We start from the raw sequence: 72089 nt of genomic DNA, 5'->3' as shown, positions 1-72089 counted from the left end.
AATCCAAGGAGGAACACTCCAAGACACGTATTAATCAAACTGTCAAAAATTAAATACAAAGAAAACATATTAAAAGCAGCAAGGGAAACACAACAAATAACACACAAGGAAATCCAATTAAGGTTAACAGCTCATCTCTCAGCAGAAACTCTGCAAAAGCCAAAAGGGACTGGCATGACATATTTAAAGTGATGAAGGGGGAAAACCTACAACCAAGATTACTCTACCCAGCAAAGATCTCATTCAGATTCAGAAGAGAAATTAAAACCTTTAGCTGAGAGAGTTCAGCACCACCAAACCAGCTTTACAACAAATGCTAAAGAAACTTCTCTAGGCAAGAAACACAAGAGAAGGAAAAGACCTACAATAACAAACCCAAAACAATTAAGAAAATGGGAATAGGAACATACATATCGATAATTACCTTAAATGTAAATGGATTAAATGCTCCCACCAAAAGACACAGACTGGCTGAATGGATACAAAAACAAGACCCATATATATGATGTCTACAAGAGACCCACTTCAGACCTAGGGACACATACAGACTGAAAGTGAGGGGATGGAAAAAGATATTCCATGCAAATGGAAATCAGAAGAAAGCTGGAGTAGCAATTCTCATATCAGACAAAATAGACTTCGAAATAAACACTATTACAAGAGACAAAGAAGGACACTACATAATAATCAAGGGATCGATCCAAGAAAAAGATATAACAATTGTAAATATTTATGCACCCCACATAGGAGCACCTCAATCAATACATAAGGCAAATACTAACAGCCATAAAAGGGGAAATCGACAGTAACACATTCATAGTAGGGGACCTTTACACCACACTTTCACCAATGGACAGATCATCCAAAATGAAAATAAATAAGGAAACAAGCTTTAAATGATACATTAAACAAGATGGACTTAATTGATATTTATAGGACATTCCATCCAAAAACAGAATACACATTTTTCTCAAGTGCTCATGGAACATTCTCCAGGATACATCATATCTTGGGTCACAAACCAAGCCTTGGTAAATTTAAGAAAACTGAAATCGTATCAAGTATCTTTCCCGACCACAACGCTATGAGACTAGATATCAATTACAGGAAAAGCTCTGTAAAAAATACAAACACATGGAGGCTAAACAATACACTACTTAATAACAAAGTGATCACTGAAGAAATCAAAGAGGAAATCAAAAACTACCTAGAAACAAATGACAATGGAGACACGACGACCCAAAACCTGTGGGATGCAGCAAAAGCAGTTCTAAGAGGGAAGTTTATAGCAATACAATCCTACCTTAAGAAACAGGAAACATCTCAAATAAACAACCTAACCTTGCACCTAAAGTAATTAGAGAAAGAAGAACAAAAAAAAAATAGCGGAAGGAAAGAAATCATAAAGATCAGATCAGAAAGAAATGAAAGAAACAATAGCAAAGATCAATAAAACTAAAAGCTGGTTCTTTGAGAAGATAAACAAAATTGATAAACCATTAGCCAGACTCATCAAGAAAAAAAGGGAGAAGACTCAAATCAATAGAATTAGAAATGAAAAAGGAGAGTAACAACTGACACTGCAGAAATACAAAAGATCATGAGAGACTACTACAAGCAACTCAATGCCAATAAAATGGACAACCTGGAAGAAATGGACAAATTCTTAGAAATGCACAACGTGCCGAGATTGAACCAGAAAGAAATAGAAAATATGAACAGACCAATCACAAGCACTGAAATTGAAACTGTGATTAAAAATCTTCCAAAAAACAAAAGCCCAGGACCAGATGGCTTCACAGGCGAATTCTATCAAACATTTAGAGAAGAGCTAACACCTATCCTTCTCAAACTCTTCCAAAATATAGCAGAGGGAGAAACACTCCCAAATTCATTCTACAAGGCCACCATCAACCAGATACCAAAACCAGACAAGGATGTCACAAAGAAAGAAAACTACAGGCTCACTGATGAACATAGATGCAAAAATCCTCAACAAAATACTAGCAAACAGAATCCAACAGCACATTAAAAGGATCATACACCACGATCAAGTGGGGTTTATTCCAGGAATGCAAGGATACTTCAATATACACAAATCAATCAACATGATACACCATATTAACAAACTGAAGGAGAAAAACCATATGATCATCTCAATAGATGCAGAGAAAGCTTTCGACAAAATTCAACACCCATTTATGATAAAAACCCTGCAGAAAGAAGGCGTAGAGGGAACTTTCCTCAACATAATAAAGGCCATATATGACAAACCCACAGCCAACATCGTCCTCAATGGTGAAAAACTGAAACCATTTCCACTAAGATCAGGAACAAGACAAGGTTGCCCACTCTCACCACTCTTATTCAACAGTTTTGGAAGTTTTAGCCACAGCAATCAGAGAAGAAAAGGAATCCAAATCGGAAAAGAAGAGGTAAAGCTCTCACTGTTTGCAGATGACATGACACTATACATAGAGAATCCTAAAGATGCTACCAGAAAACTACTAGAGCTAATCAATGAATGTGGTAAAGTAGCAGGCTACAAAATTAATGCACAGAAATCTCTTGCATTCCTATACACTAATGATGAAAAATCTGAAAGTGAAATTAAGAAAACACTCCCATTTACCAATGCAACAAAAAGAATAAAATATCTAGGAATAAACCTACCTAAGGAAACAAAAGAACTGTATGCAGAAAATTATAAGACACTGATGAAAGAAATTAAAGATGATACAAATAGATGGAGAGATATACCATGTTCTTGGATTGGAAAAATCAACACTGTGAAAATGACTCTACTACCCAAAGCAATCTACAGATTCAATGCAATCCCTATCAAACTACCACTGGCATTTTTCACAGAACTAGAACAAAAAAATTTCACAATTTGTATGGAAACACAAAAGACCCCGAAGAGGGCTTCCCTGGTGGCGCAGTGGTTGAGAGTCCGCCTGCCGATGCAGGGGACGCGGGTTCGTGCCCCAGTCCGGGAGGATACCACATGCCGCGGAGCAGCTGGACCCATGAGCCATGGCTGCTGAGCCTGCGCTACACAACGGGAGAGGCCACAACAGTGAGAGGCCCGCGTACCGCAAAAAAAAAAAAAATTAAAAAAAGAAAATGACCCCGAAGAGCCAAAGCAATCTTGAGTACGAGAAACCAAGCTGGAGGAATCAGGCTCCCTGACTTCAGACTATACTACAAAGCTACAGTAATCAAGACAGTATGGTACTGGTACAAAAACAGTAATATAGATCAATGGAACAGGATAGAAAGCCCAGAGATAAACCCACACACATATGGTCACCTTATCTTTGATAAAGGAGGGAGGAATGTACAGTGGACAAAGGACAGCCTCTTCAATAAGTGGTGCTGGGACAACTGGACAGGTACATGTAAAAGTATGAGATTAGATCACTCCCTAACACCATACACAAAAATAAGCTCAAAATAGGTTAAAGACCTAAATGTAAGGTCAGAAACTATCAAACTCTTAGAGGAAAACATAGGCAGAACACTCTATGACATAAATCACAGCAAGATCCTTTTTGACCCACCTCCTAGAGAAATGGAAATAAAAACAAAAATAAACAAATGGGACCTAATGAAACTTAAAAGCTTTTGCACAGCAAAGGAAACCATAAACAAGACCAAAAAACAACCCTCAGAATGGGAGAAAATATTTGCAAACGAAGCAACTGACAAAGGATTAATCTCCAAAATTTGTAAGCAGCTCTTGCAGATCAATAACAAAAAAACAAACCCAATCCAAAAATGGGCAGAAGACCTTAATAGACATTTCTCCAAAAAAGATACACAGTTTGCCAACAAACACATGAAAGAATGCTCAACATCATTAATCATTAGAGAAATGCAAATCAAAACTACAATATCATCTCACACCGGTCAGAATGGCCATCATCAAAAAATCTAGAAACAGGGCTTCCCTGGTGGCGCAGTGGTTGAGAGTCCGCCTAACGATGCAGGGTTACATGGGTTCGTGCCCCAGTCTGGGAGGATCCCACATGCTGCGGAGCGGCCGGGCCTGTGAGCCATGGCCACTGAGGCTGCGCGTCCCAAGCCTGTGCTCCACAATGGGAGAGGCCACAACGGTGAGAGGCCCGCGTACCACAAAAAAAAAATAAAATAAAAAAATAAAAAAATCTAGAAATAATAAATGCTGGAGAGCGTGTGGAGAAAAGGGAACACTCTTGCACTGCTTGTGGGAATGTGAATTGGTACAGCCACTATGGAGAACAGTATGGAGGTTCCTTAAAAAACTACAAATAGAACTACCATATTACCCAGCAATCCCACTACTGGGCATATACCCTGAGAAAAGCATAATTCAAAAAGAGTCATGTACCAAAATGTTCATTGCAGCTCTACTTACAATAGCCAGGAGATGGAAGCAATCTAAGTGTTCATCATCAGATGAATGGATAAAGAAAATGTGGCACATATATACAATGGAATATTATCAGTCATAAAAAGAAACGAAATTGAGTTATTTGTAGTGAGGTGGATGGACCTAGAGTCTGTCATACAGAGTGAAGTAAGTCAGAAAGAGAAAGACAAATACCGTATACTAACACATATATATGGAATCTAAGAAAGAAAAAAAAAATGTCATGAAGAACCTAGTGGTAAGACTGGAATAAAGACACAGACCTACTAGAGAATGGACTTGAGGATATGGGGAGGGGGAAGGGTAAGCTGGGACAAAGTGAGAGAGTGGCATGGACATGTATACACTACCCAACGTAAAATAGATAGCTAGTGGGAAGCAGCCGCATAGCACCGGGAGATCACCTCGGTTCTTTGTGACCACCTAGAGGGGTGGGATAGGGAGGTTGGAAGGGAGGGAGACGCAAGAGGGAAGAGATATGGGAATATATGTATATGTATAGCTGATTCACTTTGTTATAAAGCAGAAACTAACACACCATTGTAAAGCAATTATACTCCAATAAAGATGTAAAAAAAAAAAGTTTTTGGCTAAATACACTGAGCAGTTTTGTTCAGTACAACTATCTTCTCAATTTAAAATATTATCATCCATTTATGATAGATTTATCACTTAAATTCAGTGTGGTACAATTAACTTTTTCATACTAAGATCAAGATAGAATCAAACAAAAATACCTTTCTATATACAGAAATTTAAAAGGATTTTCAAAATAATTGTTGAAAGCCTAATTAGTTAGAATCTCTAATTGAAATCCTGTGTTTTAATTGAGGGTTTTTTTCTCCGTCCTTCTAAAATCATTCCTTTTATGTGACTATTCATGTAGCAAAAAAAAAAAGTCAGGGCTTCCCTGGTGGGGCAGTGGTTGAGAGTCCGCCTGCCGATGCAGGGAACGCGGGTTCATGCCCCGGTCCGGGAAGATCCCACATGCCGCGGAGCGGCTGGGCCCATGAGCCATGGCCGCTGAGCCTGCGCGTCCGGAGCCTGTGCTCCGCAACGGGAGAGGCCACAACAGTGAGAGGCCCGCGTACCGCAGGAAAAAAAAAAAAAGTCAAACATTTGTCATTTAAGTTTGATTATCTACTAAGAAAAAACTTTGTATATATTTCTCTAGGTTTCACAAAATTAAAGTTTTTACTCAAAAAGTTTACATCTTTCCTCAGAACTTCAAATGAGTTTTTTTAACACAAATTATTTGTAACTCAATTTCTAGTCTCAGTTACACGGCTGAAAGATTGAAAATTCATTTTACTCAATGAACATCAAAGCAATACCAACAAAATGCTATAAGGAAAAAAAATTTCTAATTGCTATACATTAGAATGCCTTTGGAAGCAGCCGTGAAAATGGAGGCATACTATGACCTATACAATTTATACACTTTAAACATTAATATTTAATTTCTCTAAATGACTACTCAAATATGTAGGTATATACAGATAAAAATAATTTTAGCTTACTGTACATTAAAGATTGTAGTAATTTTTTTTTTTAGAAATGTGTTCATATACACGTTTTTATATAGGGATAGATATAAAAACAGTGATTTTTTTTTAAATTCCATTAGTTTACATAATATATAAAACTTTATTTCTTTTTCCTATGGTCTCGATGTGAGCAGTCCAGGTTATTGTGGCAGCTCTGCTCATTCAGGGATGGAAGTTTCTTCCATTCTTTAGTTCTGCCATTCCGTCCCTTATCCACATGGCTGAGACTGTGTTGCTACCACTTCTCTGTTGAAGCCAGTGGGCAGGGGGGAAATGAGCTTGAAAACTCAGTCCCAGAAAGGCCACAAATAAGTTTCTCAGTCCATTGATAAGTACTTAGTTACATGGCCTTATCTAACAGCAAGGCAGTGGCTCTATCGCTGTAGAAGAAACAGAACGTGGGGAACTCCCCGGCTGTCCAGTGGTTAGGACTTGGTGCGCTTTCACTGCCGGGGCAGGGTTTGACCCCTAGTCGGGAAACTAGATCCCGCAAGCCACCCACAACCCCATGGTTTTTATTTTATTTTTATTTTTAAAAATTAAAAAAAAATTCTTTTGGCCACCCGGCACAGGATGCAGGATCTTAGTTCCCCAACCAGGGATTGAACCTGTGACCCCTGCAGTGGAAGTGTGGAGTCTTAACCACTGGACCGCCTGGGAAGTTCCCCCCAATGTTTTTATATTTTGTGTTGTTACTATGGTCATATCTACACATAAACAATATGTAGGAAAACAGAGAATTGGCACAGGCCACTGGCTTCCTTCCACAGCTAAATTCTACAGATGCCAAAGAAATGAGGACAAAGTACATTCTATTTTTGTTGCTAACTTTAATCTTTCATTTCAGCATAACATTTGCTTTAAGTTTTGTTTTTATTTTCATTTTTGTTTTCTACTATAGAGAAAATAAAACACATAGAAAAGTAGGAAGAACAGTAATCTCCCTGTACCTATTACCCAGTTTCATTAATGATCAATATTCTGTTCTTTTATTTCATCTAATGCACCAAAAATCTGTTGAGTATTTTAATACAAATTTCAGACATATACCATCTAATGAATATTTTAATATGCATCTCTAACAGATAAGGAAAATTTTCAAATGCAATCATAATAGCATCATCATGTCCAATAAAATTATAATTGATCCCAAATGATCTTTCCTACACATTTTTTTTTTAAATCAGTAAAGTTTTTTTTTCTTCTTTGTAGCACTCTCATCTATTCTTGGTTAGAGAACAATTTAGTAATTTTCCTGGAGATATAAACCTATGAATTAGGCAAGTGAGGAGAGGAAGGCATCGAAGACAGTTCATCAGGAAGCATTTTTTATGTTCCAGCCCTCAATGCTTTGAACTGGTAGCATTCTTGGTCCCTGCAATGCAACTTAGCTCTTAATTATGAATTGTCTTTTTAATACTTCATCTGGGTGGATTTTTTTTCCAGCTATACAGTAAACTCACTGAAGCTAGGGTTATTTATAATGCCTTATTTTATACGGTACTAAACTCGACTGACCTCTCAACCATTGTTACCTCTTTCCAAAAATTCTTTGAAATCTCTCTTCTTTACTCATAACTATGTTTTCAGTATCATTTCAGGACACATATAAAATTTAAAAAGATAAAATCAAGTATCCATTTTTAACAGCAAGATTTCTGTTTATTTTTATAAACAGAAAAACAACAAAGCTTTCCCATTTGAGGGAAAAGTTTAATGTTTATTTTTCAGTCTGAGTCAAAATGAAAGTATAAAAACTGCAACATCAAAACCCCTATATCAAAATGTCAAGTGACCACTGTAGGATACTAGAGTAGGCAATTACTGAGAGATTGTCGGTTGCATTTCTCTCCCTCTTGTTGAAGAGCAAGGGCAACGAGAAAATCTAGAGTTCTTTTTCCTTAAAGAAACAAAAAAAAACTACTCCTGAATAAATATGACAGAGGTCCTTTGTAAGCATCTTTTTATTCAGAAACTGCTGCAGACCAGCCGAACGAGGAAGACTGAGCCAACCAGGGTCAGAAGGGAAGGGGTAAGGAACTGAAATAGCACCGACGAATGGGGTCAGAAGGACCAAGACAACTGTTGGTTGCAAGGCAAATTTTATTGTGCTACAGTTGCAGATTATATAGACTAGAAAAGGGAAGGTTGCCAGACGGTGGTTTACATTATCTAATGACTGTCTCGGCTCAAGGTTAACTTCCCTGGGAGAAAACCCATAAACCCAGAATCATCAAAAATAACGTGCACGTGCAGGGGGGAGACAGCTTTGCTTATCTCATTTTACATTCTTTCTGATTTCTGGGCCCTAGTGATTTATCTCCCATGGAATGGAACAAGGAAGGGAACAAGTAGGGACAGTCCCTTCGAGCAGCGGCGGCATGCCTGGCACGTCCGCAGCCTGCTCTCATGGCTGACTGCTTCCCACAGGTTCCCCTTTTTTATTTTTTAATTTTTGCTGCAAACTTATTCCATGAAGTTTACTGCCAAGAGTAGTATATTGTTGCATGAGGATACGAAACACACATGAGAAGATTATTAGCAATAATAGGCAAATTACGGCCAGGGTAATAAATCCTGACAACCTTCCAGTAATCCAAGACTGAGCGTTTAACCACTTTAAATGATCCAGTGAAGTTTGAATTACATCTTCTGGCGAAATATCATCAAGATGTGCATTTTGCATATCCTGAATTTCAGCATTTAACTTCTTAAGATCAAGACTAATATTATTATCTGACCAAACACTCAGCAGATGCATTTTTACTTTCTCCCATTCCCAAATAGAGCCATTATACTTATAAGGAGTAACACAAATCCATGTATACTTTGCATGACAAGCTAAACGCATCAATTTTAATGCTGCCATCTGATCTCCAATCCCCAAAACTGCGTTTTTAAATTCATCTAACTTGTTATTAATCTGTAAATCTATGTGACTTTGTAAAGATAAAGCAAGACTGGTATTTTGAGATAACTGATTAACAAAGTAAGCATCATTAATACGCTGTGAAAGAGCAAGACCGGCAGCAGCCGCGGTAGCAGACAGAGCAGCCAAGGCAAGTAAACTTACTATTAGCCACCTAAGAAAGCGTCTCCCTCTCCGCAAGGCTTTAGAGAGGTCCACCCATGCCTGTACTCCAGTATTTTCATACCAAGGTTCTTTCAGATGTACAGGCACCATAACATACAGGGGTTGCTTTAGTATAAGGACAGATTGCGTTCCTGCAGAAGGGAACATACAACTGCTAAAAATACAATTAACACAGCTAATATTATACTCTCCTTTGGAAGAATTAACAATGTTAATAGAACCAATCAAAAGTGTATATGGAGGAGCAACACAAGTTATAACATATGTATTGGAATAAGTTAGAGCTAGTTTCCATATATCCCAGTTCTTCTGAAATGTAATAAACCTATCTATGACGGGAATAGAAGAGATAAGAACTGACCCCTTGGTATAATCTACAGTACACCATATTTGGTTATTCCAAGATGCATTGCAACGTTCAAAATTGGATTCAGGAAAGTTAACGGTCATAAAAGGAGGAAATTGATTTTTTGATTTTCTGTTAAGAATAGTAACCTTATGTTCAGCTATAAGTATCCCTTGTTCTCCAGATAAATGCTTCATACAGAAATAATTTCCTGAATCTTCACCTGTAACCTTGGTTATAGTAATAGAGGAATCCCTAAGTGGTGAAGCGTATGAGATTCGACCTCTAATATTAATAGGTTGCCCATTTTTATACCAAATGATGGTATCCTTAAGATCCTCTCGTTGGCTGGTAGCCGGGCATGCAAGAGTAATGTTGGTTCCTGTAAAATGAAGGATGCCTGGAGAGCCTGACAAACCAACTGATTGATCCGTTTCCTCATAAACATCTGTATGCTCATAACTAATAGCCTTTACACATCCAGTTTCCAGATTCAATGGGCTAAGACAGACAGGATAGGTATTAAACCAGTTAGTATAATTTACAGACATATTGATTTGTTTTATATTCCCAATAAGAGGCCCATAAACAGTATCATTGTAAAATACAAGAAACTTTGCTTCAGACCAAGATATGGGTTGTAATAGTGGAGGATCAGGTACATAGGCCCAGTAAGTTGCTGCATTAACAGAGGGAACACATGAAATGGTTGCCAACATAGCCAAAAATAAAATTATAGGTGTAACAGGATTATTCTGTTGTTTCACTAACTCTTGAGCTCGTGAAATCAATTGTTTAACTTGTCCCCAGGTTGGAACATCACTCCCTTGAGTCGTGCTGGCAAGTGGTCTCCTCTTCTTCTTTTTCTCGATTGATACGGTCACCGTTGCTTTCTTTGGAGAAATGTGAAGTTTCTGCATTTTCTTTATCAGTCGGGCGTTGCGATGAGCCATCTATCTGCTTCACTAGACGTTCAGGAAGCCAACAAGGACCAGGCGCAGATCTGGGAAAGATACACATGTGACCTTACCCCCAGATCAAGACGGGATCCAGACCATACCAGGTATTGGTCAATGGATCCCGCCAAAGAACTTCTGGAACAGATGTTGTCAATGTTCGCTCAGCCAGCAATCTTTCTCCTGCAGAACGGCCAAATTTATCAACAGTCAAAAAATTTAAAATAAATAATGCATGATTCAAAAGGCTGTATGGTGTGGTTTCATATAATTCCCCCTTTTTTATTTTTTCAATAGTTAGTTTTAGGGATCTGTGTACACGTTCTACAATGCCCTGTCCTTGAGGATTATATGAAATACCTGTAATATGAGTAATTTGTAAGGAATCACAAAATTTTGCAAAAGCAGTACTGGTATAAGCAGGCCCATTATCAGTTTTTATAATTTTAGGAATATTCATAAATGCAAAACAATGTAATAAATGAGTAATAACATGTTTAGTAGCCTCTCCGGTCTGTGCTGTAGCACAGAGGAAACCAGAATAAGTATCAATAGTGACATGAACAAACTGTAATTTCCCAAAAGATGGGATATGAGTAACATCCATTTGCCATAAATGACTAGGTAATAATCCACGAGGATTAACGCCATAATGCGGAACAGGAAGGTGAGGTAAACACTGTGGGCATTGCTTAACAATTTGTCGGGCGGCTTCACGAGTAAGGGAAAATTGTTTGCGTAATGCAGCCGCTGACTGATGGTGTAAAGCATGTGACTGTTGTGCTGCTTGTGAAGCAGTTTGATCATAACTTACCATAATATGAGGGTGTCCAGGATATGGACCATAACAGTATGAAGATAATGAATGCAATACAATAACCATTCATGATAAGAGGGAGAATGGAGTGAAGGAGTAGAAGCTTTAGCATCAAGAGAGGAATGGATAGGAAAAAAATTATATTTAGTACGAGTCAAACTATCTGCAGCTGCATTAAGTTTTGCTAAAGGACCAGGGAGATTAGAGTGTGCACGAATATGTAAAGCTGCAACAGGGCCATCATGAGAGCGTATGAGTTGCTGGAGTAGACGAAAAGAGGATGATAATTAAGGATCATTAGTATGTCCTATGGTCACAGTCTCCAGAAGAAACAATAAGCTAATAAGATATTTACTATCAGAAAACAAATTAAAAGATACAGAAGGCAAATGTTTAAAAGCCATAATGACAGCATACAGTTCAACACGTTGAGCTGAAGTCAAGGAAGTTTGTTCAATTAGTTTTGTTCCATCGTCAATGATTACAGTAGCCACTCCTGAGGAGGACCCGTCTATAAAAACCAAAGGTACATGTGGAATAGGGTGTTGTTGCATTACAGAAGGAAAAATGTAAAGATTATTTTTACTAAATCGAATTATCTTATCAGCAGGATAATGACATTCTAGGTTTCCTGGAAATCCTACAAGAGCAAGTCCCCATTCATTACTATGTTGAAAAAGCCAATTTTGTTGACTAACTGAATAAGGGATAATAATTTGAGAAGGTTCTATTCCTATAAGTTGTAAGCATCTACTTCTACCTTGCATCATTAAATTACTAATACGTTCATAATAAGGATTAATAGCCTTAGAGGGTGTAGTCTTCATGTGAATCCATTCAGTAACTCCAGTAGTCTGCTATAAAACAGCTGCGGACACATGGGGTGTTGGACAAATAATTAAAGAAATTGGCAGGTGAGTGTGTATTCAAGTTAACTGCACAGAGCTGATAGCTCTATTAACTATTTGTAATGCTTGGAAACCCTCTGGAGTCACGGAGCGTGATGACGAAGGATCTGAATCACCTTTAAGAATATCAAACAAAGGCTGTAGTTGAGCAGTAGTAAGTTTTAAGGAAGGCCTTAGCCAATTAATACCTCCAAGTAATTTTTGAAAATCATTTAATGTTTTTAAATTATCAACTCGAATTTGCAGTTTCTGAGGCCTAATAGTAGTGTTATCTATATATTTACCCAAATATAAAAATGGAGATTGTCTTTGAATTTTTTCTGAGGCAATGACCAAGCCAAATGATTGTTAAGGATTGTTCTAAAAACTGAAAAGCAGTCTCTAATAAAGAACTATTATCAGTGGCTAAAAGTATATCATCCATATAATGTATGAGATATAACGTTGGAAACCTTTTTCTCACAGGAGTCAAGGCCTGAGCCACATATTTTTGGCATAATGTAGGACTATTTGCCATGCCCTGAGGCAATACTTTCCATTGAAATCTCATGAGTTCTCTAAAAGTTAAGGAAGGCAAGCTAAAAGCAAAACGTTTTCTATCTTCAGGAAACAAAGGAATAGTGAAAAAACAATCTTTTAAATCTATAACTAAAAGATGATAATTACGTGGTATGGCTGTTGGAGAGGGTAGGCCTGGTTGAAGAGCTCCCATTATTAGCATAGTTTTATTGACAGCTCTTAGATCCTGTAATAACCTATATTTTCCAGATATTTTCTTGATAATAAAAATAGGAGTATTCCAAGGGCTATTGGAAATTTCTAAATGCCATAATTGTAATTGTTCCATTACTAACTGTTCTGCAGCTTCTGTCTCCTTTGTGAGGGGCCACTGGTCCACCCATAAAGGGTCATCAGTCAGCCAAGTAATTGGATCAGCAGTGAGTGAAGGAGAATCCAAGGCCCCTAAGAAAAACCCAAACCTTGTCTATCATTTTTTATTTTCACATCAATAGGATACGCAGTTCCTTGTTGATTTGTTCCCAGCCCTTTTGTGGGAAGAAATCCTTGATCCAACACCATATTAGAGACTTGAGAATTTGGACTGTAAAGCAATACTCCCATTTCTTTTAATATATCTCAGCCCCAGAGGTTTAAAGGCAGCCCAGGCAAAACATAAGGCTGGAAGTATCCTGAATGTAAATCCTGATAGTAAGCCCTCACTATCTTGCCATAATAATAACTGACTACTTTGCATAGGAGAAGAACTTTGTCCTATTCCTTCAAGTTCTGTAATAGTAGGAACTAACGGGCCAACGTTTAGGCCAGTGCATCTGCGTCATAACAGACATCAGCTCCAGTGTCTAACAAACCTGAAAAAAACCTTTCCATTAATGGTTAATTTCATTTCTGGACATTCTTTCCCTAGCTTCTGAATCCAGTAGACAGCATTAGATGATCCAAAGGCCTTTGTTCCTCTCTTTTGATGTTGTAAAATTTGTCCATGAGGTACAAAGGACAAAAGTAGCAACTGTGCAATTTTATCACCAGGAGAAGTAGTTATTATATTTTTAGTAGTTTGTGCCATGATTTTTATTTCTCCTTCATAATCAGAATCTATGACTCCTGGCATAATAGTTAAACCTTTCATGGTGACACTACTTCTTCCCAATAATAGTCCCATCAAACCCTTAGGTAAAGGTCCATAGATGCCCGGAGAGAGGGCCTGAAGACCCATTTCAGGAGTTAATACATATCGGGCAGAGGTACCGAGGTCCAGTGCTGCACTTCCTGGTGTTGCTCTAGAGAGCGAGGATATTGTATGTTTTTGTTCTTGGTTAATGTCTGAATGATAATTTGAGGAGGATACACAGACATCGCCCCTATTGTTTGTTGGGGCCAGGGAAGGCCCCGGGAGGAGTTTCCCGACAGTGGTGTCCCATCCTTGTGGGTCAGTGAGCGACAATCTCGTGCCTAATGTTTTCGCCTATTGCACCTAGGGTATAAACCGACCATCTGGAGGTTTCTGAACAGGGAAGGAAGGACTAGGGTTAGAATTAAAAGACCTACATTCTCTAGCAAAATGGGCTGCCTTTCCGCATTCAAAACAAGTCTTTGTTTTCTTTTGACTGTTTTTAAGCCCCACTTTAGTTAGTGCTGCAGCCACAGCAGCACCCTGTATATAAGCAGGCCCAATGTCCGCACAAAGGCGAATATAGTCCTCCAACGTTCCTCGTTTTCTCCAAAGTCGAATCGCAGCCTGACATGCATTATTAGCGTTTTCAAAAGCAAGTTGCTTAACTACAATTGTACCAGTGGGTCCATCCACAATGAGTCTCCCCACCACCTGTAACAATCTATCTACAAAATCAGCATATGGTTCATCAGGTCCCTGTCTAATTTTTGAAAGATCTTCAGTTTTATGAGCAGAAGGTAGTTTTCTCCAGGCTTGCAACGCCAGATGATTTATTTGAGGATATGCAACAAACGGATAAGTCAACTGATCTTGTAACGATATATACGGCCCTTCACCCACCAACATATGATAATCCACAGAAATATTATGGGAAGCATCCTTTTCTGCTTGTTCAGCAGCCCGTTCATAAAACTCAGACTTCCATATTAAATCATCTCCACCATTTAAACAAGCTCGTGCAATAGACTTCCAAACAGCGGGGGGAAGAGCTTCTCCTGCTATAGTGTCAACCACAGCAGTAGTAAAAGGAGGAGTGGGCCCATATTGAGCGCAAGCAGACTTTAAATCTTTTAATACTTTAAAGGGAAGAGCTTGATGCTCCCTAATAGCTTGTTGAGGATTATTAGGATCAGGTCTTTCTATGACAGGACAACAGAAAATAGGATCTTCTCCTCGTTTTATTGCTCCTTGTACAGCGCGCTGCAAGGGACTGAGCATTTTTACAGATGTAGATTTTTGAGGAAGACAGTCCTTACTAATCTGTGGCTTTTTCACTGACTTATCTATCATAGCCATTAGAAAATCATCCTCAGGATATTTTTCTCTTTCGTGTTTAAAAGCCTCATCTGTTAAGTCGAAATATTCCTCTTCATCTGATATGTTAAAATTAATAAGTTCCCTATATTTAGGAAGTGGCGGTGCAGAAGCCATTAAGGCAGTTTGATCTTCTGAAGAAGGCTTTTGTTTTTCTGACTTTACATTCAAATCAACACTATCATGAGAAGAATCTAAACATTCTTTTATCAGATTCCACAAACTAAATGTAACAACAGGAGTATGAGTAGGCCCTCGAGACTCATAATAATTTTTTAAATCTTCTCCAACTTTCTGCCAGATTTCAATGTCAACAGAGCCGCCATCAGGAAACCAGGGAGATACATCATAAATATTCTGTAAAAACTCAGTCAACTGTGAGGTAGAAACTTTATTACCCCGAGCTTTAAGCATCGAAAGTAAAACCTGAGCAAATAATTCATGCTCCTTTGAGCCCTTTTGTCCCATCTTATTTTACTTCTGACTATTGCCTTATGCCGGTACTAGTTTCACTTCTACTTGTGGCCACACATATTTTGCATAAGGGTTCCCTTACCTGCACTTTCTTTTTCTTTTAATTGCCTTCACGCTTCAGGTCCCTGTTTGGGCGCCACTTGCCTGCGGACCAGCCGGATGAGGAAGACTGAGCCAACCAGGGTCAGAAGGGAAGGGGCAAGGAACTGAAACAGCACCGACGAATGGGGTCAGAAGGACCAAGACAACTGTTGGTTGGTTGCAAGACAAATTTTATTGTGCTACAGTTGCAGATTATATAGACTAGAAAAGGGAAGGTTGCCAGACGGTGGTTTACATTATCTAATGACTGTCTCGGCTCAAGGTTAACTTCCCTGGGAGAAAACCCATAAACCCAGAATCATCAAAAATAACGTGCACATGCAGGGGGGAGACAGCTTTGCTTATCTCATTTTACATTCTTTCTGATCTCTGGGCCCTAGTGATTTATCTCCCATGGAATGGAACAAGGAAGGGAACAAGTAGGGACAGTCCCTTCCAGCAGCGGCAGCATGCCTGGCATGTCCACAGCCTGCTCTCATGGCTGACTGCTTCCCACAAGAAACCACTATTCACATGTGTGTCTAATTAGTAGAATTAGGAGGATGCATAATTTGTGTTTTTTGAATACCAAGTCCAAGAATAATTCTGCATAATGGATCAAAATAGAAGCCATATAATTAAGGATGACTGTAGCAAGACTACCCTGGAGAGAAGAAGCTTACAAATATTGTTTATAATTACAGATAGTACAGAACTGTTTTAGCTAAAGCTAATAAATAAAAACATGATTCCAGGTATGGCGGTGCACCAGGAAAATTGGGATTTGGTGAACAGATGTTCTTAAGAATTACGCACAACCTGAGTATATTATTTGGTATTGCCTGCGTTCTTACTAATTAGAGCTTTCCTTATTGCCTTTCATCCTTATTGCCATCATCCCTAGACTTGGCTACTGATGCTCTCAGCTCCAGCATCAAACTCCTTTCCCTTATTTCCAAACTTTCCAATCCAGTGTCAGTCCAAGTAGGAGGCACAGACAAAATTAGCCTGAATCAAGAAATGTCTCAAAAACAATATAGTCCATGCGGAATATTCAGATAGATACTTCACTGGGAATGAAGACCCATATATAGAATGTACTAGTGCGAGAGAATGTTAGATTGGCATCTTCTCTCTCCCTTGTTTAATTCCTTTTCTTTCTTTATTAGGACTCAGGACTTCTCCCATGACTTCATTTGTAGTGAATTGGTTTGCCTCCTGCATAGCTCTTCTCTATCCCAGTATTTTTATATCAAGGGCTATACTGGGAATATCGGGGAATGATATATGTGTATTTAATAACAAGCATATATACATTCCTTGCAAGGCAACCTGGGAAGAAATGCGGATTTTAGTTCTGTTCACCAAGTATTTGCTAAATGACCATTAACTGGTTATCTACCTTCTACAACCCTTAGATTTTTCATCTGTGAAATAAAGGCATTTGACTAAATTGATCCCTAAAATCTACTGTCATTCTAAAAATCCTGAGTCCTTGGAAACTTAGTTTTGGGGGCGGGGGTCGGATTTCTACAAGATTCTTAGTTTGCTCATGGGCCAACAGTCATAAGAGATTAGATTTTCTTATTCATCGAAAGAACTTGATAAACTATGGAGATACAGAGCCACAGCATTAGAACTGCTCAAGAATAGAACTGAAACTCTATACATTAGCCGATTTTCTTCAGGGTCTTAAAACACCTTTGTGTACAGAGAATCACACCTAGAGTAATTTGGAAAATCTTCCAATTCATAACTTTCCTTGTTAACTTAAAATGCCAAATGAAAATTGCCAAACTCTATGATTATAAAACACATGAAGCCTGAATGCATATTAATCTTCTGGTCAAAGACCACCCTCATTAGGGTGATATTTTTGGAAAGGTTCTGTCTTGCCAGTATAAAACTACATTTGGTGGCACAGTGGTTGAGAGTCCGCCTGCCGATGCAGGGGACACAGGTTCGTGCCCTGGTCCGGGAAGATCCCACATGCTGCGGAGCGGCTGGGCCCGTGAGCCATGGCCACGGAGCCTTGCTCCGCAACGGGAGAGGCCACAACAGTGAGAGGCCCACATACCGCCAAAAAAAAAAGTTTTACTTAATTGCTAAAGGACTATGCTAATACCATCAAACTGCCTTTTTATTCTGCTAATATTTAATTTTCACTGGTAGAAAATTTCCAGACTTTAGAATTTTGTTTTTTGTTTTTTCAAACCCTGGCTGTATTATTTGCCATGAGTCAAATGTTGAGGTAGTGTCAATTTTGAAATTCTGCCAGGCACAAAAAGGCATCTGGTCTCTGGCTTAATTTACCTGGCCACCGACCGTATAGCTTATCAGCCTCAATCTTGTCATTTTTGGCTGTCATTTTAGCTATATTTATTTTAGCTATATTATCTCCCAACAGAGCTAACTTAATTAATTTTTAAAGAGTAGGTAATACTGCAGAATACATACGAGCACGATACAAAATTTGAAATACATAAAATGACTTACAATGAAAAGTCAGTCTCTTTCTCATAATAATCCCCCAGCCACCCATTCTCCCACCAGGTCATGTAACCTGGTAGATAGAGATTAACTTATAATTCTTTATAAAAAAGGAAGACCTCACATACCCTACATTCGCTTTTCTCTACTGCTATCATCTCACATTATTTCAGTACATTTGTCACAACTGAACACCAACATTGATACAATTAAACTCTACGGTTTATTCTATTTCACTAGTGCTATGGACTGAACGCTTGTGTCCCCCTTAAGTTCATATATTGAAACACTAGTCCCCAATGTGATGGTATTAGGAGGCGGAGGCCTTTGGGACGTAATTAGATCATGAAGGTAGACCTTGTGAATGGGATTAGTGCCCTTTTAAGAGATACAGGAGTGGGATCTTCCCTGGTGGTCCAGTGGTTAAGACTCCTAGCTTCCACTGCAGGAGGCACAGGTTCAATCCCTGGTCACCGGGAAACTAAGGTCCCACATGTTGTGCAGTGCAGCCAAAAAAAAAAAGAAAAGGGATACAGGAGAGATGACTTCTCTCTCCACCATGTGAAAACACAGCAAGAAGGTGGCTGTCTAGAAACCGGTAGAGGGCTTTCAGCAAGAACCCAACCTTGCTGACACCCTGATCTCAGACCCCTAGCCTCCAGAACTGTGAGAAATAAATGTCGTTTAAGCTATGCAGTCTATGGTAATTTGTAAAAGCAGCCCGAACTAAAACAACTCGTTTTTCCTCAATGTCCTTTCTCTGCCCCCCGGATGCTGTCAGGATACCACATTACATTTAGTTATCATATCTCCTTAGCCTTCTCTGGTCTGTGACAATTTCTCAGACTTTCCTTGTTTTATATAACGTTGATGGTTTTGAGGAGTAGTGGCCAGGTATTTTGTAGAAAGTCCCTCAATTTTGGTGTGGTACTCTTCTCATGATTGGATCAGGGTTATGGGTTTTGGGGAGTAATATCACAAAGATGAAATACAATCTTTGTCATATCATATCACGGATACATTCTATGGACATGGCATTGCTGATGATGTTGACCTTGATCATCAGGCTGAGAAGCGTTTGCCCAGTTTCTCCCCCTGTAAAATGACTCCTCCCGCCTCCTTTCCATGCCCTACTCTTTGAAAACAAGTCACTAAGCTCAGCCCACACTCAAGGGCAAGAGGAACTGAGCTCTGCCTCTGAGGGGGATGTGGGAGTATCTACATAAATTATTTGGAATTCTTCTCAATGGGAGTTTTGTTTCTTCTCCACTATTAATACACCCTATTTTATGTGTACTACAGAGTTCTTTGTATATATTTATTAGAAAATACTGGCTACATCTAAACATTTTTACCTGAGATATTTCCATTATACCTTTAGATGCAGAAAGTAAAGGCTAACAGTTAACTCTTCATTCATTCAACCAATATTCATTGAACATCTTTACACAGGCACTTGACAAACACAACATGACACACTGAATACTCACAATGGAGCTTATGGCCTAATAGTCAGTTACACTATAGTATGATTGGTGACTGGCTGAATGTAGGTATATACAGAACAGCCCACAAGACTTCTATACAGGAGGGGCTTAGCAAACATCTCAGAAGGAAGTGGATACCAGGTAGTTTAAATTGTATTTGTGTAGATTTTTACATACTGCAAAAATGTCAACTGTATACGCATACATCGATAAACAGAGATATTTTTTAAATAGTGGTGGATAGGAACAGAATAGGTCCCTCCTACTATTATAACTGTGTGGTTTGGAGGCATGATTAAAACAAAACAAAACAACCAAACAAAAAAAAAAGAGACACAGTCTCCAGTCATCAGAGACTGACGTAAATTGTTTGACACCAGCGCCATCCTCAGGTATTGCTGCCTGATTTTAGATGAATAGCTATAATTCCCTGAGCTTTACTTTTCTTATTTTCTCAGGGGTTTTGTGAGCATTCAAGCTAAGTCGGCAAAAACGGCTACATATATTTTCCATTCTTCATGCACTGCTCTTTGCAATGTGTTCTGCATCTTTGCCCATCAAAGGGGAAGACCATTTTTTTACCCTTGAATCTGGGCCTGGCCTAATGTGACTTGGCTTTTGCTGATAAGAAATTAGCAAACATGACGTAGAGGCTATAAAAGAACGTGTGTGTTGTGATTTGCTTCCTTACTTCTTCTGGAATCCTTTTGGCATGTGAACAAATTCAGCTTTTCCTGCTAGAGGATGAGACCAGGGGAGAAGAATTGAGGTACCTTCGCCGATAGCCGCTCCCAAACAGGTGAGTGAGGACATCTGGGTAAACCAGCCCCCAGCTAATTCACGGACTGACCACAGAATCAGCAACTGACCACAAACACATGAGTAAGCCCTGCCAAGAACAGTTGAAAAAGTGTCCTCATCAGTCCAGCCCAAACCAATGATACAAAGAATCATGTGCTAAATAAAGGAGTGTTGTGTTAGGATGTAAAGTTTCAAAACGGTTTATTATGCAGCAATATCTAACTGATAGAATCACATAATGCTGTGTTTTTGTTTTACTTTTTTAAATAGTAATTTTTAAAACTGGAAAACAAATACACAACTTGGAATCGATTTGGTTACAAATTGTACCATAAGCAGATTTCCTTCAACTGGCTAAACAGTTTATTTTTAGTTTTTATGTATTTATTTATTTTGGGCTGCATTGTGCAGCATGTGATATCTTAGTTCCCCAACCAGGGATCAAACCTGCACCCCCTACAGTGGTAGCATGGAGTCTTAACCACTGGACCAATGGGGAAGTCCTGCTAAACAGTTTAAAAAGCAAGTAACAGTAAAAGAAAATGTTTCTGGAACAGGACTTCCAGTACAAAAAATTAGCGTATGAGAACGTGGGTTATACCCATTTTGTAACAGTGCAACTCGTAAGCCCCTATTGTTGACTGTCCATAGTCCACACAGAGCTACAACTCCACAGTTCAATAACAATATTTTTTTAAGAGAGAAGTTAGACTGCAATATCTACTTAGGTTTAAAATGAGTACAGTATTCTCAAGCAGCCACTAACTTGTCCCCAAAAGCCTCTTCTCTGACCATCTGGTCTTCTACAGAACTCAGCCTAGTGATTTTCACAGTCCAATGACTACCCCATGTTACCTATTTTCCTATCATTAAACAATTGTTTGTGTGCATGATGTGGGTAGGGAGTGCTTTCACACTCTAAAAAACCCCTTTTCAATGGGGAAAAAAAAAGTATCTGGTTGTTTTTCCCCAGAGATAAAAATATGTTTTTGCTGACCCCAATACAGAGGATAAATGATTCTGACCTTGAAAGCATTATAGTTGGTCACTATCATTAGAACAAGAAAATGCTGTGATTTTTCTCTGAACAGTAAAGCTGCCTTGTTCTGCAAAATAAAAACCTTTCCAATGTGAGGAAAGAGTACAGTGGGTAATTTCTAGCCCAAAGAATAACACAGATCCAGAAGATAAACGTATGGTTCGATGACTCAGCAAACATCACCAGGGCCCCCACTGGGGATACAACAAAGGGCTCAACGCTGACTCCTCTAGAGTTAAATTGAGGGTTCGGGATACAAGCCCCATTGAAAATGGCAGCTGTGGTGTGGCATGGCATGATGAAAAAAATCTATGAACAGAATGGACGGGAATCCACACATCAAATGAGGCTTCAAAGGCTCCGTAATATGTGCCTCATGCTTCCAGCATGGCTGCCATTGCTTAGAATGTTGAGCTCTTCATGGGGAAGACCATTAGGAAGCTGTCTTATGTTACAGGCAGACCTCATAGTGGGAAGTGCACTCAAGATGCAATAAGAGGACTTCCCTAGTGGCGCAGTGGTTAAGAATCCGCCTGCCAATGCAGGGGACATGGGTTTGAGCCCTGGTCCAGGAAATTCCCACGTGCTGCGGAGTGACTAAGCCCACGTGCCACAACCACTGAGCCTGCGCTCTAGACCCCATGAGCCAGAACTACTAAGCCTGCGTGCCACAACTACTGAAGCCTGCGTGCCTACAGCCCATGCTCCGCAACAAGAGAAGCCACCGCAATGAGAAGCCCGTGCACCGCAACGAAGAGTAGCGGGGGGCTCACTGCAACTAGAGAAAGCCCGTGTGCAGCAACAAAGACCCAACGCAGCCAAAAACAGAAATAAAAATAAATATTTAAAAAATCAGTTACTATAATTAAAAAAATACATAGATGCAGTGAGCAACTAGTTCTACAGAGATCAGTGGCAGAGGAAAGAGATGGGCTTTTTGTCCTCTTACCCACAAAAGGAAGGAAATAATAATTAGTTATCAGAGATTATTATAGTCTTCCTGTCAACTACACTATTCCTTGGTACACCATTTACTCAAAGTATGTTCCATGTCATGTTAATAGGTACTACTTAAACAAACCTTAAAGGAAATAGTTCTGTCACCGGCAAAGTCCGTGAACAATTTCCAGGAAATAAAAATAGAATCCGCATAATAAAGTCTAACTTTTTTCTTTTCCTTTGTACTTGGTCTAGTTTCACTTGCTCATTGGGTACTGCACTGTAGAGGTCTTGCACTGACCAGGCACTTCAGATGAGAGTTCCTAGTGCAAAGTGACTGTGCCCAACCGTTCAGCTTGGGGGCCGTGTAGAGATGCTGTGCCCAGAACTGCGATCTGGGGCTGTGAGCAGCACAGCTTTCCCACCCCATGAGAACCCCCCTCCTCCCACCTGACAGATCTCTATAAAGCACCCCTCCCCGTCCAGGAGACCTGTGCTCTAGAGCGCAAGCTCACACCTCTCAGCTCACACATCTTGATTCTTTGATCAGAGAAGGAAGTCTCCTTTGCTTCTGAACCAAACTTGGTCTCATTCTATTTTCCTGAAGGACACTGGGCAGAAGGACTCTTGTTGGGGAGTGACTTGGGAGGGTCAGTAACAAAATTTTCGTGGTCACGAAGAGACAGACTGTGTGGCCTTTTAGCCTGATCTACTAGTCTCTGGGTTTGCCTGGGCTCCAGCGGGAGGACGTCAGAGGCTTTGGGAGGTTGGTGTGAGGACAACTGACTCTGATCTTGAGGACACTCTGATAGAGTAGAAGGAGGCAGTCTTCATACAAATTCAGAACAGCTCTGCCCAGCAACCCGATACCCAGGTGTGGTGGTGTGCACGCAGCGTAGTCCCCAGAGTCATCTGGACTGCGCCCCCTTGAGGGAATCACGCTGTAGCATCCATCTAATTATTCCCCAATCTACACAAAGGAAGAATTAGACAAAGCCTGAAAATGGGCCTTCAACAGAGATCTGGGAGGCCACGGGTGGCTAGTTAATGAATGTGAGCAACACTGCTTCCCCCAAACTGCAGCTTGCCAAGCCGTCAGAGAAGCTCATAAAGGCACTCATTATCCAAGGGAAGCCCTATATAATTGGTTAGCTGAGGTCATGGTAACTTCTGCCATGAAAAGCATAGTTAGTCAGACAGTTGCATAAAGAACACCCCAACACCAGACCCCCCCAGGACCCCCAGATAAGACCCATTCTGACCAGAGTGACACATCCTAGGGAAGACTGGCAGGTTGATTTCACAGTCATGGCTGAAAGTACTGGGCAATTTCAAGTATCTCTTGGTGCTAGTGGACATGTTTTCTGGGTGGACGGAAGCATTCCCCACTACAACTGCAACAGCAGCTGAAGTGGGTAAGGCATTACTAAAAGAAATAATCCCCAGGTTTGGGCTCCAAGGTTCCCTACAAAGCAATATGGTCCAAGTGGGGAAGGGGATACAAGTACCCTGGGCATAGTAGGCCATGTACTCAGCCTGGAGACCCCAGTTGTTGGGGAAGGTAGACAGATCCAATTAGACCTTGAAATGGGCCTTAGCCAAGCTATGCCAGGAAACTCAAGGAAATTGGATTAAGCTGCTTCCGACTGCCCTACCCTAACGGATAAGTTAGAGTCAAATGCCTTTGAACTCAAGTATGGTAGACACATTCCCCTCGCCCAAGAGAAACGACACCTTAGCCCCCTGTAAATGGAACAACTTGGGAATTCCCTAGTGGTTCAGCGGTTAGGACACAGCACTTTCACTGCCAGGGCCTGGGGTTCAATCCCTGGTCAGGGAACTAAGATCCTGCAAGCTGCACTGGCATGGCCAAAAAAACAAACAAACAAACAAAAGGAACAACTCAAGTGTGCCTTCCAGGTGAAAGAACTCGAGAAAGCCCCCAGGGAATATGCCCCCAGGTGCTTCCCACACCCACCAACCTGGCGCTGCACCGCTTTTGGCCGGGAGACGGGCTGCATCCAAAAACCTGGTAAACCGGCAGCCTGCAATCCCAGCTCACTCATAGGCGCAAGGGACCCCACTCGGTGATGCTAACCACCCATCTGCCCTGAAATTGCAAGGGTCACCCCGTGGGGATATCACACTCCAGTGAAGAGGCCCCCAAGCCTCAAACTCTAGAGAGACAACCTGGAGCAACGGCCCCCTTGACCACTTGGGGGAACCTCTCTCTGACCTGAAGCTGCTCTTCCGAAAAACAACAAAGTGTGACCAGAGACGTTCAGGCCCCGGCAGTGAGCCTCCACATCAGGGCACACTTGCCTACAGAACAAAGACCGAGATACCTTCATTTTTAAGGAAAATTTAACATGTGGCCATTATTTTCTTGCTGATATATGGGCCATGCATCCCAAAGTGTCTGGTGTCCTTTGTCTCCAAAAGGTTAGACAAACGGGGCTTGCTCAGAGATACTAACAGTTAAGGCCGAGGCCTGGTGACAACCAAACGCATCTAAAGGCGGCTGGGGAAGTTCCGCTCCTCCCCAGGGTCACGACAAGGCCCGCCTCAGCAGGAGGCGGCCACAGAAGCTGCACCTTAGGCCCTCGGCGCCCCTTAAGAATGAGGAGCAGGCCAAAAGGCAGAGAACGGATTTGTCACTGGCAAAGCCCACCAGCAATTCCCACGAAATAAAAATAGAATCTGAGTACGTATACCTAAAACTAAAACAACACTGTAAATCAACTATACTTCAATTAAAAAAAAAAAAAGCTTTTGGGAATAAAATAAAGTCTAACCTTTTTCTGGTCCTTTGCGCTTAGCCTGGTTTCTCTTCCTCCTAGGGGGCGGCGAGCAGGGGCCTCCCAGCCAGCACTCCAGAGTTTTTAGTGCAAAAAGGCTGCTGCGCCGACACTTCAGCCCAGCGGCCTGTGCACAGAAGCGCTGCGCACAGCACCTCAATTCAAGATGGGGGAGGCAGCGGGCCGTGTGCAGAGAAGCTGCACCCGGCCCGGTGAGGAGCCGGAGTAGCGCAGCCTCACCCACTCCGCGAGAACTCAGTCCCACTCCGCGAGAACTCCGTCCCGCCCCGCGAGAACTCCGTCCCACCCCGCGAGAACTCCGTCCCTCCCAGTGGGCGGGAACTGTGAAAAGCGGACCGCGGGGGCCTTAGCTTTTTCGGGAGAGCTTGTGCTCTAGGGTCAGTGCAGACCTCTCCATTCTTTGATGAGAGAATAAAGCTTTCCTTTGCTTCTGAACCGAACTCAGTCTCATTCTACTGGCTTGAATGACATAGGACAGAAGAACTCTTGCTAGGGACCGACTCGGGAGGATCAGTAACAGTTCTACTTCTCTGCATAACTGCTTATGCATCCTCTCTCCCACCTCTGTCCCCAGCACGGCGAATACAGAATCACCCAACGACTAACCACAGGTAAACATTATTGAGTTATTAGTTCGTAAGACTAAATGGATCAATAGGGTGATAGGGTTTAAAACTTAACTTTGCTTCAGAGCTCTTCAATGATTCCCATCCTGTTGTGTGTCTCTATTTTGTGTGAATTTATTAGCTAAAATGAAGTTTATTTGAACTGAAAGGGAGAGGGTTTTTTTCTCCCAACCTCAGTTAAAACTGATTAAAATTCATGATGTGTCTACAGATTAGGGAAAGTGATAAACTGGAGATCTGACCAGCTCTGGAAGGAATGAACTAGAATAGAGAGGGTGGTATATTAAGAATAGTTATGAATGCTCACCCTATCCTGGGTGGTAACTATACCAATAAGTTATATCCTAAAGGCTGGTTGTTCTTCTCCTAAACCTCTCTGAATCTACTTTTATTAAAATATATAACCAAAATACTTGTTAGGTTTTGGGGATAAATAGGTATGATTTTCAAGGTGAACCTAAATTAGAAAAGAAAAAAAAACCTTAAAAATAATGTTTGAAATATTAGATACAAAAAGAATTTTATACTCTGGAAAAAAACATTAATTTTTCAAGCATACATGGAATATTAACACAAAATTTTTAAGAAAGCCTCGATATATTCAATAACATACAGATTATGGTCTGCTGATAATGCAATAAATTAAAAATCATTAGCAGGTAATTGACTTAAAACATTGCCTGGAAAATTAACAACATGCTATTAAAAGCTTCTGAGCAGGGCTTCCGTGGTGGCGCAGTGGTTGAGAGTCCGCCTGCTGATGCAGGGGATGCAGGTTCGCGCCCTGGTCCGCGAAGATCCCACATGCCATGGAGCGGCTGGGCCCGTGAGCCATGGCCGCTGAGCCTACGCGTCTGGAGCCTGTGCTCCTCAACGGGAGAGGCCACAACAGTGAGGGGCCCGCGTACCGCAAAAAAAAAAAAAAAAAAAAAAAAAGCTCCTGAGCAAAATGAGAATCGTTTTGAAGAAGTTAGAGTTAAACAACAATAAAAACATCCCATGTTAATATTCGGGTCAAGAAGTAATCTCTTAGTTATCCTGAGATATATAGTTCATACAAAAAAAGACAGGATAATTTTTTTTTCTTCATTTTTCTTTATTTACTTGACTTCAGAATAATACATTGGATAAATACTAACAATTCTGGTTTCTGGATGATGGAATTATGTGCGAATTTTCACTTCATTTATACTTTTATTTCTGGAATTTTTTATATGAAAAATATCTAACCTTATATTCAGAAAAAAAAATAGAACTTTCCTTTTGAAAAAGCAGTCAGGTATTCAAGATACCTTTGCACTCAGTAAAATTTTTCTCCCCTTCTGAAGTATTAAAAGTTCTGTATATACATTTAAAAAAAAATCTTAAGACTGCTCATGAAATCTGAAACTGAGGTAGTTTCTGGGTGTTTTTCATGAAAGAGACTCATACTAAAGTTAAGACCTCTGTTTTATGTCATTTTCAAAAAGATAGCACCTCTTGTGCTGGGGCATTGGTTCAATACTTACTCAGAGGAATGAACACCACTTCCTGAATCACCAATGCCTTTTTCTATAGGACCTGGATTTTCCCTAGAGGCTTCGAATCCACACACAGGCAACACTGACAATACTCAGAGATTATAAAACCTGACAAATCATGCCTTGAGGTAAAAAAAGCTTAAGGACTGAAAAATATCAAGAAGAATTAGAAGTGAAAGGTGAATGCAATTATATTCATTTATTTTATAGCTAAATTATAATAGGAGAAAACCCAAAATAGACATTTTTTTAAGAATCTGAAGATTATGGTGGTAACAATTGGCAATAACATGATGTTGACCTATGTCACATTAAGAATATTCTTTGTCAATGAGACATTACATTTAATAAGTTAGTGAAGAAATAACTTTTTGGAAAATGTAATGGGGGATTTTTTTTCATTTTGAATTTCAAATCTGTGCTTCAGTTTTCAGGATATTTTTATTTTAGGGACAGAGGTGTAGGCGGGTTGCTGGTACAAGTAATTTTCCTTTACCAGACTGGGCTGACACATGGAAATTGACTAACACAGTCTAGCTTCTTGATACTTTTTCTTTCCAAAAAAAAAAAAAATCCTTTCTATATTATCTTACAAAGCTTGTCTATGTAATTTAGCCACAAGCACATACCAAAATATTTCTGATTCTCAAAACAATTTGATTTTAGAGAAGTATATGGGGACCAGTCGGGTTCTTAATTTTTTCTTCCAACTTTTCATTTTGAACATGTTCAAACCTACAGAAAAGTTGCAATAACAGTCTAATGAATACCTATTTCTATGAGCTGAATTGTGTCCCTCCAAAATTCATATGTTGAAGACTTTACCCCCAGTACCTCAGAATATGACTGTTTTTGGAGAGGGCTGTAAATCAGTGATTAAATGAAAAGGAAGCTGTTAGGATGGGCCCTAATCCAATCTGACTGCTGTCCTTGTAAGAAGAGGAAATTCAGACACAGAAAGATGCTAGGGATAAGTGAGGGCAGAAGGAGTACCGTGTGAAGAGGCAGCAAGAGCATGACCATCTATAAGCCAAGGAGACAGGCCTCAGAGGAAACCAACCCTGCTGACACCTTGATCTTAGACCTCCAACCTGCAGAAAAAACGTTTCTGTTTAAGCCACTCACTCCGTCTGTGGTATTTTATTACGGCAGCCAGCCATAGAAAATGAGTACACCCGTACATCTTTCATACAGATTCACAAATCGTTAACATTTGGCTACATCTTCATGTCTATACACACACACACACACACACACACACACACACACACACACACACACACACACACACAGACGCATGCACTTTTGGTAGGGGTAGGGGAAAGGGGTGAACCCTTTGAGTTTTGCTTGCAGGTATTATCACACTTTTCCTTAAAGACTTCAGTGGGCATCTCCCAAGGACCAGCACATTTTCTCATATACCACATTGACCACACTACAAATTTTACACTCAGAAAATGTAAACTGTGATTCAATACATTTATCAAATATACTGTCATATTTAAATTTCCCAATTTGTCCTAATAAAGCTAGGTTGGTTGTTGTTGTTTTCACCAACCCAAAATTTAATCAAGGCACACAGGTTACGTTCAGTTACCAAGTCTCTTCAATCTGGAATAGTTACCCCACTTTTCTTAGGTCTCTTATGACACTGTCTTTTTAAATAGCAGTTATTTTGCAGAATATCTCTTAATTTGCATTCGTACATGGTTTCTTCATAAATAGATTCAGGTTAAACATTTCTGGCAGGAATATCACATAGGTGATGTGTATGTCACGTCAGGAAGCTTATGTCAGTTTTCCCCATTACTGAGGATGTAAAATTTGGCTATTGAGGATATTAAAATGGGTATCTTCCAGATCTCATCTTTAAAAAGTACTCTTTTATCTTTGTAATTAATAAGCTATCATTTGACTGATAATTTGATACTGTGTGAATATCATGCTCCCTAATAATCTTTCACTCAATGGTTTTAGCTCATTGATGATCCTTGTCAGAATCAGTTATAATGGCGGTGGTTATAATATGGTGATTTAAAAAAATATATTAGTTGGAATTTTTCTTCAAAAAATAACTTTCCTTCTTCTTGTTTTAACTTTTTTTTTTCCTGCAGTGTGGACTCATGAATGTATTTTATCAGCTTTTTCTAATATTTTTCTGTCATTGCCCATTTAGGATGCTCAGATTGTGCCAAATTTCACAAGCAGGAATGCTTTCAAGTTGACTTGTATGTCCTTGTGACATGACCCTGTTTTTTTTTTTTAACCATCTTTATTGGAGTATAATTGCTTTACAATGGTGTGTTAGTTTCTGCTTTATAACAAAGTGAATCAGTTATACACATACATATGTCCCCATATCTCCTCCCTCTTGCGTCTCCCTCCCTCCCACCCTCCCTACCCCACCCCTCTAGGTGGTCACAAAGCACCGAGCTGATCTCCCTGTGCTATGCGGCTGCTTCCCAATAGCTATCTGTTTTACGTTTGGTAGTGTATATAAGTCCATGCCATTCTCTCACTTTGTCCTAGCTTACCCTTCCCCCCCACCCGTGTCCTCAAGTCCATTCTCTAGTAGGTATGTCTTTATTCCCGTCCTGCCCCTAGGTTCTTCAGAACCATTATTATTATTTTTAGATTCCATATATATGTGTTAGTATACGGTATTTGTCTTTCTGTTTCTGACTTACTTCACTCTGTATGACAGACTCTAGGTCCATCCACCTCACTACAAATAACTCAATTTCGTTTCTTTTTATGGCTGAGTAATATTCCATTGTATATTTGTGCCGCATCTTCTTTATCCATTCATCTGTCGATGGACACTTAGGTTGCTTCCATGTCCTGGCTATTGTAAATAAAGCTGCAGTGAACATTGTGCTACATGACTCTTTTTGAATTATATTTTTCACAGGGTATATGCCCAGTAGTGGGATTGCTGGGTCGGTCATATGGTAGTTCTATTTTTAGTTTTTTAAGGAACTTCCATACTGTTCTCCATAGTGGCTGTATCAATTTACATTCCCACCAGCAGTGCAAGTGGGTTTCCTTTTCTCTACACCCTCTCCAGTGTTTATTGTTTGTAGATTTTTTGATGATGGCCATTCTGAGTCCCTGTTGGTTTTTGACCACGTATTTGTTTTCTGGCACAAGAAGATATTTATTTAAATCAAAATACGATAAATGACAAACTTTCTCATTTTGTTATGCCTCTAGGGAGTATTTTAATCTAGAAGAGTAGCCCTTCTTTGTTTTAAAATTATATTGACATATTGAAGAGATAGGTTGAGTTGCTGTAATGTTCTACTTTCTAGATTTGTCCTTATTTCCTCGTATCATTTAATTTTCTTTATCATCTGTATTTCTTGTAATGTGGAAGTGAGATGTAATAATTTCATTAGCTACAGGGTAAGTATTTTTGGCAAGTACATTTTATAAGTTGTACTATACTTTATATTGTGTGACATTAGGAGGCATATAATATTTAGTTGCCCTACTATTAAATTTAATAGCTACCCTACTATTAAATTGAAATGTAATTCCATCATCTGTGTACACAATTAAATGTTCTTACCATTCATAAAACTCATGTTTATTTTTTATTCAAATGAGTTATTATTAGCGAATGATTGTAAATGAGATTTTACTGGTTTCAGTAAATATATTTAATAGTTTCTTGAGAATACATCCTTAAACACCAGAAAATTGCAAGTAAGAATGAAGTACCAACACATTTTTAAGTCAGATTCTAAAACTTTGGCATTTTCCTTTTGCCTCACCAGTTCTACACCTAGAAATATTCTACAGACAATTGTCAAGTTCATAAATGTAATCTAGAAGGATATTCAAGACAGAATAATTTATAGTCACAAAAATGTAGGAATGGCCAAGGATTTATTAAGAGGCGACTTGCTGAATTTAATGTGGAACATTCATAATATAAGTACTATGTAGCCATTAAAGACAATTAAGAAGATCTCTGTGTATGCATGCAGAATGTTGGGCAAGATTTATTTAGTGAAGAAGACAAGTTTCAGAACCCTCAATTCCAATTATGTTTAAAAAGAAAATAATAACTGACCAAATGATTAGAGAGTATCTGGAAACATACGCAAGAAACTTTTACAAGAAAATGTTAGAGAACACCTTTGACAAAGTTAGACAAGGATTTCTTTCTTTTAAAAGAAACCGTTGTGAATATGGATTTATTCAGGTTAAGACCTACTTCTGACTCTACATTTATCTGGATTACTTTTTTTTTTTCTTTTTGCGGTACACAGGCCTCTCACTGCTGTGGCCTCTCCCGCTGCGGAGCACAGGCTCCAGACGCGCAAGCCCAGCAGCCACAGCTCACGGGCCCAGCCACTCTGCGGCATGTGGGATCCTCCCGGACCGGGGCACGAACCCATGTCCCCTGCATCAGCAGGCGGACTCTCAACCACTGCGCCACCAGGGAAGCCCTGGATTGCTTTTTAAGAATACATGGCATAAAATCTCTATGTCTAGCACTTCTCAAATTTTTAAGGATAAGGGACAGTCTTTTGCAGAGTTCAATATTATTTATTTACTATAAGAAAGGCAAACAAAATGGCCTAAGTTTACATCTGAGTGGGCCAACCTTAATGTATTCCCCTGGCTAATCTATCTAACCACAAACATGACTTCAAAACTGAAGATTGACCTAGGGTACCTGAATTTGTTACAGAAAAACTGAAGCCCAGAAATCAGAAATCTTATATCAAAACACTTGGACTCCACAAAGATAAACAGCACAACAGTAACAACAAAACCAATACTGGGAACATGATAAATAGAGGGAGAATAAACAAGCTGACCACTTCAACGAACAAATTGCACTTCCTTAGAGGAATAGTTTATACTGAATAGCTACCATCAGAAACAACAACAATTTATTAAATTAGTAGCATAGCTTTGGATAAATGATTTCCCGAAAAACATGATCTACGTTGCATATTTTTTTTTTTTTACTGGTTTATTCTATTTTGGAGATTCCCTAATTTAAGATCAGCTATATATGATATATATACTGACTGACTAACAACTATTCAATTTCAGGAGAACACTCCTTCAGGTTTGTATATTCTCGTAGGACATGCTGTGCTTGCCTGCAAGAGAGTTTAGGTCCTTACATTTCCCAGCAGTGGTTTGTCCACTTCTCTTTGGGAAGCCCTTACTAAGCCATGCTCTGCTGGAAGTGAAAAGAGAACACACAAGGGCCCCTGGTCCTGCCCACAAGTAGTTTCCATTGCTCCTGATGGCTTTTGGTTTTCATGTTTGAATTCACTTCACCTTTAATTAAAGAAAATGAGATATTGTTTGTTTGCTTTTGATTTTCGTCATCTTCTTCAAATTAAGTTAAGGCTCTGTCTCACAAACAGAAAGTTAACATTTATTCAAGTTAGGAACGTGGGAGTAGGCTTTTTATGTTTGCAGATATTCTTAAGATAAGTGGCAAAACCTGCAAAACCACCCGCATTCAAAGACTGTTGTTTTGTTTATGTGGTTTTAAAAAACTGATCAATTAAGTAATCTCTGGCCATCTTCAGATGATGAGCACAGCCATCTTCCTTGTTCATAGATATTGTGGAAAGTCACCTGCCATTTCGGTAAATAAAGAATGTTGTGGCCATCAGGCCATCGGCCACTGCAGCTGCTCCCCAGCAGTGCACCCCTAGAGGATTCAGGATGGAGAAAAACAGGATACTGCCCCTAGATAGTTAGGGTGCATATCAAAGGAATAATTTCAATAAGCACAGACTCTTGTATCTTCCCTTACGTAGAAAAGCTCTAAATTCATTAACTTGAGATGTCTGACTTTTCTTTAATTAGCAGTAATCTTTTGATATTCAGCTACCTGGGTTTTGGTTTTTATTGTTGGTTTTTTGCAAAATCTATATATCTTGGCTCCTCCCTTACCTCTTTGGACAGTTCCTCAGAGCTTTCTGAGAGTCTGTATCCCAGGCTTACATCCTCAGTAAGTCCACCAAATAAAATATAATTCTCAACTTTTAGGCTGTACATTTTTTTCAGTCAAGAATACAATTCTTAGAGTTAGCAATAGACAAAAAGTGTACCCTCCTTTTATGTTATATTAGCTCAACTGCATAGGCAACCCAATGCCCCCAAGCTTTCCAAGGACTGTAATGTTTAAGGACACTAATGATTCTGGTCATTTCACGGCACTTCCCCAGTTTTGCTGTGCCTGTCTCCTCTCAGACTTCAGCATACAATTGGAAAGTCTCCTAACATTCCCTCCATCCATATTCATGTACCTGCTCTGTGGTTTAGTTTAATAGAAGTCACTTCCGTATCCAATCTAAATTATAACAAAAATAAATACATTTCGACTTCAGCTATAAGTAGGATAATACACCTATACTTTGCTTATCTCTGTGGGCTACTTAACTGTATTCTATCATAAAGAAACTAGTCTTTGGGGGAATCCATAGAAATTATAATGGAGCAATTAGACAGCTCAATAAAATAAAAAGGAGTTTAATTCAATCAACCAAACAAGAAGAACAATCATGGTAAATATAGTACTAGTGTATAGTGTATGGAATGCTGTCTCTTGATACACCACAAAGCATATTCACGTTAAGGTATTTTAATGGCCTTAATTAGCTGATCTGAAAGAAATGTGTGTAATGAACATTCTAGGTCATTTCTATTTTGACCTCATAATAATCTATAGTTCTACTTTAATTTTGTCTTCTCTTGTAGCTTACTATTTAACTTCTAAAAAAATACCCTCTAGCCTTAGAACTTCCAAAATTGCCTTTCTAAAGGGAATACCTCACTTGTCACAACTAGTGGCTGACTTTCCCTTTATCTGTCTGCTCTTTACCCCGCAAAATGCCCTCATTAAGTATGTTATCCTTATGAAACTCTTCTCCCTGGTTGCTTTGTCTCTCAAGTCCTTCTCTCCCCTTAATCCATTTATTGCCCTTTCTATCTTCACGGCTCCTCTTATTGATTTTATCCCAAGAGTTGCCTCTTCTTTCCTCAGGCTTGATCTTGGTCATCACATAGTTACCTCGTGTGTGAATAAAACTCAAAAAACAAATTTCAAACCCCAGTCTGTCTGCTTCCTTCTAGTCCTTGATCCTCATTCTCTGCTATTTCTAAATCTGGAAATCATCTGGAACTGAACATAACTGAGTTCAAAATTTTATTCTTCCTCCTATTCTGGAATGTCCTACCTCAAAGTGAAGAAGACTTGAATGTTTAGGATCATGATGGAGACCTTGCCCTTTAAACCTCCAAACCCAAAGCTTGGATCATTCTGTTTGGGCTCTCTCTCTCTTTGCTGCTCTTGCTTCACCTATCCTGTCACTTTTGTTCATTCAGCTTCATAAAACCTGTTAAAAAAAACACTGTAATAATCTTTGACCTTATCCGCCTAATTTGAGACTTCCATTCTTAAACTTGTAAATCTAGTATCCAAACTCTAGCATCCTTTATCTGATCCCTAACTTTTTAACTTTAAGAATTGGCTTTCTAATTGTTAAATGTTTACAGTAAAAATAAGTTTAAATATATAGTTTTACTTGTACTTAAAATTAAAAAGAACATATATTTTAATGCCTGTGTTTTATTGTAAAAACTAAAAGAGTTTTAGATTTGAGAGAGAGCAAGGGCTAAAATAATTATTTTAGTATTTATATACGGGGTGAAATTTTTAAAATTATATTTATTTTAGCTATATTACGTTAAGCATATTTGTCCTATGAGCTTTAAAAAGTTTTTATAACATGTATAGGTACAAGGTAAATTCCATGAACATAGGTGCTTTATCTCCAAGCAATTACGAAAGTACCCGGAATTTAGTAGGTACTCATAGAATATTTTCTGGCTCAAGGATTATAAAATTCAACAGCTACAGAAGGGTATAAAAGGAAAGTCATTTTCCCTTCTTTCCCTCCAGATAACCAGTTTCTATCCAGAAAGGCAATTACCACTTTACCAATTTCTTTTGTATTTTTCTAGCTATTATAAGCCCACCTAAGCATGTGTGCATTTATGGGATAAGCAGGTGTGTGTGTGTGTGTGTGTGTGTGTGTGTGTGTGTGTGTGTGTGTACACCATAATTATCCTTTTTTCTCCCCTCAAATGGGAACAACTTATACACATTTCCTGTACCTTATCTTTTGCATCTACTATATTTTGCAGGTCATTTCACATTAAATTATGGAAAACTCTCTTCTTCATAAAGATGGCATAGGTATTCCTTGAATGACAATGTCCTCAATTTATTTGATCAGTTATCAGTGTATTTAGGGAATACAAGATACCAAGATTTTGTGATTTTAAACAATGTTGCAATAAATGTTCTTATATGGACATCATCGCTTATATGTGCAAGTATATAGAGGATAAAATCCTAGGAGTGGAATTGCTGGATCAAAGAGTAAATGTATTTAAAATTTTAATCAATATTGTCAAATTTCCTTCCAAAGACGTTATACCAATTTACACTTCCATCAACAATGGATAAGAGGACCATTTTCCTTCATGCTAGCCAACACAAAAAATAATAGCACATTGTAACGTTTATGTTCTTTCCTTTAAATATAAATGAAATAATACATTTCATTAATCATTCTCACATTTTAAAGACAACTGTATTTTCATTTCTATGAATTGTCAAGAACTCTACGTAGTATCAACTCATTTTTACTGTTTTCTACTCTACTGTAATTTCAGTCATTACATTTTCCTCACTTCCCCACCTCAGTGGCTTTGCATTTGCAATTCTCTGTTCCTGACATGACATTTTTTTAGTATTTCCTTAAATCTTAAATCAGCATTGATACACATGTATTAATAATTCACATCTTTGACTTTTAAGATATAGCTTGAGTGTAATTTTGAGTTGAAAGTAATTTATCTTTATTATTAACACTCATGAAAATTAACTATATATGCATAATATACGTATAAAATATATATAACATATGTATTTTTATTTAAAAAAGTATTTCTCCTGTAGTTTATCTTCTTAATTGGGAATCTGTGTCTGATTATTCTTTGAATTCTGCCAACATGCCAAGCACATTCCTTAATCAATGTAGGTACTCAAAAGCTGTTTAATTCATTTAGCAAACATTTATTGAGCTGCTGTTCTGGGAAAGTATCTTGGTAATCACTGGCAATAGAATTTACAGTCACAATCCTTGCCCTTAGAGATCCCAGTTAATGATGAAGATAAACATGGAGATAAATAACTTTAATAGGTGTGATTGAGACATGCAAATAAGAGAAATGATAAACATCAAGTGATTATCTCAGCATTTTCCAAAGATGGAGTCAAGTAGCACCTTCTCATGATGGTTGCTGTTGATCACCAGCAACACTTTTTATTAGATAATGATTTATTGCAGAAAATATATTACAAAAACTAATAACTTTGTGGATATTAATTTAGCATGAGATTACAGTTGACACTTAATTTTAAGAAGTCAGACATTGTAAAGAAAAATATTAAGTAAATAAGAGTTTAGACAGAACATAGCTATTGCGACAATAGTGAAGCGGAGATAAGGATGACTGAAGTTTGGTGATTGTTGATCTGTCACGTGCCAACGGGTACACACTGTATTGGTAGTGATAATTGTAATTAAATATTAGAATAGCTTCCCTTTTTTGAGGGTTTTCTTTGTATCAAGCATTATGTACTTTATGGTACCCACCTAATGGTTGAAATATCCCAAAGAGACGTGTATTTTCTCGAGGAAATAGAGGTTGAGAAAAGTTAATTAAGTGGCACCCACAACTAAAAGTATACTTTTTAATTGCTATACAGTTATACCTACTAGATGCCAGGTATTGGAAGAAATAATACTGACCTCACAAAGTTTGAATTAAATTGGGAAAAACAAATATTAGATGAATAAATGCCATTTATGAGAGGTGCTGTGAAAGGGTATTATGAATGCTTAAGGCAGAAGGATACTTAGGGGTAGGAGGTAAGGTCAGAGAAGACTTCCTTCAGGAAGTGAGGTTAAATTTTGCTCTGACAAATGAATAGGAGTTACTGGGCTCTGCACAAAGTGAACTTCAAGTGGAAGTCCCTGAGGAAAGACATGAAAGAAGGCCAGTGTGGTTGGGTATAAAGAACTTCATAGTCTTACAAACAATGATAAGAGAGTGCCTTTTTCCACAGCCCTGAAAGAGTAGGCTGTCAAATTTTTGGATTTTTGCCAATCTCATGGGTAAGAAGTGGTATGTCAAGATAGATTTATTTCACAAAGCCTTGGCTGTTACTTTATTGTACATTTAAGGCAGGCTCTTATTAAGAAGACATTTGTAATACATGTTTTGATATACTAGACAATCAGTGTTCTAAGGATTAAATAAGAGGATCCATTCTATGTAAATTGTTTAGCCCAGAATTCTCAATACATATAAACTTAAAAGTTTTTCTGGAAGTTGCTTTCATCACTTTGCTCAAAATATATTTCAGAAATCTTTTCCTTACTTCCATCCTTCCATCCATCTCCTATTTAACAATCACATAAAGTTTCATAATTTATTTCAGCATTCCCCTACTGACATTCTCCCTTCTTATAACAATGTTAAAATGAATGCCTCGTAATCCATATTTGTACACCTGTCCAATTATTTCCATGGGTTAAGTCCTAGAAGTGGACTTGCTGGATCAAAACCAATGTATTTAAATCGATTTTTTTCCCCAGGGTTCCCCATAAAGAGGTTGTACTCACATACACCATCTCCAAGCAATTACGAGAGTGTCTGTTTCCCCATAACCTTGGCAAAAAGGTGCTATAAATATTTGCACATGTAAAAAAACATTCTTTCCTTAATGCCTGAATTTGTATTTCATGCATTATTAGTGAAGGAGAAGCATATTTACTGTCTACTTTATCTCTGCCATTGTGAAATACCTTTTCATGCTCTTATTTTTCTATTGGACTCTTTGTCTTTTATTAATTGATTTGTTGGAGCTCTTTATATTAAGACTATTAATAATACTTTGCCATATATGTTGCAGAACATTTTCCCTAGTTCGCCATTTGTCTTTAACTTTATGTAGTTATAAATATTTCAACCTCTATTTTATTGTATCTAGGATTTATGTCTTGCTTAAGAAAGCCTTTCTAGTCCAAAATTATAAAGCTATTTTTTTCTGTAGTGTCCTTTACAGTGTTGGATTAATTTGTTTGCACTTGCCCTTAATCCATTTGGAATTTATTACTGAGTTTGAGGTAAAGTTATATGTTTGTTCCTGAAGGCAGAGCCAACTGTCCCAAACTGTTTACTGAATAATTTATTGTCTATATCTGGTTGGGAGTCCCCATCTCATATTTTCTTTTGGATACTTTTTATTGGCTCTTTTCACACGTTTATTATTCCATATACACTTTAGAACCATTTGTTGTGTTCCATGAAAATCCTAAAGGGACTATATTTGGAATCGCTTTAGAAATTAGGTGAGAATTGGCATTTGTATGATACAAAATGTTCCATTGAGAAGCATAGTGTATCTTCCCACTTTTAAGCTCTTTAAGTAAACTTCATTATTAACTTTTCCATAAATAAGTCTTTCACATTTCTTGTTAATGCCTAGGTATTTTATAATTCTGAGGGTTTTTTCTCTCAATGAATGAGATTATTTTTTACTTTCCATTATTTTCCTTAGTTATTGCTAATGTTACATCTACAAAATGCTATGGATCTTTGTATGCATGCATGTGTACACACACACAGCATGCAACAAATAATAAAACTCAAAGATGTGAGATATACATAAAATTTTGGATGCATTATTTTATTTGCACGTTTCAGAACTCTGTGGCCCAGCAACTGCACTTCTAAATATCTACCCAAGTGAAATCAATGCATGCGTCTACAAAAAAATGTGTGCAAGAACATTTATAGCAGTTTTGTTCACAATAGCTAAAAACTGGAAATAATCCGAATGTCCGCCAATGGGAGAATAGATAAAAAATGTGATTTGTTTTTACCATAGGGTGCTACAGAGAAATGCCAACAATAATAAAACAATTACTAATACAAGAAACAGCATGGAAAATCTCATGACCAGTATTTTATCATTTCATTCATACTACATTCAGGAACAGGCAAAACTAATCGTGTAATAGATGTTAGCAAAGTCGTTACTTTTGGGGAGGTTAGGTATTGTCTAGGAAGCTGCACTAGCTGGTCTTGGGGTATGTCAGAAACCTGAATCTGAACCTTAAGTGGTAGTATCACTGGTACATAAATGTGTAAAAGTTAATGGAGCTCTACACTTAAGTTTGGGTTACTCAACATAAATTTTAACTAATTAAAAAAGAAAACAGCATCCTAATTGGCCTGTGCATATCCAGTCATTAAAATAAAAGTAAAAAAAAAAGTCAAAATGAAAACAAACAAATCCCCCAAATAAATAACCGAATAAACAAAAACAGACAAAAAAGAGAAAGTAATTGTCTGAGCTGTCTCAAAAATCAACTCTTGACTATAAGACTCATTCTCGGAGCCCATGCTTTGATCTGCTTTATCTGGATAGCCCCCAGTATCCAAGGCAGCATATTCCCAGAGGATCTTGCCTTCTACACCTGCTGTTCCTTATGTGTCCTATATTTCTCTTCATGACATTTCTATCTCCCAGTCCCCCAAGTTAAAACTTAGAGCATCATGTTTTACACCCTATAATAACTGAACATCATCTCACATCAGTCTCCTTTTTCCTGCTTACTAACGCCATCTTCAAGTGGACTACAAAAATAGCCTTCTGATAGGATTCTTCCCACCCATTCTCTGGCCCCAGTGTATTGGTCTTTTGTGAAATATTCTCAGTTTAATTTTATTTTTTTCAGTTTAATTTTTTAAAACAGTGCTTTCTGTGATGATGGAAATATTCTGTAGCTGCACAACTGTCCAATGAGGGGGCCACTGGCCGCATGCATTAGGTACTTGAAATGTGCCCAGTTTGGCTGAAAAACTGAATTTTTAGTTTCATTTCATTTTAATTAAATTTATATAGCCACATATGGCTATGGCTAGTGTGTTGAACAGTGTAGTTCTAGAAGCACAGCTCTAAGCTGTGTCTCTCTACAGATGGGTCTAGACTTTACACATCACTGACTGGGGGCCTGGGCAGGTCCTGAACCCATATTCGTTCAGTGGTTCCTCCTCATCAAACCTAAACAAGTTGTTTTGCAAAATTGACTTTTCCTAGCTAGATTTGTTCTTTTAACATGAATCAAGTACTTGACTAGAAATGCTTTTTAAATGCAAGAAGTTTTCTCATCACTGACCATAAATGCTAGATTATTTTTAAGTGGTCTGACTCTGTTCTGCAGTATTCGAAAAGTTTCCAATCTCTCTTATCACTTCCACTTGAAAAGCACTTTGGCAGAGTCTTCATCCCAAATAACATAACTATGTGTGACTGAAACCAGGTTGTATTGCCTATCATATGTACAGATAAGAAAAATTATAAACAATTTAACATCCAATCAAAACTTGGGTAATTCATTTATGGTAAACTGATAGAATGGAGCTATACAGCTATTAAAGTGATTTAGATTTATATTGACACAGGAAGATATTTAGACATTATGATATAAAATCAGCCAGGGATAAAATATTAAATATCCTAACCCTAATTTATTTTTAAAATAAAAATATGTATACATTCATAAAGGAATAAACTGAAAGGAAATATGTTAAAATGTTAACAACATTGGTTTATCTCTAGGTGGTAGAATTTGATGTAGTCAATCCAAATTGTCTATATTAACTGGCGTTAACACTCTTCAAAAATGAAAACAGGGCTTCCCTGGTGGCGCAGCGGTTGAGGGTCCGCCTGCCGATGCAGGGGACACGGGTTCGTGCCCCGGTCCGGGAGGATCCCACATGCCGCGGAGCGGCTGGGCCCGTGAGCCATGGCCGCTGGGCCTGCGCGTCCGGAGCCTGTGCTCCGCAACGGGAGGGGCCGCAACGGTGAAAGGCCCGCATACCAAAAAAAAATAAATAAATAAACAATTAAAAAAAAAACACCAAAAAACAGACAACAAAAATATACACAAGCTATAAATGCAAAATTTAAAATATTCGTTATTTCGGAGAGGGAGGAAGAGAGAAACAATTAGGGAGAAGTAGCTTCTAAGATACTAGAAAGCTTCTAAGATACTTTGTAATAATATATAATGTACTATATATATACATTCTTGCTTTAAACTAGATGATGGGTTCATGGGTGTTTTATTATTCTTTAGTCACTCTCTCTGTGTAGATATATGTGTGTGTATATACATACATATATGTATATGTGTGTATGTGTATGTATGAAGCAAGACCCACAAAGATCCTGTTGGCAACTGTGAGGATGTCCTCTGCTAGTGATAGCATCCACCCAACACACACACATGCATCCCTGGCCTCCATTGTTCCCCAGGAGGCCAGCAGACCCCCAGCCTCTTCTGTGGGTCCTTCAGTTCCTGAGCCCAGCAGTCAGGTGCCCCCGTTTGTGGAGTACATCAGAAAACTCAGTTATCATTTACATGTTTAATAGGACACATGGTTGTAGAATCTGTTTGTAATAAAGGTTTATCGATTTGTAAAAAATATATATATACACACAACACACATGCATATCTATATACACATACATTACATATGTATATTTCTAAAAAATAAATGCATTAAGAAGGTTTGATTATACTGAGTCAAAGGGAAAGAGACAATTGTGAGTGAAAATGTAGGTATTCCTGTGGAGAATTATGACATATATAAAAATTGTAAGACATTCTTGATTCTACTATGAATTTCCCTCTAAAATATAATTGAACATGTATTATATGAAATGACGTTATACAGGGCTATTTGTTGTAACATATGTGTTACAGTAAAATTTTGCAAACAGATAAAGAGAATTCCATGATGTATTATTTTGTGAAAAAACATGTGGAAAAGTACTGTAATTAGTTTGTTAAAAAGAAATATATTTGTTTGTAAATATACTTGTTTGTATATTTACAGACTCTCCGGAGAGGGATACTTGGTTGGATGATGAGTAGATGTAGGAAAATGTATTATCTACTCAAAAAATAAATTTTAAAAATAAGTTGCCTTATAATTTAGTCATCAAAGCAAATAAAGTGAATTTATAATTTTACATAGTATGATTCCAGTTACACAAATTAAAACCTTAATAGAGGAAGGGGAATTGCAAGAAATACTCTATATTAAATTAATTACAGTTCTCTTTGTGTGATGGAGCTGGAGGGGGTCATTCATATTTCTCCATTTTCATGACAGCTCAGACACATAACAACACGAACTTTCAGTGTTTTCCATGAGCTATCATAAGGAGTTGCTCCTGACAAAATTTGAAGGATGGTAGTATATTAGTTCCTTCCTTCTGTGTAAGGAAAACATTCAGTTACTGTCTCAGGCCATTAGCAAAGACCAGAGTCCTGGTTCATAGCATATTAGTGTATCAACAAATCAGCTTACTGGAACCATACGTTTCTGTCCCAAACCCTCTTTGGGAGAACAGAAGAGATGCAAACTTCTCCAGTGAATTGCTTTGTTCCTTGGACGGAGAAGGTGTTAGAACTGTTCTTTTAGTTGACACTTTTCTGCCTTTTGGTGGGATGACCTCAGGTGTTCCAAGAGTAAATGGAAGGTCTCAGTGCCTCAGGCCATCCTGATCTCAGCTTCCTGCAGTAAGGTTATTTCTCAAGACTATTCTTTGGTTGCACTCTGCCACTAGGACACTCTTCCTAAAAGAATCTCGAAGCTCCTCATAGGGGTCAAAAGCTAGCAGAACTAGCAGACCAACTGTTTTTTTCTCAGTTGTTAGAATTTTATTTGAATTATTTCATATACTGAATCCTATTTCTCTTGGAAAATAGTGGGAAGATCTGGCAGAAACAGATGTTTCCATCTAGCAACATTTTCTTGGAGGGGAAAGGCTCTCCAGGTCACCCTCGTTAGCTCTGCCCTGCTTCATTCACTTCCTTCTTACACCTGCAGGATTTCAATCCACTGGTCTAAATCTGTGCTACTCTGTAAGATCTGTAGATACGCACCATCAGCATCTGCATTCAGAAATGCAGAATTTCAGGCCCATATTCCTCTCTGCTTAATCGGAGTCTGCATTTTAACAAGAGCCCTAGATGATTTCATAGCACATTAACATTGGAGAGGGCCTAATCACTTCCTGTCTTACCTTTACTCACCACCTACTAATAAGCAATTTTACGTTCCAGCGATACTGAACTCCTTGTAATTTTCCTACTCAAAACAGCTACTTTTCTTCTCCTTGACTTTATGGTGCTATTCTTTTTGCCTAGATGACCTTCTCTAGGTCGCCCACATGCCCTAGATAACTCATCTTTTAAATTTCTGCTTAGAGGCCACTTGGCCCCCTCTAAGATTTTCCAGCAACTCGCCTCACTCCAACTATAATGAGGTAAAGCATTCCTCCTCTGTGTTCTGCTAATGCTTGGTTTATGACTCAAGATTTTAGCTTTCTAGTTATGTGGCTGTCTAGACTGTGACTTCTTGTGAGCTCAATGAGTGTTTTATTCATTTTTCTAGCACTAAGGCCTATAACTGGGTTGAATGGTAGCCCTCAAAAAGGTATGCTGATGCTTTAATTCCCAGAACCTGTGACTGGGACCATTTGGTAAAAGAGTCTTTGCAGATGTAATTAGCTTAAGAATCTTGGGGTGAGATCAATCTAGGCAATTCTGTGGGCAGTAAATCTGATGGCAAGTGTCCTTAACTGGGGCACACAGAGAAGGAGGAGGAGAAAAAGGTCATTTGAAGATGGAGGCAGGGACTGGAGTGATGCAGCTATAAGGCAAGGAACACCTGGATCTATCAGAAGCTGGAAGAGGCAGGGACAGATTTTTCCCTAGAGCCTTCAGAGGGAATACATCCCTACCAAAATGTGAATTTCAGACTTCTGGCCTCCAGAACTGTGAGTGAAGAACTTTGTTGTTTTAAGTCAGTCAGTTTGCAATAATCTATCATAGCAGGTAGTCCTAGGAAACTAAGAAAGTGCCTAATATATAATTTGGCTGTTGTCTAATTGCTAACAACAGTTGCCAATACTGAGCACCTACTAGCTACCAGCATTTTTTCAGGTATTTGTCAGATGTTGTTTTTTACCCCCCGAGTTTTTATTTATTTATTTTAATTTTATTTATTTTTTTGGCTGCTTTGGGTCTTCGTTGCTGCGTGAGGGCTTTCTCTAGTTGCGGCGAGCGGGGGCTACTCTTCGTTGTGGTGCGCGAGCTTCTCATTGAAGTGGCTTCCCTTGTTGTGGAGCATGGGCTTTAGGCACGTGGGCTTCCGTAGTTGCAGCACATGGGCTCAGTAGTTGTGATGCACGGGCTTAGTTGCTCCGCGGCATGTGGGATCTTCCCAGACCAGGGATCGAACCCGTGTCCCCTGCATTGGCAGGTGGATTATTAACCAGGTAAGATTCTCCACCAGGGAAGTCCTGTCATATGTTTTGAAAGTTAAACTGGAGGATGAGGGGAAAGGTGGTTTGGGAAAAGCGTAAGCAGATATACAACAATGAATGAGCTGAGAGGATGAGAATCTTATCACCTGAATTCTCATTTAAATGATTTGACTACAAATGAAGGTTTTAATAATCAGATGAGCAATATGATCCACCCGTGGGAGTTCATCAGCTTTTTCCACCAGCCAGCCAGTTTGCAAGGGCTCAAGAAATTCTGAAGACAATAATATAGCTAAGGAAAAAGAGGAACAAGTAGAGGGCAGATGGGTCAGAGTATAAGAGTTAAAGAATACCAAAACCTAACTGAGCACCGTTTCCAAACACATGGAAACTTAAAAGCCTTTATGTTTCTCACAACTTTTTTTTGGTCTCATAACCTTAGAGGGCTTATAGGAAATGGGATTCCTTATAGCAAATGAATATCTAAGTTCAACAGTTCTTTGATATTTTTTCCTGAAAACTTAATTATAAAATGAAATACTTTCTTAAGAGTAGCACGCATAGGCAGTGGTGTGCTGGTCAGTGTTTAGCAGCCAGCCGGAAGTGTGGAGCCCTAATTTGGGCACGCACTGATTTCTGTGGTGTAAATACATCCATTGTGACTGATCTCAAGGTATGGATATGTTGTCACCTGGCTGTCATAATTCCTGAAAATTTAATAATTGGCTCACAGACTCTAGCAGATCTGTGAGTTGGGGGAACTAACACAAGAATCCTGATCAGAGGTTCAGATTAAAGGAGATGCCCACTGACTTGAAGTGGTGAGAAACAGGAGACTGGATAATGGCTTTCAGACAAATTTAACTATCTGAGCGACACAAGAAAAAAAAGTAGCATCTCTAAAGTGATCCCATTTTTTTTATGACACTATCTCTCTACCCACCCACAGATACAGAGAAATACACTAAGTTGCTTTATTTCTGGACCTGAAATGTACAGAAATGCACCAGTTAAGGTAAGGGGAAATCTCTTGGAGACTACTAGGAAAAATTTTCTTGTCTAAGAAATGAGAACTGAAACCAACATAGTGGCCTACTAAGACCAAACAAAGATAATTTAGCAACTGGTTTTAGGCAATTTATGCCTGAAAGATAAGCCTGTGAACCACCTAACACAGCTTGATTAGCAAGAACTGCAGCATGCCCACCAATACTCGTTAGGTACCTCACCTGCTGGGATGACCAGTGCATGCTATGATGTCATAACCATGGCCCAACCTCTGTCAGTTCTCTGCCTTGCAAAACACACCTTGGAAATTACATGACTCAGGTCCTAAAACCATGCAATATTCTTCACTAGCTTCCCTATTTGAGACCCTACTTAGAGCCTCTTGAATTCCATTTTCTAATATCAATATTGATGAGTGCAAAGCCATTCCGATAATGGATTATACATCTGTGCCCTATTTTTTCTCCTTTTGGAAGTTGTTAGCATCTTCTTTTTATCCCTGATATTCTGTATTGGTGTGGATGTTTTCATTCACCACTCTGGCATATAAGGGACCCTTTTAATGCAAAATCCATCAATTTAAAATTTGTTTGAAATTTTCCTCCCCTCCCCCCTCACTTTCTGTTCTCTCTGGAAATCCCATTGGTTAGATGGCAAAGTTCCTGGATTAGATAGATATAAATAGGTTGATTTACCTTTGCTTTTTCAGCTATTTTTCATCTTCTTGCTCTCCTCTCTGGGATTTTTTCTTCTTCCAGCTTTTTAACTGTTTTTTATATTGCTAAGTTCTTTCATTTTTTTAAATACATACACAGTATTTCTAGAATCTTTTCATCTCTCTGAGGATATTTAATGATAGTTTTGAGGTTTTCCTTTAAATTCCACTTCTTACTGTGGGTCTTTGTCTTTCATTTTCCAGATATGTCTTAAATATCATTTGTTGTCCATTTAAAGGTGATTGGGAAACTATGTGGGATGCCAAATACCAGGTCTTTTCCCTTAAGCAACTTTGCTCTTGGTTCAACGTTCTGTCTTGGGGCAATAGATAAACCTGATTGCCAGTATTTGAGAAGCCAGGTTGGGTAGGGACCTGGGTCTCACTCTTCATTATGCAGGACCTAACTTATTTTCTTTTTCCAGTATGGTTATCTCACCATCAACCAAACATTAAGAAAAAGGCCATTTATTTTTATTTATTTATGCAGTTTATTTTTAACAAGAAGTCCATTTACCAAATATTTAATGAGTGGCTACTGTGGGACATTCACAGTATTTAAGGAGAGAAACACTGGTAAACAAAGATATCTTTTCCAAAGGAAAAAATGTATTCTTTAAGTATACTCTATGAAAGTATGCCTGCATTGTCAAACAAAAAGAATAAGCCACTAACCTTCCACTGGGGGAACAAAACCCATCACATTCTCAACTAGCCAATACACAGTGATATTAGGTAGCATCTTCTCTTGGACCTAGTTTTTAAAATGGTAGACTTTCGATCCTCGTGTAAGAACTCTCATTTAGAGAAATGTACCCAAAGAGAGGAACTGCAAATGCTTCAAGGCTGAGAAACCATTAACTAAAACAGGGCTCTCAAGAATTTGGATTTTGATACTCATGGGAAAGCCAGGGGGAATTTCCCAGAGTAACCTTCATAGGCCTATGGGGAAATGGCTCTTGGGATTTTTAATTAGTACACAATCTTAACCTGTAATGGTCTGTTTTTTTAAATTAATTAATTATTTATTTAAATTTTCTTTGGCTGCGTTGGGTCTATCATTGCTGTGTGCGGGCTTTCTCTAGTTCCAGCAAGCGGGGGCTACTCTTCGTTGCAGTGCCCGGGCTTCTCATCGCAGTGGCTTCTCTTGTTGCGGAGCATGGGCTCTAGTCGTGCGGGCTTCAGTAGTTGTGGCTCGCAGGCTCTAGAGCGTAGGCTCAGTAGTTGTGGCACACAGGCTTAGTTGCTCCACGGCATGTGGGCTCTTCCTAGACCAGGACTCGAACCCGTGTCCCCTGCGTTGGCAGGTGGATTCTTAACCACTGTGCCACCAGGGAAGTCCCGGAGAAGACATTTGATGGATATTCACATGTATTTTTTGTAAGTTTTTGAAAAGAGGTTGGTATGTCACACACCTCCTCCAGTTCCCCAAATCACTCTAGACCCAGGAAACTAGTATCCCTGCCTTTCCCTCCATATATAAGCCATATAACTCCATGATGAAGATAAGGACAGTATATTCTCAGAGGAAATTCACATTTATAGTCCCTGGACTAAAATCCACTCATGTGTGAAGTTCTGAATCTCAACATCAAACATAGGAATAGCTTTTAGCTTTAGAAATGTCACAGGCCACACAAAGAGTTAAGGAGACTGCAGCCGGTACCCTTAGACCGCTCCCTTTTTCAAATAGAAAACCCACCAGCATCTGGAATCACCACATAGTTCTCCTATCGAAAACAAGAAACACAAATACAGGGTAATCTTTAGCTGATTTCATTAGGATGAACACAAAGCTCATTAAAAGTACTCATTTAGGGAAAAAAAAGCTTACTCACATAAGGTTTCAAAATAGTATACAAATACATAAATACATTTCATGAAAATAATTTTACATTGTCTCCACTGACTGCTTCTTTGGAGAAATGTGAATTTCACTTTCATCTTTACTAGGCCTCAACTTCCCTCACCTTCCCTTCCAGTCAACCTCAGATCTCACTGAATAACTTTAGGGATATATAATCTGGGTGGAAAGAAATGAATAGCTTCGTTTTTCAAGAGTTTGTATCACTGTTTGGTGGTTTTTTAGTGTATTTTTGATTCAGTAAAATAAAAAACATCTATCTCTTAGAAGAATCAAATGAAGTAATGCATATAAAGCATTTGGAAGCTTATCTTGCAGATAGTATATGTACAAACTTAAATTTTAATATGTAATATTTAAATTCAACAACGCTTTTGTCACCCTACCACATTCATTTACTGCTGCAGATAATTCCTCTCACTTGGGGGTAAGTTTCTAATCTCACACTTCACTCTCTTCAAGGCAAATGTCCCATTCTGTTGTATACTTTCCAATTTTTCAGGACAGCTAAAATGCAAGCTTCTCCAATTTTTTCCATTCCCCATCCATGTGTTTTTTAACTTCAGTTTACCACTGATGGCATTTATCACATTCTAATCAGGGACTCCAAGAAATCAAAGTTTCAGATCACTTGCCCATTCTCCATGAATTCATTATCTCCTCTATCCGAATTCCTTTTCTTTATCCAAAATCAAAAAAATTAACAGCAGTGAGGCCTTTTCTTCTTTTAGCCCCCAGATTATTTCAGGCAGACTGTCCTGACTCTCAGGGGAAGGTCGCAGGTCTAGACTGGTATGGGCTTAATTCTTAACCCAGAAATGTGTTAGCAGTTCAGCTCTAAAGAATCTCACAACTGAAGTATTCTACAAAGGTGTAAAGAAGTCATTTCGAGTTACAACTACAGAATGGAACCAGATTTTTTACTTAAGTGTTTTGCCCAAGGTACATTTATCATATGCAAAGTGTTCTAAGGGTTGAGATGTGTCCCCAGTGTGGTGGGATAATCCTCCATGTTCTAAAACACTGGAGGCTCCTCCAATGGCCTAAGAGTTCCTAGGTCTTACTTAGCCCAGTTATCCAAGACACGGTTTCTTAAAGTGACCTCCAATTATACCTTTTACCCAATCAACAATCTTCTAAGACAGCCCGCTGACCGGCAGCCCCAGTCATATGAACCACACGTTTACTCATTACTAAAGAAGGCTCACCTTAATCTTTGACCTAAAAGCCCACATCCCCAGCACTATCACCACACATCTTAACCTTTTAAGACTTAAAATTACAAGCCACACAAAAGGCTGGAGTCACTGCCCAAACCAGTTCTCTGTTTGCGTTTACTTTCTTCTTAATCTTGGCTCCATGTTGTAAATCACCCACGGGGTTTTGGAAAAGTGATTCCTGGATTCCAGTACCAGAGATCTTGATGTCATTAGTATGTGGGGGGGTAAAGGGTGATAGGGGGTAAGGGGTGATGATTTAAAAAGAAATCCTCAGGTGCTTACAGGATACACAGAATCTGCAGACCTGCTGCTGTATGTGAAAAACTCTTTTCATACTAACCTGTCTGCTATGGGTTAAATTGTGTCATCCCCCACCACCCCCCATGCCCCCGCCAAGAATCCTTACTCCCCGTACCTCAGATGCAACCTTATCTGGAAATAGGGTCACTATTAAGTTAAAATGAACCCATGCTGTAGGGTGGGCCCCGAACCCAATGTGACTGATGCCCTTATTTATTTTTAAAAAGGCCATGTGTAGAGACAGAGACACAGGGAGGACACCAAGTGAAGACAGAAACAGAGAAGGGAGTGATGTATCGATAAGACAAAGAACAGGACTTCCCTGGTGGCGCAGTGGTCGAGAGTCCGCCTGCCGATGCAGGGGACACGGGTTCGTGCCCCAGTCCGGGAAGATCCCACATGCCGCGGAGCGGCTGGGCCCGTGAGCCATGGCTGCTGAGCCTACGCGTCCGGAGCCTGTGCTCCACAACGGGAGAGGACACAACAGTGAGAGGCCCGCGTACCGCAAAAAAACAAAAAACAAAAAAAACAAAGAACAAAGATTTCCAGCAAACCACCAGAAGCTAGGAGAGAGGCATGCAACCATCTTCAGAAGGAAACGGCCCTGCGAACACCTTCATTTCTACCCTTCAGAACTATGAAAAAAGGCATTTCTGTTGCTTAAGCCACCCCGTTTGTGGTACTTCGTTATGGCTGCCCTAACAAACTAAACCACCAGTTCACCTGAATTTATTTACTGACCTTTTCATTTTGACATGGGTGCACCTCCCTTTCAAGACTTTACCCAATAACCATCACCCACCCAGCTCCATAATATACAACACTACTTACTGCTTTTTCCTCACTTTCAATATGTATTTGAGAATTTATGTGCTAAGGACTGTTTAACACAAGATAAAACAATGAACGGAAACAAGCACAGTCCTTACTCTCATGGAATTTAGTCTAGTGGGAAAGGCAATCAAAGAATCGTCCAAATAAATACAAAATTGCAACTGTGCTTTGCATAAAAGAAGCTGTAACTGGTGCAATGATGTCCCAGGATTCTCCCTTGTTAAGTTTGTCAAGGAGGGCTGCTTTGAGGAGCAACACTTAAGCTGAATTAGTGAAAAAGGGGAGAGTGGTGACTGAAGTCAGGGAAGTGTATGTGCAAAGTCTCTGTGACTGGTGGAAGGATACACTAGGCATCCATTTATTCAGAGGGTCAGTAGGCTGTGCTAAAGTATTATTTTCAAAGGCTAAAATTCATGATCCTCATACAAATATTGACAGTGATATGTCAAAGATTTTGCTTAACTCAGTAATTAGTTAGGGAACCAGTTAGAGAGTAAAGTTTGTTGCAAGAGAAATGAGAAGCAGTTTAAATAAAACTGCTTAGGGTAGATCCAAAACTGGTTAATACTCTAGATGGTAATAAAACCAAAACCTTTAAGGATTTCTTTTCTACCAGATAATTCTTCGAGTTAACATGTAACTTCAGTGTCTGGGTTCTCATCAGCTGATAACTACCAAAGTCAATCGCAGATGCATTTTCCTAAATAATTTAAATAATCTTTTTGTGTTGGTTAGACAATGTCTCAGACTGACATTGGTAGGACATGCTGCATTCTCTCTTGGTTTCTAAGTTTGGGAAAATAGTTCTTAAGAGTCAAAGTTGTGGAGGCAGGAGAAATTTGAGGTAAGATGAAGGTGCAGATTTAGACTCATATATACAATTATTATTAAATTCTCACATTTCCCTATAAAGTAAATCGTCATCTTTCCCACAGGAAATTGGGAAGGGGTTTGAGAACCATTGCTCTGAGTTCTAAATCTCAATGTTTCAAATGATCATCTAACTTCCAGCTCACTCACCTGAGCTAAACCCCACTTCTCAGATCAGGGCTACTTTCCCCTTAAGTCTTGTGATTTGATGTGAAGATATGCAATGACTTTTTCCAGGCTTACATTTTTTACAAATTTGAGACAGAGCTTGCTTTTAAAATGATGATCCAGGTTTAATTCTTTACCCTTGTCACTTACTAGATACTTAACAGCTATGTGACTTTAGGAAAATTAAATCACCTCTGAGCCTCAGCTTCTACATTTGAACAATAAAGATCAATACACACTTATAGGTTGTTAAAAACATAAAGGGAGATACACTATGATAAACCTTTCATTAAAAGTCCCTCTAATAAATATTTTTGTTGTCTTTTCAGCATTGTATGACCACCCCTGAACAAGGCTCTAGCAAAAAATTTTCAGTTGATTATCAAATAGAGAAAGTTGAAGGCAAATACAAGACACCACTACAACATTACTTAATGTAATAGTTTTTCAAAGCAGTGAACTATCAGGCTTCTTTTAAGAAATCTAATTTTCCTTGTAAGAGAGAAGTTGGATACTTGAAATATTTTTAAAATACATTTTCTGCAACACCTCCTCCCCACTGAGATAAGGTATCCAGGGAACTTAAGTTGTCCTCTATTTGGAGTGATGTTAGAAGTCTTGACAATGTCAGGAATAGGATGTCTCCATTCTACATGTCACTCTGATGATAGCCTCAAATCTAAAGTCTTGATTATACCCAATTCTGTTTTCAGAAATCTCTAGAGTCCTTAACCTAGTCTTAAGGATCCCAGACTATTTCCGTCTCTAATTTCCCAATCTTATGCTGCATAGGCATTTGCTGTTCTAATTAACGTGGAGCCCTTCAGTTATTATCATCGATGATTCAGGTTAAATGTAACCTCTTCCACGAAATGCGTGTTGAAAGCCACATGAATGCAAAGGCTCTGTGGTGTTAACCTGGGTTCCAACTCAAGTGCTAAAAATCTTTTATTGGATTACTTTGTAAAATAATTTATATAAAGTCATGCTTGTAATATTCTGGCCTCTTGTGGTCTTAGATTTCACACCAAAGAAGGTTGAGGGCTAAAAGTACCATTACAAGAAGAAACGTGAGGGAGGCAGATGCTCAGAGAGTCTGAATTCATGCCTCCATTTGAAATACAAAGAGAAAATAGAGGCCTGAGAGCTCCTTGGAAGGCGAGATCAGAGAAATTATAGATGAGGGATCTCTTTGTCACATCATAGAAGGATATCTGGCCATACTCATAGTCCAGGAAAACTCCAACTCTGTGCATTTGCTCTCTCCAGGAAACCCTTTTTAAAGGGGGAAAAGCCCAGAAAGTATAATCAGTTCCCATAATGGATCCTGTGAATAAGACCTTATCTCCGGAAGCACTTCTGCTGGCAGAGCTTCCGTGTACGCCCAGCTGCCACTGTGTTGCCTCTTCCACATCCACCTCCCAGTAGTGCCGCCCTGAGGTGAAGCTCTCCACACCCAACACGGTGGCGCTGAAGTCAAATCTCTCTGGGTGACTGGGTACATCCTGCTGCACATTTCTGAGTCTTACACTTCTCAGATCCTCAGATAAGACCAGACAGGGATGAGCTGTCTTAGGGTCCAAAGTTATAGGTCCTGCAGTGAGAAAGAAATTTAGTTAACCTAGGGGCTTGTCAGTGCCAGAGACTGATGATTTCTAACATGCAGGGGCTTCCTCATGAGTGGGCACGGGTCTCAGGCACAGATATGGGAGATGCAATCTAGGAGAGCACAGATAAAGGGACTCGGGCTTCCCTGGTGGCGCAGTGGTTGAGAGTCCGCCTGCCGATGCAGGGGACACGGGTTCGTGCCCCGGTCCGGGAAGATCCCACATGCCGCAGAGCGGCTGGGCCCATGAGCCATGGCCACTGAGCCTGCGCGTCCGGAGCCTGTGCTCTGCAGCAGGAGGGGCCGCAACAGTGAGAGGCCCACATACCGCAAAAAAAAAAAAAAAAGTAAGCAGATAAAGGGACCCCTAAGCTCTGTTTCAAGAAATGGGGGAATTTCCTGGTGGCCTAGTGGTTATGACTCCCGTGCTTCCAATGCCAAAAAAGAAAAAAAGAAAAAAAAAAAGAAATGGACATCACAGAGGAACAAAAGTCAATAACATAATAGAAGGAGATAAAAATGAAATCTATCTGAGGAAGAAGAACAAAACAATGAATAATGAACTACGGAGAGGTGTAGAAATACCTCTTAAAACAGAAAGGAATTCTGCCAGGCTATAAAAATGACCTGATACTCAGTCCTAGCCCAGTATCACCTGAGACCCAACTCGAGTCCCTAAAGATCTTCTCCAAGCCTGGAACAGCCAGAAACATTAAGTCTTCTAATAGAGCAGTTAATTCATGGCTCTATCCTGTGACTGAACTGCTTTCTTCATCTTAAATATCACCAAGATGTGACAGATACTTAGAAACTGCTGCCAGCAGGCCCTTAATATTGAGTAAATCAAAAGAGAACATATCAGAGGCCAGAAATCCTGGGAGAATCCTCCAGAAAAATCAAGCTGAGATCAAGAACGCTCACTGTGATTTCTTATATGTGAATGAAAGTGGTATGTGCCTTCATATCGCTAACTGTTCCTTCTCATTTCTTTCTGTTCAACTTTTAAATATTCTGATTTCTCAGGGATTGGTCCTGGGTCTTACTTTTCACTACTTGTATTCTTTTCCCCTAAGTGCCTTTATATAGCCTCAGTTTTAAATATCTTCTATATGTTCATGACTTACTCCATAAAAAAGTTGACAAATACCAGTTGAACAAAACGCAGAAATTTCAAACATACTCCATCCAAAATGGAACTCCAAATCTATCCCTTCCCAGTTTCTACTTTTCAGTAGAACATTTATTGCTTTATAGTTGGTCAAGCCATAAACCTGTAGTAGTCCTTGATTTCTTTCTTTAACATCTCATCCAGCAGCAAGTTTTATGGGCAAATGAACTTAAATCTCTGCACTTAATTCATATCATTATTAAAGTGGTCTTAAAAGCCACAAGCCTTGAATTTTAAATTTCAACTTGTCCCAGGCTCCTAGTATTTCCAGAAGACTGGCAGAAATAAATGCACATTTTCTCTAGAAGTATGTACACCTTCATTTCTGTCCTCAAAGAACTTCTAAAAATAATATTTAAGGAAAAAAGGAAAGCTTACTATTAAAAAAATCATTAACCACACACTCAAAGTAAAAAAGTACTACTGAGTGAGACTAGCAGAAATAAATCTGAAGGACTTCCCTGGTGGCGCAGTGGTTAAGAATCTGCCTGCCATTGCAGGGGACATGGGTTTGATCCCTAGTCTGGGAAGATCCCACACACCACGGAGCAACTAAGCCCGTGTGCCACAACGACTGAGCCTGCGCTCTAGAGCCTGTGAGCCACAACTACTGAGCCCACATGCCGCAACTACTGAAGCCTGCATGCCTAGAGCCTGTGCTCTGCAACAAAAGAAGCCACTGCAATGAGAAGCCAGTGCACTACAACAAAGAGTAGCCCCCGCTTGCAGCAACGAAGACCCAATGCAGCCAAAAATAATAAATGAATAAATTTATTTTTAAAAAGTCTGAAGAATTTTACATACTGGAATTGCCAGGCACAAACTCTACAACAATTTTTGGCTTACTATGCTTAAAAAAAAAAAGAAAAACTTAAAAGTATCTACAGAATATAGGAAACTAAAGAAAGCAAGACTAAGTGGATTTGACAAAGAACTAAATACCTTATCTAGAAATAGAAATAAAATGTATTAAATAAAGTGCCAATGGATTACAAGAAAGCTACAGAAAAATATGTCTCATTAGCATAAATGCAAAAATTCTTTAAAAACCATAACTACATTGAATCTGGCAATATGTAAAATGGCTAAAACATTATTACCAAGAGTTTATCTTGGGAATGCAAGGGTGGTTCAACATATGAAGCAAATATAATTCACCATATCAATATATAAAGGAAAAAAATAAATATTTTGGTAGATACAGAAAAAAGCATCTAATTCAATATCTGTTCATGATACAAAGTTTTAGTGAATCAGGAGTAGACAGGGAACTTCCTCAACTTGACAAAAGGCAACTATGAAAAACCTACAGCTAACGTTAAACTTAAAGGTGAAAAACAATGCTTTCTTTCTTCCTAAGATCAGGAAGAAGGTAGATGATTCTCACCACTCCTATTCACCATCATATTGAAGGCGCTAGTAAGTGCAAAAGGTAAGAAGAATACAGAAAAGGCTTACAGAAAGGAAGAAAAAAATTGTCTATATTTATAGATTACTTGAATATCTTTGTAGAGAATCCCCTCAAAATCTATAGAAGTCACTAGATCTAATAATCAGTTTAGCACAGTTGTAAGATACAATGTCAATCAATATACACGAATATTTCTATATACCATCGATAAACTAGAAATAAATAAAATTTCAATTAGAAGTTGATATTTAATTCCATGAATAGAACTAAAAAATACTTAGGTATCTAATTAAATATGTACAATATTAGCTGAAAACTATGTTGAGAGAAATCAAAGATGACCTAAATAAAGGGAGATATACCACCATATCCCTAAATTGTTCTATAGATTCAGTGTAATACCAGTCAAAACCCCAGCAGGTTTTTTGTAGATGCCAACAAGCTCATTTTAAAATTTATGTGAAGAATTTAGAGTAGCCAAAATTATTTTTGAAGGAACAAATCTGAAGAACTCACAGTGCCCAATTTTAAGACTTTTTGTAGAGTAATCAATCAAGCCAACGTGGTATTAGCAAAAGGATAGATACAATGATCAATGGACCTATTAGACTTGACATAGATCTGCTCGTATGTGCCCACGGATTTTTAACAAATGATGTTGGAACAACTGGATACATACATGTACTAAAAGAGGAGGGGAGTTGTACCATATCTCGAATCGTACATAAATATAACTTTAGGGGTCCCACTGGCAGTCCAGTGGTTAAGACCCTGTGCTTCCACTGGTTCGATCCCTGGTCAGGGCACTAAGATTCTGCATGCCACACAGTGCAGCCAAAAAACAACTTTAAATGAACAATAGACCTAAATGCAAAAACTAAAACTGTAAAAATTCTAGAAAGAAATCTTTGTTGGGGTAAAAAAAGATTTCTTAGGACACAAAAAGCACACACCATTTAAAAAAGAAAAAGGTAACTTCAAAATCTAAAACTTCTGCTCTTCAAAAGACACTATTAGGCAAATGAAAATATAAACCACAGGAGAGAAATATTTGCAAATAGAGTCGTTTTAAATCCTTAAGCTATCTGGAATTTCACTTATGGTAGGATGTTCATTTTATCCTCAAATACAAATGTAAAGTGTCCTGTGATCATGGATGTGTGTCAACTCACTTTGCAGCACTTCTAGCATTTTGCTCATTCCTGTTATTTGGCATAAACTCAGGTCTGTGATTCGGGCGGGCTCTAGACACTGAAGCAGTAGTGACTCGCTCCTGTTAAAGAAAGGACAATCTCAGTTACCTGTGTAGACCGCAGGCCCCTCCATCCAGAGGATGGATCTCATTACATGGCCTTGCTATCCGCACCCCAACATCTCTAACCCCTGTGTGCTCACAAATCAGATTGTGAATCTGACCTAAGTGTTTCCAAAATGAATAACTTACCTTTCCAAAGAATATCTTGCATTCTATGGGGTGAAAAGAGACAAAATTACTAGCGGGTATTTAAGCCAAGCCTTTTGTGAATTGTGCTCATGAAAGTATTTTCTCTTATAATAATGAAACTCGATTTCCATGTAATTTCTTCAGCCTCATGGTGCTAATTCTCAGATACCAAAGTTCGACACTGAATAGGAAAAGTCAGAAAAATGCTTGAAATCACTGTTATATTCCCAAGCGATTTAATCTTCTATACCTCAAATTCACAATGCTCCATATTCAAATTCTGCCCGTCTATTTGCTTTCTGTCCTGGGGCTCGCAGGAATTGAGCCTGCTGCCCCCCGTCCTCCGCCCAGGCTTCCTGCAGCCACAGAGACAGGCATAGCCTCGTGGGGTGGGGGGGCAGGCTCTGGGGGTCCCTGCCCCGGGAGAGTCCACCTGTGGGAAGGGTGGGCTTTGTTCCCCGAAGAGGGGCCTGCTGAGCCCTGGGTGGCAGGGTGGGGGTACATCTGGGACACCCTGGGCCCCAGCCAGCCCTGTGGTGACCCACTCAGGCCTTGGGGAGATGCAGGAAGGGGGGACCCGGGGGCGCACGGGACGGGGCCACTGACCCACGCTGGGTGTGGGAATGGGCCTTTGTGTGGCCGCAAGTGCTTCTGTCCCCTGTGGGTGTTGGGGCGTGGGTGTTCCTGGGCGGGTGGGAACCCAGGGGTGGCTGGTGGAGGGGCAGGGCGCCCTCGGAGACTCCTGAGAGGCAGCGGGTTCAGGACCTGGGGGTGGCGGGCCCAGTAGGCCCAGAAGGAAGCCCCCTGTGGGGAGGGGCTGGGGGGGCCTGGCAGGTGGCAGGGGTGGGAGCCCCGGGCATGGTGGGGCACCCAGACCCTGGGGTTGCCGGCTGCCCTGTTCTTCAGCCCCTGGAACAGAGGTTCCCGGACTCCAGGGCCTTGCGATTGATTGAGGCCCCCGGGGCATTTCTGCAATGGGGCTCTGTCTTGCTGTTTATCTTCTTGGAATTTAAAGTTGGAAAGATTTAGAAATTGCTCTTTAGTCATTCATTTAAAACAATAATAAACTCATTAGTTATTAAAAAACAAACAAACAAAAAAGAAAAGAATTGAGCCTGCTAAGCTGGGGATAGTGGCTGGAACCAGGTCAGGAACTGAACATAACTCGGTCACACCTATCTGCACTGTCTGGAACTACGCATGGCTCTAGAACAGAACCTAAGGGTTTATGTGCAGGGGCTTCTCAAAGTACTCATATTGCAAATGTGGGCTTGGCAGAAGGATATAAACAGTCTTCAAAAGATAAAAATTTACTTTTTGAAAATAGTAATGCATGTTACTCAACAAAATTTAAAATACACAATACTGGCAATTCCCTGGGGGTACAGTGGTTAGGACTCTGCACTCTCACTGCCAAGGGCCCGGGTTCAGTCCCTGGTTGGGAACTAAGATCCCACAAGCTGCGCAGCCTGGCCAAAAATAAAAAAATAAAAACTACAAAGAATCAAAACAGTTTAAAAAACAAACAATACTATACAAGTAAGTCTCACCCTTGTTTCCCAAGGTTACTGCTGATTACTATGTTTGTGTTTATTTTGCCAGAGGTTGTCTGAATGTTAATGAGCATATATGCTTATACATATTCTCTAAATAACAAAAAGTTTTCTGCATGTTTTTTTCACTTAATGAGATATCCTGAAGATAATCTTTTAGTGCATTTAGAACTGCTTTACTTGTTTTTTTATGGTTGCAGAATATTCTATTTTAGGGATACATCATAATTTGACTAACCAATTATTTACCTTATTAAAGGACATCTCAATTCATATTTACTGCTGATCAGTGAAGCAGCTCTATACATACCATGATTTTATAATGAGTCATAATGCTTTTGGTAGCCTTCACGTATGACTGAAGATCACTGGGTACTGTGTTCTAGAACTGGCCCCTAATAAGTACTGTCCACTTCTCATTTCTCAAATACTGTAGTGAAGGTTATTCCCAGAATCTTACCTGGAGCAACGCTGAGGCAGATTGCCCACACTTCTTCTCCAGCTCTGTGGTGATCTTCTGGAGGCTGCAGATCTGTTCAGAGAGCCTGACTTCACTCTCCCTCAGTTTACTCATGTTCTCTCTCCCCAAACAGTTCAGTCTCTGCAGAAGCATCCTTATTACTATTCAACAGCTGACAATTTCTCTTATTCACTAATTCAACCATCTCTTTAAAAACCTGCTTTACTGCCTGCCACCCCAGAAACAGAAATAATTAGACAAGGCCAGGATATTCGTCTGTGTCAAGCAAGACACCTCAATAGAAACTTGATTCTTTGACACAATATATTTATGTTGATGTGGACAGTATCCACATAGTCTACTTAATCAATTCACAACCTGGACCTAAAACAGATCACATTTTTTTGCTGCGCAGTTTTGTTCAGGAAGTTTCCTATTTCCTTCATTAAATTAAAACTATGACTTATTATAATTTAATTAAAAATTAAATTCACTGATGAGAATAAAATAGATAATCAAACCACAAAGGATACCAGTTTCCTTTCTATCCTTGCAAAGAAGCTCCACCTAGTTAAATACATGAATGTTCCATGTTATTTTTTTCTTAACTCAAGTGATATCATACTCCACTGCTGATCTGACAGCTTGCTTTTTTCTTAATAAATAATATGCTCTTGGAGAGCATTCCTTATCTATACATATAGAGCCATGCTATCTTTTCTAAATGCTGAAGAGCATTCCATTGTATGTCCTGTACAATGTAGTTCATGAGTCCAACAGTGATGGATACAGGTTGTATCTACTCTCTTCCTATCAACAAATATTATAGTAACACCTAATACTTACATTACACAATAATGTACACACATACAAACACTATTTAAAGAGCTTTATGTAGATTATCACACTGAAGCCTCACAACAATGTTATGAACTAAGGGCTATTATCCTCATTTTACAGCTAAGGAAACCAAGTCAGAGGTTAAGCAACATGTCTAAGGTCACCTAGAGGCTAGTAAATTGCAGAACCCAGATACGAATCTCATCAATCTGGCTTCAAAGACTACCTCAAAGCCACGACTCTATACTGAAATAATTTTACCGCACTTCCTTACCCACGTGTCTTTTTATATGCATGTAAGTATATTTGCGAGATAAATTATCAGAAATAGAATTGCTGGATGACTATATCCCTTCTTTTAATAGATCCATGGTTGTCAGTGGATGTCTTATTCTAGAATTGACATACTGTTCAGCTCTTCTTTCTCTCATTTCCCAAATATTGTTAGGATGCCATGTTTCACATCTCACCTGTAGTATTTCCTGGAACTTCTCCTTTAGCTTTGTGGCAAACTCCATCAGTTGGTTCTGACTGGCTTCTCTCAAGTTCAGGTTGAATCCGCACCCTTGTGGACTCTGGAAGTTCACTTTGTTTTCTTCAATCATCAACCAGAACCTTATCCTATATTCAGACTCAATCATCGCTTTAAAATTCTGTTCTTCTTCCTTCACCATAGATGACAGAATTCAGGTTAAACACCACAGATAAATACCTATGGTTATTTTCCATCTATAATTTTAATATAAAGACAAGGAAATATAAAAGTACAGGGGAAGAAGTAACAGATACATAATACAAAGGACAGAGAGAATTTCAGAGTCAACATCAGCCAAGACATCACTACTATCTTAGAACATGAAATGCAGATGAAGAAATGTTAATTGACTTAGAAAACTGAGGAATCTATACAACCTCAGTGACCAAAAAGGAGACCAGGAAAACCGGAAGGCAGCACCAATGGCTTTTGCTGCTTTGGATAGGGGGTGTGAGATGCTTTGGATAGGGGGTGTGAGAAAAGAGGAATCAAAAGGTGACTCTAAGGTTTTTAGACAAAGAATACAGTTGCCAAAACATAGAAGGGAAAAGTACGAAAGGGATAGGCTCCAGAAGTGGGGAGGGTATCAGCAGCTGAGTGTGGGATATGTCAATTTTGATTAGTCAGTTAGCCATCCAAGGAGAGATGCTAGGCAGGAAGTCAGACATGAAAACCCACCACCGGGAAGTCTGAGCTAAAGACATCCATTGGGAGTAGTCAGCTTAATGACCATATTTAACCTCCTGAGACTCTGTGGAGTCAAGATTTATCAAGAACCTGACTATTCTCACCACTTCTACCACCCCTCCCCCACAGTTCACCATTACCTGTCCTTGACTATTGCAAAGAGTCCCCTTCAGGTCCCCCCACCTGTGCTCTCACCCTCCTACAGTCTTATTCTCATTCAGCAGCTAGACTATTCCTACGAAAATGGAAGTTAGATCACATTACTGCTCTGTTCAAAAGTTTCCACTGGCTTCCTTTTTTCATTAAAAAATAATAAATTTTTAAAAAGAGAGAAAAAAGAAAAGAAAATCAACTTCCTTATAAGATGTGGCCTTCTGATCTCATCACCTGTTAGCCTCCACTTCCTTCATAACCCCAACCAAGGACACACCAGTCTTGAGATCTTTGTACTTGCCCTTCCCTCTGCCTAGAATATTCTTCCCATGACTGCACAGCTCACTTCCTCACCTCCTCGAGTCTTCTCAAAACCAATTTTGGAATGACAAGGTCCTGATCACTTTGTTTAAAAGTACATCTCATCACTCTTTCCTGTTTTTTTAAATAAAATGTACAGCACTTAACAATGTAACATACTACACATTTTACTTGTTTACCTCCACTAGAATGTCAATTGCACAAGGCCAGGATTGTTTGTTTTGTTTTTCTTTTCACTACTGTATCCCCAGCACCTAGCATAGCTCCTGGCAAACAGTGGGACCCCAATATTTGTTAATATATGGTGCTTGGAGCTGAAAAAAATGCCTACCATCCTCAGCTGGATGAGAATCTAGTATAACTAGCAGAACAGTTACATATGAAGGGAGGGTCTGAAATTAGAAGTGAAATGTGCATAATGGATGGTGATTCCTCAATTTGAATAGTAATTCTTTATTTTTTTTTTATTGAAGTATAGTTGACACAATGTTGTGTTAGTTTCAGGTGTACAGCAAAGTGACTCAGTTACACATGTATTTCTCAGATTCTTCTCCCTATATATAAAATATGTATATTTATAGATCTAAATATATATATCTGTTTTATATATAGTACTGTATATGTTAATCCCAAACTCCTAATTTATACCCCCCCCCCACCCTGGAATAGTAATTCCTAAATTGCCCTTTAAATGGCTTCAGGATTTACATGGCCACCAAAAAAAGTACATAAGATGCTCATTCTCCTATGGCATTGTTATAAACTGTGCTATCAGTCTTTGCCAATAAGGGATGCAAATGCCATCTCACTAACAAATTTAATATAGTTAATTTGTATTTCTCTTACCATGAGCTTATGGACCAATTCAGTATGTTCAAAAGATATCTGCATTTTCTTTTCTGTGAACTCTCATGTCTGATCATTTTTCTGTGGAGTTTCTAGTCTTTTGCTCATTGACTTTTTTTTTGGCTGTGTGGCATGTGGGATCTTAGTTCCCCAATCAGGGTTAGAACCCATGCCCCCTACAGTGGGAGCCTGGAGTGTTAACCACTGGACCACCAGGGAAGTCCCCTGCTTATTGACTTTTAAGAGCTTTTTACACGTGAAGAAATTAACACTTTTCCTACCTATGGATTTCAAGTAGTTTTTCCTGCTTTGTCATTTGATTATGTTTATATTATTTGCTATCCAACATTATGGGTAATTTCCCCCTAAGGATCAAGATAAGCACTGACCTGCATCATCACCATTCTTTCTTGCTCATCAGCCAATATGCTTTTAGCTACTTCAAGTTTCTCCTTCAATGTGTTCAATATCTCCTGGAATAACTTCTGCAGAGAAATATATCACAGAATTCCAGGTAAAGTAATTGCTTTACAACAGATAGATTCCTAACCTTAGACAACTGAAAGGCCAATAGCCCTGACTACAATGTTTTCCTAGCCTTGAAGTTGAAGGTCTAAATATGGTACTTATCTAGTATTCTTTGATAAACATCAACTAAGGGAATGGTCTTGGAGGATCAGAATATCTGTCCTCCAAATAAATAAGGTAATAAATAAGAGGAGGCAGCCAGAATGACAGTGGTCTGGGATCTGCATGAAGCTTACCCTATAATTCTCAGCAGCCTCTTGTACTCCATATACCACGTGATTCTTGTGCTCCTGGGACGTGAAGTACTTGTCACAAAGCGTGATTTGGTCATCATGGCAGAACCGCTGTGGTGGCTCCAGATGTATCTCATAGTGGGCATCTTCTGGGATTTCTTGCTCTAACTGGGAGCGGAGCCTTTTGGACATGCCGGCAGGTGGCCCTAGTTGAAAATTGGGCTGCTTCTGATGTGGAATACACCTCCCCGTACTCTGAAAAGGAAAAGAGTAGCAGTGTTCTAGTGCATACACTTGTTAACCTCAGTCCGCAGTCAAGCGTCAGCAGCTCAGTGCATCCTGGACTCCTCAAATCCAGCAAATCTTTGGCAGCCACGTGCTTGGGAAAGGAGACAGGAGTTACATGAACGATCAAGTTTCCTAAGAATTTCAAGCAATTGGTTGAAAATTATTTACAAGTGACAACACAGCAAGCCACCTCCCTGCAAGTCATTAAAAAAAAAAGAGGGACTTCCCTGGTAGTCCAGTGGTTAAGACTAAGCCCTTACACTGCAGGGGGCACGGATCAGGGAACTAAGATCCCACCTGCCATGCGGCATGGCCTAAAAAAAAAGAAAAAAGAAAAGAAAAAAAATGGTGCTCAAAGAAGGCACACTGCTGCAAAGAGCATGAGAGGAACTTAGGAGCTTCCGGGACTAAGGGGAGGCAGAGGCAGAGCCTAGCCTCAGGCACTCAGGTCGCAAATTAAAGGAATCACTCACCCAGTGCTTGCACGAGCCAAAAAGCCAGGGCCTCCTTGTATGCCTCCTTAAACCATAGAAAGGTGAGGCAACGGGTTACCACGTTTAAGGAAGGGCTTACTTTCAGATTTCAAGGTGCGCATACATGAGAAGCGCACTTACTTTCAGATTTCAAGGTGAGCATACATTAGAAAAGCGCCCTTTTGGACTCCCTAAGTGCGCATGCGCCTGAGTGAGGTAAGGCAAGTTTTGCGCCCGAAGCCCAAAGCACGTCTCACTAGAGACTTGGCCATTAAAAGGTGTTCGTTAAAAAAGTAAATAGGGCTTCCCTAGTGGCACAGTGGTTAAGAATCCGCCTGCCAATGCAGGGGACAAGGGTTTAAACCCTGGTCCGCGAAGTTCCCACATGGCGCAGAGCAACGAAGCCCGTGCGCCACAACTACTGAGCCTGCGCTCTAGAGCCCGCGAGCCACAACTACGGAAGCCCGCGTGCCTAGAGCCCGTGCTTCTCAACAGGAGAAGCCAACGCAATGAGAAGCCCACGCCCTGCACCGAGGAGTAGCCAGCGGCTCGCTAAAACTAGAGAAAGCACGCACGCAGCAAGGAAGACCCAACGCAGCCAAAAACAAACAAATAAATAAATAAATAAAATAGATTTTAAAATAAATAAATAAATAAAACAACCCCCCCAAATAAATAAAACCTTTTCAAAAGTAGTAAAGCGAAATTGCACACATTTATATGTACATATACATATATTTTTTCATATATACATGTATATATATATGTACATATGCACAGATATACATATGTACATACAGATTTTAAGGAAACAGAACAAGGGATCTATAATCTCTTACATCCAGATAATTCTGATTACCTTTGAGCAACAATTCTACCTTTTCACCAGAAACATTTTAATTATATTCTTAAAATGTATTACCTACTGAATTTGGGAATCTCCTTCCCAATAAAGAATTCCCTTAGTTTCCTTGTTTAATCCCATCTCTAGCCGTTGTTGGGTGACACCATAACACCGAGTATTAATTGATCAAAATTCTCTAATTTACATCTGCCCATTCCATCTCATTAGCCAGTTCTTTTGACAATAGCTCTTGAAAGGAATTGACCTGCCAGAGCGCAGAACTCCCAAACTTCCATTTCTGGATTTATTAGCTTCTTCTGCCTCTCACGCTCTCAATTCCACCCAAACTTCATCATCAACCAATCAATCTCTTCACCCTCTTTTAATTTTTAAGATATGCAAAACTTCAAAAAAAATGTCTGAAGTTGTTACTCTTATATACGTGATGACACTTATTTTTTTAGGGTACATATTAAAGCAGCAGACTTGATTTGCCTTTTCACCGTGTTGACATTTGCACTGATAGTAGATAAAACTGCTGGTGTCTTACCATTAATCAAGGAAGTAGCACCATAGTCATTTATTGTATTTTTTAAATCTCTACCTATTTCCATGCTCCCAGTTTAAAAGAAAAAAAAAAAGCCTGTTTTACTTAAGAACATTCTTATTTCTTGATGCAATAGTAAAGTATTAAATCTCAACCCTGAGTACAAGACTTAGCATTCTGGGTGACAAGATGGAAAATATGTGTAAAGCATTTATGCTGCATATGGAAAAACAATGGTTGTCTCACAAAAAAGCATTTTCTATGATTGTTTGAGTTGTAAGCCATACTAGCGGCGTTTTTTCATAGGTCATTTTTAGTAGAAAGAACAAATGAGACAAACTGTGGTCATTCAGATGTACTGATTTGGAAAGACATTTTCTCAAACACTGACAGAATGACCCTGTCATTTCAAGGAAACCAAGTGAGTGTATTAGTTCCCAATGATAAAATTGGAGCTTTTAAGCAAAAATGAGAGTTTTGGAAAACTTGTATCTACTATTCTAAGCTTGACAGTTTCCCACTACTTGGTCTTTTCTGATGAAATTGGTAGCAATATTAACAACTGGGTTTTTTTTGCTATTGCATAATGAAATGTGTCAACATTTGGAAAATCTGCAAATTCGGTGAACCAATTGTTTTCCAAAAGACCAATGCATGATGTTACAAGATTATGCAAGGGTAAAGTGAACTCAAAGTATAAGACAGATCAATGGATTTTAATGTTACAGAGGACAAATGTTCATTAATATGATTTCAAAAAAAAGAAAAACACAATTATCTGAAAAAGGTATTAGAATGATCTCCCCTTTTCCAACTATGTATTCGTGTGAGGATAGATTTTCTTCCTGTACGTCAACTAAAATAACATTGCAATAGGGCTTCCCTGGTGGCGCAGTGGTTAAGAATCTGCCTGCCAATGCAGGGGACATGGGTTCGAGCCCTGGTCCGGGAAGATCCCACATGCCGCGGAACAACTAAGCCCATGCGCCACAACTACTGAGCCTGCGCTCTAGAGCTCGCAAGCCACAACTACTGAGCCCGCGTGCTGCAACTACGGAAGCCTGTATGCCTAGAGCCTGTGCTTTGCAACAAGAGAAGCCACTGCAATGAGAAGCGCGCGCACCGCAAGCAACAGTAGCCCCTGCTCGCCTCCACTAGAGAAAAGCCCATGCACAGCAACAAAGACCCAAGGCAGCCAAAAATAAAATAATAAAATAAATTTTAAAATAAATAAAATTTAAAATATTTATTAAAAAAAAAAAAAACACTGCTGGGCTTCCCTGGTGGCACAGTGGTTGAGAATCTGCCTGCCAATTCAGGGGACACGGGTTCGAGCCCTGGTCTGGGAAGATCCCACATGCCGCGGAGCAACGAGGCCCATGAGCCACAACTACTGAGCCTGCGCGTCTGGAGCCTGTGGTCCGCAACAAGAGAGGCCGCGACAGGGAGAGGCCCGCGCACCGCGATGAAGAGTGGCCCCCGCTTGCCGCAACTAGAGAAAGCCCTCGCACAGAAACGAAGACCCAACACAGCCAAAAATAAATAAATAAATATTTTTAAAAAAACTATAAACAAAAAACACTGCAATAGATGGAATGCTGGAGTAGATATAAACGAGAAATTAAAGAGATCTGCAAAATTGTAAAACCATGCCACTTGTCTCGAGAATTATTCAGAAAAGGTTCTTCATAAAAATGTTATATTTATTTTTAATATTTCTTAAAAGTTCTAATTATGAATACAGTAATGCACCTGTAATTCTGGTACATTTTGCCAGATTCCCAACAACAAAGATCATGTAATTTTGCATTTCAAACAACCTGAGAAGGTGTCAAACTTCACTTGGTCAGTGAGAAATTATATCCTTATTTACAGCTTGCATTTATTTTATTATTAATAAAGCTATTATTTTCATATGCTTAAGAGCCATTTTCATTTCTTTTTCTATGAACCATGTTTAAGCCTTTCAGCTGTTTTTTCCTACCAGGTTTTTGGTCTTTTTTCTTAATTTTAAGATATACACTGAAAAGATTATCTGCTTATTATACAAATTGCAAATATTTTCTCTCTATGTATCATTTGGATTTGAATTTACTTCAATTTTTTCTTGCTGGGTCCTTCAAACCCTTGTGGCTTCTCTTGTCTTGCCTCCCTGAACTTGTCCTAGACTGGAAAAAAAAAAAAAAAAACTGATCAGTTACAAAAAATGAAGAAGTTTAGAAAGCCAGTAGTCACTCCTGGCTTTATCTTACTTGAGCTCTCAGCAGTCAACATAGTTGGCCAGGACCCTCCTCTTGGAATGGTTTCTTCTCTTTGGATTCAAGATCATGTAAATGACATCCCTCCTATGTTACTCGTCTGTTTCCCAGCATTCTTTTTTGGCTTGGAATCCTCTTGAACCTCTAAGTTTGTGTGTTCTTCCAGGGTCAGTTCTTGTCCCTTGCCTTATTCTAGTTCCAATGTCTCCCAGGTAATCACATTTACTTCCAAAAGTTTAAGTACCACTCTCCAATTTAAGCTTCTGCCCAGACCCAGAACTCCCAACTCATTTGCAGTTAAGTCTAATAAGCATCCCACCTAACTATAACATTATTCGGATTTCAATATTCAGAAGCCTTCCCTTCCCCCAACTTACTTTAAAATTTCATCATTAAGTTTAAGCCACCATCATTTCATCATCTCAACTAGTTCATATTCAACCCTGTCCCACTCCTGTCTCCAACTCCTCAGCTTAACAACCAGAATATTAATTTAAAACCTAAATCAGGTTTCTAATCATTTCTAACAACTTTCCATGGCATTTAGGATACAGTCCAAATGACTAACAGTCCTAGATGGTCTGGCCTCCTGCCCGCATTTAATCTCACCTATAGCTTTCCTCCAACCATTGTCCATTCCAACTACGACAAATTTATCTGTGCTCTTTCCGCTTCCCCAGCTGGCCATGCTTTTCTCTCAAGATTCTGCCATTCCAGCTCCTTCTTTCCTCCCTACAGTTCTCAGCTCAAACACCACTTCCTCAGAAAGGCCTTTCTGTAACTGCCCAACTTGAAATACCTTCCTACCATTCATAATCATTTTCTTTGTATCTATTTTACCTAATAATATTTTTAGACATATTTTAAATCAAACCAGCACAAAGGGAAATCAGGAGCAGAGAATAGAGATTACATATTTTTACAGAAACCAAGAGAAAGCAAAGTAGAATAATTTGTCTCATGAGTATAATTTTATCTATGTGCCAAATTCATACCTATCCTTGTTTTTCCCAATTTTATTTATTTTTTGGCCCTGGCTTTCTCACTTACCCTTTTATACCATTCCATGGCATATATATTTTTAAAGCTTCCATAAATATTAAAATCAAGTTTAGGTATTTAAAGAAAACCATGATTAAGGAAATGATCTTCAGAGAAAAGCTTACCTTTCTTTGTAATCCTAGGTATTTCCTTCAGGGAAAATAGCTAGAAAAATGGAGACTGAAGAGCTTTCGTCTGTTCAGCTACTCCCTTAATCCCTCCCTCTCCCCATCAGGTAGAAAACCTGTGAAGTTTCAAATCCTATGCATATAATAAATCTACAACAGTGGTCGTCAAACTTCAGGGAGCAGTAGAATCATCTCAGCTTCATTCAAACAGAGTTCTGCGCCCCACCCTGAGAGTCTCTGTTAGGACAGATCTGAGGTGGAGTCTTAATTTACATTTTAATGCGTTCCTAAAAAATACTGAATAGCCAGGGACTTTGTTCAGGAGTTTCAATCTCTGTAGATGGGTGGATATTTTGTTCTTTGCTATATCTCCAAGGTCTTTTTAAGGGGCTACTATCTGGTAGGCACTCACTATAAGTTTTTGTTTGTTTTTCGTTTTTCATGAACATCCTGGATACAGTAACAATTTCACAGGGAGAGATTCTTCTCTAAGCCATTACCCTAGAACCTCATAGTGTTCCTTCCTTAGCCATACCATTTAATCTTAAGCTGTTAGATACAATAGTTTCATTAGAAGATGATGCCTGATTTCATTGTTTCCAGAATGTTTGCTGAAAGAAGTGATCACTGCATTATTTGTAGATAGAAAAGAGTAGAAATAACTGCCTGATTGAGGAATGTGTCACAGATGGGAGGTCAGGGGACAATCTCAGATAGTTCACGGTTGACCTCAGTGGAAGGAAAATCTGCACAGCTTCCCAAGTTTTATAATTCTGTCTCTGGTAGGTTTTATTTTTTATTTGTTTTTGCCTCAGTCAATTCCCTGCTGATCAAACATCAGTGCCTGGTTTTTTGTTGTTGTGGTTTTCAAACTGCTGACGGGATGATGAAAAAATCCTTCTGCTTGCTATCTGACCTTCCAAAACCTGGTTCCACCCTGTGGAATCTTAAGTACCTCCTTTCCCCTTATCTCAAACAACACTCCCCACACACACCCTCTTCTCCTTCAAGTAAATCACATTCTTTTCTGTGTGTCCCTCCCTCCTCAGCCTTCTTTTCTACTCTTTTTCTACTCAGTCTACCTTTTTTCTTTTAAGCTTGGATGCAGCCAACTTCTGTGAAGATTATATCAATTACCTGGTCGTTTATTCTTATCATCCTGAGCTTTCGTAATTTATATGATTTCATTCTGGTAGGAAAACATTGTAACCTTTGAATCAAAGGGTTAAACATCAAGCAAAATTCTCATATCTTGGAGTCTTGTAAGGTCCATCTTAGACTCTAAGTAAATAGTAAATTATTCTGGAAGACTGTAGACTGTGTTTTAACTAAGATAATTCTATAAATAGCACTATGTGACACAGTGTGCTAGGCTCTTTTTAAATCTCTATATTTCCCACAATCCTGTGAGGTATGTGGTATCAATACATTTTACTGCTGATAAAGCTCATGATTTTGAGGTTAAGTAGTTGATCCAGAGCACTCAGTACAGAAAATTTGAATCACAGCCAAATTTCATAATACTTCCTTACCTCTATTAAATGTTAACTAAAAATTTTGCCAATTTATAAAAGAAAAATGCCTCAAATTTAAATTACAGTTTACCACAAGATACTTTCATAGGCCTCCAGTAACAATGGTATAGTCAATAACTTCAATTGTTTGACTTAAAAATCTCCCCTGGGGCTTCCCTGGTGGCGCAGTGGTTGAGAATCTGCCTGCCAATGCAGGGGACACGGCTTCCAGCCCTGGTCTGGGAAGATCCCACATGCCGCAGAGCAACTGGGCCCGTGAGCCACAACTACTGAGCCTGCGAGTCTGGAGCCTGTGGTCCGCAACAAGAGAGGCCACGATAGTGAGAGGCCCGTGCACCGTGATGAAGAGTGGCCCCTGCTTGCCGCAACTAGAGAAAGCCCTCGCACAGAAACGAAGACCCAACACAGCCAAAAATAAATAAATAAATAAATAAATTTTTAAAAAATCTCCCCTAAGCATTAAATTCTTGTGATAAATTAAGTTTATAAAAATAGTAAACCTGGAGTTTTAAAATATTACAGTGCTTTGTATATATTTGGGTCCCCACTTAAAATCACAAATCTTAAGTCAGTGACTCAATTGTATATTTCAGATTGGAGTTACATGGCTATTACCATAAGCTATGTACTCCTAAACATTAGGAATGACACTAAATAGATTTTTACATGTTCAATACCAAAATATTAAGAGTCTGGTTGTGATTGGTTAAAAGTACTGTACTAACCTACTAGGAAATAATTAGCTCCTAGGTTAAGTGAGGTTACATTTGGCTGGAAACTTCCATTGGGCATGAGCACTGAGGCTGCAGGTATCCAGGGTACCCATCAAGCAAACTGACATCTTATCTTGATTCTGATAAATACCTTCCTACGTGATTATTTTGCAGTTCCTTTTCACCCTGCATAGTGTGGTACAGTGACCAGCTAGGTCTGCCAGGGTGCTCAGTAGGATCTTGTCAGAGACCCTGGTGGGACTCTAAACGTTATTCACTGTGTTAGCAGCCCCATAGCTTTCTGTTTCTGAAACTGAAAACATGCCTCCCTTCTCAACAACATATACACATTATTTGATAGGTTCTTCCATGAGTTATTTCCTCGATTCAATAGAGTTATCTGTCTTTCATTTAAATCTAGCTTGATCTTGATGGAATGCCGCATTTTTTAATTAGGCATTTCTGCTATGTTGTACGTTTTCTTAAAAATTCAAGACACCTTACATTCTGCCAAATCATGCACTAATAGGGTTTGTATAAGTGTTGGAGCAAAATGCTCAATCACTATACAATTTTTTTGGGGGGGCCAAGAGGCATGCGGGATCTTTGTTCCCCAACCAGGGGTTGAACCCGTGCCCCCTGCAATGGAAGCATGAAGTCTTA

At 39.1% G+C, this 72089-nt stretch overlaps 3 protein-coding genes across 3 annotated transcripts; all 3 read right to left on the bottom strand.

Annotated features, from left to right (window-relative positions):
• Positions 1-7789: 7789 nt before the first annotated feature.
• On the bottom strand, positions 7790-15722 carry LOC137215964 (endogenous retrovirus group K member 113 Env polyprotein-like). Its single transcript, XM_067721580.1, has 2 exons — positions 15646-15722; positions 7790-10404 (listed from the first exon to the last, which is right to left on the bottom strand). Exon 2 carries the CDS (start codon positions 10352-10354, stop codon positions 8369-8371), a length of 1986 nt encoding a protein of 661 aa, XP_067577681.1. The 5' UTR covers positions 10355-10404; positions 15646-15722; the 3' UTR covers positions 7790-8368.
• On the bottom strand, positions 14076-15557 carry LOC137216212 (endogenous retrovirus group K member 10 Gag polyprotein-like). Its single transcript, XM_067722125.1, has one exon. The coding sequence runs from the start codon at positions 15555-15557 to the stop codon at positions 14076-14078; it is 1482 nt and encodes a 493-aa protein (XP_067578226.1).
• Positions 15723-52744: 37022 nt separating the features above from the next.
• TRIML2 (tripartite motif family like 2) lies at positions 52745-63829 on the bottom strand. Its single transcript, XM_067721772.1, has 7 exons — positions 63603-63829; positions 63228-63323; positions 60767-60961; positions 59457-59597; positions 57444-57466; positions 57172-57272; positions 52745-53408 (listed from the first exon to the last, which is right to left on the bottom strand). The coding sequence occupies exons 1-7, from the start codon at positions 63789-63791 to the stop codon at positions 52837-52839; spliced, it is 1317 nt and encodes a 438-aa protein (XP_067577873.1). The 5' UTR covers positions 63792-63829; the 3' UTR covers positions 52745-52836.
• Positions 63830-72089: the final 8260 nt, after the last annotated feature.

This window comes from Pseudorca crassidens, chromosome 21 (genome assembly GCF_039906515.1).
Source record: "Pseudorca crassidens isolate mPseCra1 chromosome 21, mPseCra1.hap1, whole genome shotgun sequence".
NCBI classification, from domain to species: Eukaryota; Metazoa; Chordata; class Mammalia; order Artiodactyla; family Delphinidae; genus Pseudorca; species Pseudorca crassidens.
The sequence above is the reverse complement of the archived record's forward strand: the minus strand, read 5'-3'. Positions and strand labels throughout refer to the sequence as shown.

Excerpts from the sequence above, each read along its gene's own strand:
- LOC137215964 (XM_067721580.1), bottom strand. The coding sequence starts at position 10,354 with ATGGCTCATCGCAACGCCCGACTGATAAAGAAAATGCAGAAACTTCAC.
- LOC137216212 (XM_067722125.1), bottom strand. The coding sequence starts at position 15,557 with ATGGGACAAAAGGGCTCAAAGGAGCATGAATTATTTGCTCAGGTTTTA.
- TRIML2 (XM_067721772.1), bottom strand. The coding sequence starts at position 63,791 with ATGTCCAAAAGGCTCCGCTCCCAGTTAGAGCAAGAAATCCCAGAAGAT. Across the intron at positions 57,467-59,456 it reads CTGCCTCAGCGTTGCTCCAG|AATGCAAGATATTCTTTGGA; the intron begins GTAAGATTCTGG and ends TTCACCCCATAG. Across the intron at positions 53,409-57,171 it reads AATGCTAGAAGTGCTGCAAA|GACCTATAACTTTGGACCCT; the intron begins GTGAGTTGACAC and ends TTCTCACTGCAG.